This window comes from Amblyomma mixtum, chromosome 4 (genome assembly GCF_055824585.1).
Source record: "Amblyomma mixtum isolate Tamu chromosome 4, ASM5582458v1, whole genome shotgun sequence".
Classification (NCBI taxonomy): domain Eukaryota; kingdom Metazoa; phylum Arthropoda; class Arachnida; order Ixodida; family Ixodidae; genus Amblyomma; species Amblyomma mixtum.
The window spans coordinates 110,036,355-110,103,949 of NC_143015.1; the positions used below are offsets into that span (position 1 = coordinate 110,036,355).

The following is a 67,595-nucleotide window of genomic DNA, read 5'->3' on the forward strand; positions in this document are numbered from 1 at the left end:
TTCTGGGTTCATAGCCCCGCACCTACGGAAAATCGCTCTTCTTTGATACCGCGTGGACATCTACGATTTTTCAGACCTCTGATGCAGGTCTACGCCGACACCGGGTTCCGTTGCCGATGAGGCGTATAGTAATGCTTTCGCATTAATAGTGGCCGATGTTTACACAATGGCAATGTCCAAATCAAACCCTCCGGCATTGCTCCAAGACGCCGAACGCAGGGACTTCACATTGCCAGCGAAGGGATACGCCTGCATCTGTCTCATGATCGTTGCTGAGCGCGATTTCTTGTCAACCTGCAGGCGGCTGATCCCGTCTCTCGACAGGCTCGTGCGATCCCAGCGTCGCTGAAGTATGCGGAGGAATCCGGAGGCTGAAGAACCGCAGTGAACGTCTGCAGCGCTTTCGCCGCGTGGGTGTCAGCTGCGTCGACGCACCAGCTGGTCAGAGGAGACAAGGTGCGGGCACGGAACAGGTATGTATGTACCCTGTGAGGAAGCAGACCACGACCAGCGTTACGCTGAAGTTGATGCACTGGCGCTGCACTGTGTGGGTATGCTGCAGGAAAAATTGGACTCTTTTAAGCTTCCTTTAGTATTCGAACGCGACAGCGCGTTTCCGTGCTGCCAGAGAGTCCACGGGACGACATCGCTCGGACGGCGCGACGCCTTGCCCTCTGGAAACACCTTTGAACGCAACGCCTCTACAGTAATTTTCTCACACATCTCGATGGACACCCGAACTGCACCGTAAGGGAAGGGAGGAAGGTGGGAGAGAAAGAAGAGAGATGTGCCGTAATGCTTAGCTATAACAGTTCAGCAACTGGCTTGTTGGTGAGTGAGACATGAGTCAGTGCGTGGTTTGTGCTTTTTTTGTGTTTGCATATTTGCACGGAATGACTGCTAGTTGGCTACTTCCAGCGTACATTGAGATGGTGGTGAAAATATTTTAATGAAATGGTTTAGGAGGTAGTAGCGGTGGTTGGAGCCCTCAGTCCGGAACCCCATTGGCGTAGGCTGCTGTCCGGGCTCTTTCGATGAGTTGCTTTTGACTCTTTTCTTCCGAGCTGGACAGAGTTGCGAGCGCAGAGACAAGGTTCGCTCAAGCGAAAAGTGACATTAATGAAACCAATGCAGTCATCGGTAAGCTTGCCTGAGCGTTGTGCGCGGCTTAGTAAATGCAAAATCATCTTCCCCTCCTTGCAGAGCAGAGCACGTGCTCTTCTTGTATTGTGGTACTTCTGAGGACCCTCACGCTACTGACGAGTGGTGTCCAGCGGTGCCTCTGGCTGAAATGCAAAGGTGAGCTCTCAGCTATATCTTCAAATAAGTATCCAGCCTAGTTCAGTGAAACTTGCCGCTAATCTAGCCTCCGCGGTGGCTCAGTGGCTATGGCACTCGGCTTCTGACCCGAAAGACACGGCTTCAATCCCGGCCGCGGCGGTCGAATTTCTTTGGAGGCGAAATTCTAGAGGCCCGTGTACTGTGCGGTGTCAGTGCCCAGGTGGTCGAAATTTCCGGAGCGCTTCAGTAAGGTATCCCTCATAGCCTGAGTCGCTTTGGGACATTAAACCCTAATAAACCAAACCTAATCTAGTATAGCAGCTCGGGCAGTGGCACGTCGGGGGCCATATACAACATCTTGCGCAAATAAATGCGCGCCCTAGACATCCCATCTATAGTAGGATAAAATATATAAAAACGGCAGTTGCTAACACTAGGCCGCGGTTCTCTGCGTCCCGTATTACTACGCTTGCCAATAGCAACGGTAGACGAAATCATTTTTTTAATGTTTGACTATACTGTCACAGACAGAATCGGAATCAGAAGGGCTAGGTACATGACATATCAAAGAATCCACATATCAAAAGTCTAGAGCTCATCATTTTTTTCTTGGGATAAGCTTCTTGCTTATGTAACAAGAAATATTTATGCAACCGACCACTTTTTCTTCATGGAGGAGTTATGTGCATGAAGGCTGAATGTGGGCGGAGCTTCACTGCACACTTACGTTGTAACGGACTATAAACGGGCACATTGTTCGAGCGAAAATTTCGCACAGAAATGGCATTTGGGCGGCAAAATTCTTTTATACCACGTTGGTCTGGGTTACTTACCTGATTCGATCAGAAGTCATATATTCACACCGTCTGCGGCGACGACGAAGGAAATTAAACCTCTCTGTCAGCGATCGCACCGGTGGCGCCATCTCGTTTTTCGGGCGAGGAGATTTGCTATGGAGGGGAGTCCGGTTGTTTTGCGAAAGGTTTGAAGACGCTTTTTCAACTGCTTTATCGATGATCATAATAAACGTAGTTTGGCCAAAACCCCACTACATTTAAAGTCTTCGGTGGAGTCTTCAAGCAATCTGCACGGTCAACAAACGAGATGGCCCCACCGGTGCGATCGCTGACAGAACGGCTTGATTTCCTTTGTCGTCGCTCTTGCTCGTCGTCAACCCCATTGGTCTTGCACAATGGGGTCGACCGGCACACGCACTACACATGAGGATGAACCTCGAGCCTCTCGGGCCCAGGTGCGCATGCGTGGCACGGCCGCCAACAGGTGTGAGTGGTGGCAGTATGGGCTGTACTAAAACTCTCCGGTGTATGCATTTTTTCAGTCTAAAAAACGCAAGGAGCCTCAGCCACCTGATGAGTCACTCATCGTGTGGGTGTCTGCGACGTCCTCAACGCCAGCATGCCCCTCGTCCCGACCGAGTGGATGGGGCAGGAGACGGAGAAGCGCCGCCGCAGGTGAGGGAGACTGCTGGATGAGCGCACGTTAATTCACCTTCGCATTCTATCAGAATCACTGGTGCCTGACCATGCGTACAAGCCTGCTAGCAAGCAAATCACTATTGAACGCCTGTGGCGAAAAGTGGTCGTAAAAGCCGAAAAATTACTCTAATGCACTTGTCTGCTGAAGAGCGGAAAATGCGAAGGCCTTTGCCTTTTCCTCTCTTTCTCCCTCCCGATGCGCGTTCGATGCCAGCCGAGGCGGTGCAATTTCGATGCAGGCGAAGTTCTAGAGGTCCGAATACTGTTCGAAATCAGTGCACGTAAAAGAACCCCAGGTGGTCGAAATTTCCGGAGCCTTTCAGTATGGCATCTCTCATATCCTGAGTCGCTTTGGGACGTTAAATCCCCATAAACATTTTCAACCGGCTCGTGCGGCTGGTTGAGGGCAAGGCTGAAGATGCGCGAAGGGCCAGGGGATCCAGGACGGCGCGCCCCGCCGAGCTCCACCGAATATTGTTGCGCATGGAATTGACTTATTATACGGATGAATACTGGGCCGGCCACGGGTAACGGACCAGCCAGCCAAGCGAACGTCCTTCGCGCGTCTTCAGCCTCGTCTTCTGTCAACGCGGTTTCTGCGTGGCGAAAAACAGTGCTCAATATATGTAATGAGTTAGAAAACTAGTCCCAAAATCTACCGTTGCCCTTTAAGGGAATGCGCATCTTTTGACTATCTTCTCATCCTTAACTTTACAGCGCAAGCTGCAACAACTTTGTTATAAGCCATTTAAGGGGCACAAACAGCGGCAGCCGTAACGCATTACGCGTAAGTTTACGCCATAAATAAATGGGTAAATTTGTTTTTGAGGAAAGCAACTTGTGCATTATCTGTTTCATATATTTTGGTGGACGCCTGAACCGTGCCGTAAGGGAAGACATGAAGGTGGGATTGAAAGAAGAAAGAGATGCCCTACTGGAGGTCTCCAGAATATTTTTGACCACCTGGGGATCTTTTTAATTTCTCATTGAGCGGTTCAAGCATCCTCACCTGCAAAGTGAGCCAGGATTGCTCCTTTTCCTCAAAACCCAGAAAGTGTTTCGACCACAAAAAAATTCTGAGGGAACTTAAGTCTGCTTGCGTGGAGGAATGGAAAGCCTAAGTTTTCAGAGAAGCAAAGGTTTTTGAGGAAACGTAACGGTGCAATAGATCTCAAATCTATTCAGAACGCATTAAATCTCTTGAGAACGCATCATAAAACATATTAAAAGCTTTCTAAGCTGTCGTAGAGATGGCGCAAGGTGTCTAAAAAGTGCGAAATTACCGCGAGATTTAAATTCCAAACGTTTTTTTAAGCTGCGCAAAAGTTAGACGCCATTATCCCACTGCCTCAAAAAGGGCTAGAGCAACTGAAGGTACATAGGTCATCGGAGCCCCTGTCACAAGCTAGCCTCAAACATCACATCTCCACATCTCGGTGGACACCTCAATCGCACCTTAAGGAAAAATGTAGTCTCTGAAAGCATACAATCGAAGGTGCATACGTCATTGACCCAAACCCCTGTGGCAAGATAGCCTCCAACTTGACTAGAAAATGAAAGCTATATGCAAAGACAAATACTTGACACACCACCCGAAATGCTGTAGGACGAACGGTTGCTGAAATTTTTGTGACTGGTTTCGGAAAAAAACTCCCACCACAGTGAGTTCGACCAGTGGTGACATCGCTTGGATTTCGTCTGTATCTCCGATGTCTGTAGCTCAAGCCAGCGTCGTCGCTTCGGCGGTCGTGGTTTTGCGCCACACGTCTGTTTCCGTCGTTCTCTCCTATCTGAACGTGGCAGCGATCGTGACTTAGCTCGTGTGTTAAGTCTTCACCCTCAAAATTTTAAGGCGAAAGCCTTTAATGGCTCATACTGTCGTTACCAAGATGTTTTAGCAAATTTGCAAGGGGTTAGCAAGGGGTTCCATGGGCAGAGTGAACCTGTTAATAACCTCTCCAGCCCTCAAACCCAGCGGATAGTCAAGACCATTTCTGCCAATGGGTCAGGACTGCGAAATGAGGGACGCCGTAGTGAGGGTCTCCGGAAATTTCGACTACCTGGGATTCTTTAACATCCACTGACATCGCACAGTACACGGGCCTCTAGAATTTCCGCTCCATCGAAATTCGACCGCCGCGGCTGGTATCGCACCCGCGTCTTTCGGGTCAGCAGCCGAGTGCCATAGGCACTCAGCCACCGCGGCGGCCGCAGTAGATACGAGTGCATTGGGTGTTAAATTAATGGCATGGCGTTGTCGAAAGGACAGCGTGCGGTGACGCCACCGCAGGAGTGCAGATCGCTTTTTTTCAGAAGGCACTGGAACCACCATGAAATTATCAAGTAAAAGGCAATGCAAGTAAAAGGTTCGCATGAAAGGTTCCCAACGTTCTCCCCCGCGAGGCTGAAACCCCCGTATGAGACACAAGTCAAATTTGTGGTTTATACAAAACCCTGAGTCACAAGATCAGTAGAGAAAGCGCCGGGGAAGCAAGCTAGCGATCATCATCCGCGCTACCGCAATCGTGTAATCTCCCATGTGTTTCTATCAAACGAACAATCACTCACTGCCTTAGGGTGATTGCAGACTGTTCCTGTTGTACTAGAGTGCAAACATTACTGTCCATCCATTGTTCGAGTCATTGCCTCCCAAGTGCGCTGTTAATTTTTGAAGTCGCATGCTATAAACAGTGTCAACAAATCATAACATACCATATCATGCTATACTATTTTTGACACCACGTCTAGAGGATGAGGCCGCCGCGGTGGCTCAGTGGTTATGGTGCTCGGCTGCTGACCCGAAATACGCGGGTTCGATCCCGGCCGCGGCGGTTGAATTTCTTTGGAGGAGAAATTCTAGAGGCCCGTGTACTGTGCGATGTCAGTGCACGTTAAAGAACCCCAGGTGGCCGTAATTTCCGGAGCCCTTCACTACGTCGTCCCTCATAGCTTGAGTTGCTTTGGGACGTTAAACCCCAATAAACCAAAAACAAACTTTTGGTCCCCTCGTGAATTATTGCCAGATAATTGAAAACCTAAAGCGCTTTCGACACCGCGTGCTCAGATCTTCGGTCGTTGGACCCACCGCAGTTGCGCCGTTATGCCTCTGATGTCGCGATTGCAGGATCGAATCCTGCATTTTCCTTGGTTCGAAATGCTGAAACACCCGTGTGCTGTGTCATGTGAGTACATGTTAAAAGGACCTTATGCAGTCGAAATTAGTCAGGAGCCGTCGTCTGCAGCGCCTCTAGTTTCAGGGCGTTGCACCTCGCCGTTAGAGCTTCAAAAGTTGTGAACATCCCGTCGGAGACTTATGCAAGCGTGTGCAGCCGCCTATGACGGGGGCAGAAAATCAAGCGGGTGTACGGCAGTTCTCGTGCGTGCGTACGGCATGTCTGACAAGCGTCAACCGTGCGCACAGTTGTGACAGAGCGGCGGCGCGTGTTCACTCGTCCACACGCGCGTCGCTGTCAGGCCGGATCACCGACAGCGACCCTGTCGCCCGAGATGAATGTTCGCGAGGCAAGATGGCGCTCGCCACCTTCCTGAACTCTATTCTGAACTACCTCGCACACACGAGTAAACAATGCCTGGAGAGAATATGTAGAAAAATTCAGGGTGCACTTTGGCTCTCTAAAGTGCTGCAAGCCGAAAGCTTTTCCTGGCGCACTGTTTGTTTTTATTTACTTTCTTATTTTCATTTTTTATTTTTTATTATTGCTGTTTTTCTTATTTTTGTTGTATATTGTTTTATATCTTATATTTATTTTGTTTTTATTTTTGTTTATTTTCTTTAATTTTTTATTTTCTCTTTCTTTGACTTTATTCCTTTTATTCTATTTATGAAACCCATGCATTCACTAGATGCGCCTTTATTCATGCTCGTACCTTGAGCCTTCGTGGCGGAGTGGTAGCGTCTCCGCTTCAAATGCCATAGGCCCTGGTTCGATTCCGACCCTCGGCGCAGTTTCTTTTTAAGCAGTGACGCCGAAAGGCGGACAAATCTGCCGACGCGTCTGCCGACGCCTCTGCTAACTACAGTATGAGGCATTAAAGGCTTTCGCCTTAAAATGGCGCTAAAAATTCTCCTCATGTTTAATCATTACTTCCTGCCGCGTTGGCTCAGCGGCAATAGGGCTCCGCTGCTGTCCCGAGCTGGCGGGTTTCATCTCGGCTGCGCCAGCTTCGTTTCGATGGGGGGGGAAAGACGAGACGCCCTGCGTTCTGTGCGATGTTTGTGCACCTTAAACAACCCCAGGTGGTCGAAATTAATTTGGAGCCCCCCACCCTAATAGCCCATGTTACTTTAGAACGTTAAACCTCTTAAACCAACGCAGCGATTTTTTAATCATCCAATATCTTTGTTCTGTGGCTTCTTGAAGTTTGCACAATAATATTTCCTTATCCATAAAACATATGTAGGGGAATGTTGTCTCAGTTAGTGGATTAGTTTGTGTAGAATGCCGCGTTGAATGTTTGTCGTTATAAGCCATTTCTTCTTTAATATAAAGACCCATAAGGTTTGCGGAAAAACTTACCATGAATCATGCTTTAAGAATTCACTTTGTACGAACTCGCTACAAGCGTAAAACTCCTGTAAAAAATTCAGGGACCTCCCGACAATATACATCCAGTTGTTAGTAGCCAAAGTTGAAAAAAAAATGCAGTAGTGCAAGTAGGCGAAGGCGCCGACTTTTTCGTGATAAATTTTTGGTGCTTCTGAATTATTTTTATCGACAAACATAATTCCAGCTCCCCTCTTTCCAGTCATCACATAATGACATACAGAATTACTAGGTAAATCTAAAATGTCGACCAGCCACCCACTGCATGATCTTTTTTAAAAGCACAGCCATAAGAGCGCACGCCTTACTTTTTTCCTGAGCGTCGTGCAGAAATACGTTTTAGCGCCTTAAAAAATGTTCTTCGATGTAGCATAGAGACTAATCAACTCGCGCAGCTTGAAGTAATTGAATGCGCTGCTATAATGTTCAATGAGCACATTGAATTTCAGCCTCCCGCAGTGGCCGAGTGGCTAAACGGTCAGACGAGCTACTAACGGTTTCCAGGAATTTCACCATACAGTTCTGGTAAGTGCTATAACTGGTACAGGAAAAGGCACACACACACACACACACAAACACGCGCGCACGCACGCACGCACGCATGCACGCGCGCGCGCGCGCGCGCACACACACACACACACACACACACACACACACACACACACACACACACACACACACACACACACACACACACACACACACACACACACACACACACACACACACACACACACACACACACACACACACACACACACACACACACACACACACACACACACACACACACACACACGCACGCACGCACACACACACACACACACACACACACACACACACACACACACACACACACACACACACACACACACACACACACACACACACACACACACACACACACACACACACACACACACACACACACACACACACACACACACACACACACACACACACACACACACACACACACACACACATATACGCGCGCTCGCGCGCGCGCGACGTAATCTGCGCGCCATCGCAGTGTGGTCCTTGTTTATCCGTCCTCAAGTTTGTACCCGTTGTTGCGCCTGAACCCTCATTCCGCTGGCCTCTCTGGGAACCAGAGCCGTGCGCCCGCCGTCGCGCAAAGCAAGCCCTGACTCGCCGCCATGGCACAGCTTGCAACGAGTCATCCTGGCTCGCCGGCGCACACCCTTTCACCTCCTCCTCACTAGCGTCGGCTCGAGCCAATCCGAACGGTGGCCTGTGGAGTGACCTTATTGGAGCAGAGGAACGCCTGGTGCAGAGGAACGCAACGGTCACCGGCGGCTGTAAGAACAGAGCCGCGCTGAGACGCAGCGGCAGACGGGCCGCAGACGCGCCATCGTGCCAGAGAGACGCTCTGCGCAGGGCCTCGTCCTAGCAAGATGGCGCTGTCCTAGCCCGTTGTGCTCTCGGCCCTCGTTTATATGATGTAAAAAGCCTTCTAAATACTGTACATCAACGTCCGTTCACTCACCGTCGCATCGGCCGTTCTTCGCTCAGCTCTGCTTAACAGAGGCATCGGGCTGAGACACTCCATGTCACAACAGTGGTGGCAGCGGTGGGATGCCCAAATCACAACACTGTGCAGCCGACAGCGTCTTGTGATCTATTTGAACATAGCATGTTGTGCCTGCTCTCGCGCAAAGGACGAATGACAGGAGCTATATCGCGCCACACAGTCAAGGATTTGTACCGCTCCTTTACAGTGACGAAATACGCGCATAAGCATCGAATCGGCGTTGGCAAAATAGCTTCCCCTCCCTCTTTGGTGACTGGGGTCTCTTTTTTCTCTTTCTCTGGTATCGTGCAGGAGATGCCTAGCCGCTCCACCGGCCCGCTGTACCAGTTCTTGTTCGACCACCTTGAAAACAGTACATTCGGGGAGCGGCTCCGGTGGCGTGCAGCGGGCGTCTTCCAGCTACTGTGGAGGCACGGACACACTCCAGGGAAGAAGACTGTGCCATGTTCATGGGGCGGCTTTTTCTTCGTGCGCGTCTAGTGCTATGTGTGGAAAGGTAGGAAAATAATGATGACTGTGGCACTAAGGATCACTGTAATAGAGATAAAGTTAACTGATAACATGCGTTGAACACGTACGGCTGGTACCGGCCCATTTCCTCGTTACACGGGGTCCCAGCTGAAGGAAATCGAGGCTTCTAAAAAGACGGGGCGTTAAGCCCGAGCGAAATTGACAGTACCGTGGGGAGTCAGTCGCTTGGCCTAGCCTGCCCAGTATATTTCCAGCCAGCCTAGGTTATACTGAAAAGCTAGCTTTTCATCTCGTGGAAGACTGAAGAGCTTCTTTAGGGGAGGAGATTTTAAGGCGAAAGCCTTAAATGCCTCATTACTGTCGTTAGCAGACGCGTCGGCGGCCGTGTTGGAAGATTTGTCCGCCTTGGTCAAATGTTTCGGGGAATCCCCCAAGGGGAGTAGATTTGTAATAAGGGAGCAATTACTCATTGACATCCACCCGAGCGCAGCCATACGGCTACAAAGGAAATCTATACAGCTTTCTCAGAAACTTCGTAGTTAAAGAAAAATTCGTCCTGGTCCGGGGTTCGAACCCGGGACCACCACTTCACCTGAGCAGTCGCTCTACCAATAGAGGTAACTAGGACGGCAAGCTTATGGTAGGGCAAGAGCGAATTGATCAATAACTCGAAGTTGGAACTGTGTTGGTCAAATGTTTAGGGGAATCCCCAAAGGTGGAGTAGATTTGTAATAAGGGAGTAATTACTCATTGACATCCACCCGAGCGTAGCCATACGGCGACACAAGAAAGCTATACAGCTTTCTCAGTCGTCCTGGTCCGGGGTTCGAACCCGGGACCACCGCTTCACCGGAGCCGTCGCTCTACCATTTGAGCTAACCGGGACGGCAAGCTTATGGTAGGGCGAGAGCGAATTGATCACTAACTCGAAGTGGGGACTGTGTTAGTCAAATGTTTAGGGGAATCCCCCAAGGTGGAGTAGATTTGTAATAAGGGAGTGATTACCCATTGACATCCACCCGAGCGCAGCCATACGGCTACAAAGGAAAGCTATACAGCTTTCTCAGAAACTTCGTGCTTAAAGAAAATTCGTCCTGGTCCGGGGTTTGAATCCGGGACCACCGCTTCACCAGAGCAGTCGCTCTACCAATTGAGCTAACCGGGACGGTAAGCTTATGGCAGGGCGAGAGCACTCACGCACACGCACGCACACGGACACACACACACACATACACACACACTTACACACACATACACACACGCACATCACATGAAGTAATCTGTGCGCAATCGCCGAGTGTGGTCCTTGTGCCTGAACCCTAATTCCGCTGGCCTGTCTGGGAACCACAGCCGTCCGCCCGCCGTCGCGCACAGCAAGCCCGCACTCGCCGCCATGGCACGGCTTGCAACGAGTCATCCTGGCTCGCCGGCGCAGACCCTTCCTCCTCCTCCCCACTAGCGTCGGCTGGAGCCAATCCGAACGGTGGCCTGTGGAGTGACCTTACTGGAGCAGAGGAACGCCTGGTGCAGAGGAACGCCACGGTCACCGGCGGCTGTAAGAACAGAGCCGCGCTGAGAGGCAGCGGCAGACGGGCAGCAGACGCGCCATCGTGCCAGAGAGACGCTCTCCGCATGTCCTCGTCCTAGCCCGTTGTGCTCTCGGCCCTTGTATGTATGATGTAAAAAGCCTCGTAAATACTGTACATAAAAGTCCGTTCAGGCACTGTCGCATCCACCTTTCTTCGCTCAGCTTTGCTCAACAGGGACAGCGGGCTGAGACGATCCATGTCGCAACAGTGGTCGCAGCGGTGGGATGCCCAAATCACAACACCGTGCAGCCCACAGCGTCTTGTCGTCTATTTAAACATAGCCTGGTGTCCTTCCTCTCGCGCGAAGGGCGAATGACAGGAGCGATATCGCGCCACGCAGTCAAGGATTTGTACCGCTGCTTTACAGTCACGAAATACGCACATAAGCATCAAATCGGCGTCGGCAAAATAGCTTCCCCTCCCTCTTTGGTGGCTGAGGTCTCTTTTTCTCTTTCTCTCATATCGTGCAGGAGATGCCTAGCCGCTCCACCGGCCCGCTGTACCAGTTCTTGTTCGACCATCTTGAAAGCGGTACATTCGGAGAGCGGCTCCGGTGGTGGGCAGCGGGCGTCTTCCAGCTACTGTGGAGGCACGGCAACGGTCGGACAGCTTCCAGGGAAGAAGAGTGTGCCATGTTCGTGGTGCGGCTTTCTCTTCGAGCGCGTCTACTGCCATGTGTGGAAAGGTAGAAAAATAATGACTGTGACACTAACGATCATTGTGATAGAGATAACGTTAACTCATAACATGCGTTGGACACGTAGGGCTGCTGCTGGCCCATTTTCTCGTTACACGGGGTCCCAGCTGAAGGAAATCAAGGCTTTAAAAAGACGGGCGCGTTCAGCCCGAGCGAAATTGGCAGTACCGTAGGGAGTCAGTCCCTGTGCCTAGCCTTCCCAGTATATTTCCAGCCAGCCTAGTTGATACTAAATAGCTAGCTTTTCATCTCGTGGAAGACTGAAGAGCATCTTTAGGGGAAGGAGATTTTTGTCCCACCTCCCGTAGACGCGCGATGCACATTTATGACGGCCGCTTCCGCTGCGGTCTGGGAGCAACGCGTTACCCGGGTTCACTTTCGAAACACAACGCGTCAGCAGTTGCTGCCGCATCTCCCGCGACAAACTCGAACGCCCGTCGTGGACAGCGCTTCTTAGACTTCTTTGAGAGCGCGCATGGGGGCGATGCCGTCACGTGGTGTGTTTTTTTTATTTCGCAGGAGGCTTCTTACAGGACGCAAAAAAAAAGCAACGCAAAGCATACCTTGCTGTAAACATTCCAGCTGTTTGTTTTTCAAGGTTGTCTACAACTTTCATTCTGGCACTTTGTTCCTGAAGCCAGTAGTTAAAGGGACAGTGAGGAGAGCTCTATTAATATTGTTTATAGCAAAATCTGATAGTTCGGCATTTCATGGCTTTGTTGGCACTTGGCCGGCAGCGAAAGATGCATTTATTTCTAAGAAATTTGGATTCGAAGTTGAAAAGTTTTTCACGCCGCTCTGATTCAAACTTAGGATTCTCTTATGACGACACAGGACTAATTGACGTCAAACATGACGTGCACATGACGTAACGCAGACTCCGTGATTTCTGACAACCAGCAGAGCGGCCTAGCAGCAGCCGAAGAGAAAGCTACCGCCGGCCGCACGTTGAAGGCATCTATCGGCTATTGCGGCCGTCGCTACCGTCGCTTTGTTTACGTTTGCACCGGCGTTTTGCCGGCGTTACGATGGATCCCGTTCTCGAAGTCGTCAACGAAGTTCTCGCAAACAGACAGCTTTAGCATACCGTGTACCTTGTTACCGTTAGCGTAATACCGGGAGCCCGCCTACCGCCGGTGAGCAGGCACTGATTGGTCCCAATGCTGCAGGCGCGCGCGTAGCTGCTGGGTACCTGGCGCCATCTGGCGACGTCAAGAAGATTTGCGCATGCATTGGCTGCGCCTCAGTGATTCGTGGCTTCTCGTGTCCCAGTGTTACTAGAAGCATTGGTTCTAGCAACACTGTTTTGTCCTATCACGTCATCACGCTTGTACTTCCGAGTTTGGCCTGTGGCGGCGATAACTGTCTTTTGCGCCATCACCATTGAGCTACCGCGGGGGCGTCCGTGAAGATAATATTATACACTTTATGAACAGTAATGAGAGCAATACGTAGCGTAATTGTTATATTTTTTGTTGGAAGAAAGTTCAGATGCCTTAACCGCATGCCGTCGGTGGGATCCAAACCCAAGACCTCGAGATTTTGCATCCGATGCTATTGGTAGAGCACTGGACGTGAAAGTCGTTTATCTTGCAAGTAACCGTTTCCTCTGCGGTTTCGCCGTGCTTTCTCATCATTTCTTCTAACGCTTCAAGAAAGGCAAGCTGCCACAGTGCTGCTAGTGGCGCGCCTCTGGCCAGTTTTATTTATTTGTTTGTTTCATTTGGTGGTCATCCCTGTTTCTTTGCGCTCCTATTTTCCATGATAAAAAACATACTTGCCCACACGAAGATATAACCACCCTCCAAGCAGTCCTTAATTTGTACGTTGAGTGCTGGTAATGAAGTTTAATTGCTGTGCCATGCCCTTTCCTTGATAAGCAGCTTTCTCTTGATTTATCGGGAAGGAAATGCGCATAACTGGACAACTGAAACACTCAGTGAAAAAAAAATTCACAAACGCTAGCTGGCTAGCTGACATCTCTTATTGCTGTAGGTTTTTTTTTTTTTCTAAAGCCATACTTAAGGTGCCCTGCAAACGGATTATGGTGGTTCAGGAAACCCCGCCAATTATTTTAGGCAGATACACGCTCTTCTCGGCATAGTGATACTACAGTGTTAGCGGATACCATAAAGAGGCGCATCATGTTATAAGGGCTCCGGAAATTTCGGCCAGGGTAAGGTCGCAGCTATATCCTCAAATAAGTATCCAGGCTAGTTGAGTGAAACTTGCCGCTAATCTAACCGCTGCGGAAGCTCAGTGGTTATGGCACTCGGCTGCTGACCCAAAAGACGCGGCTTCAATCCCGGCCGCGGCGGTCGAACTTCTTTGGAGACGAAATTCTAGAGGCCCGTGTACTCTGCGATGTCAGTGTACGTTAAAGAACCCCAGGTTGTCGAAATTTCTGGTGCTTTTCCCTACGGCGTCCCTCATAGCCCGAGTCGCTTTGGGACGTTAAACCCCCATGAACCAAACCAAGCTAATAAAATGAATAACTAATCCACAGATAAGTGACAGTTACTGCGCCATGTCCTTTCCATGAAGACCAGCTTTCTCTTGATTTTGAGGAAAGGAAATGCACATAAGTGGACGCCAGGAGCACTGAGTCAAACAAAAAAACATAAATGCTAGCTGACATGTTTTAGGCAGCGGTACATGTTTTCTTTCTATAGCCGTGCTTGAGGTGGCCTCCGGCCAAATCAGCCAGTTATCAAAAACTAGACTGTCATACATACTTAGTGCAAATGGGTACTGGCGTTTCAGGAAAGCCCGCCACTGATTTTCAAGAACAGTTTTTTTTTTAGGCAAATAGACGCTCTTCTCGGCACAGTGATACTGGTATTCGCGAACACCAGAAAAGCGGCACAATGTTATACTGCTAAAATGAATAATTCATCCACAGATAAATGAGAGTTACTGCGCGGTGTCGTTTCCGCAGTTCTCTCTTGACATCCAGGCGCTCGTTGAGGAGAACGCGCATGAAATATCATCCATAACAAGCAGGCTTTACGAACAGGAGGACAGGGCACGTCGTTCTAACCTTTTGTTCTTTGGACTAACCGATGAAGAACAAGAAACGTGGTCGGAATCTGAGGACTCAGTCGTAAATTTCTGTAGTACTAAACTGAACATTGAAATTACACCTACAGACATCGAACGGGCGCACCGGCTGGGAACATTTGATTCTAACAAAACTAGGCCTACTGTAGTAAAATTCGCACGCTTCAAGACTAAAGAACAGATACTTTCTAACGCAAACAAGCTGAAGAACACGGACTACCGCATAAGCCAGGACTACTCACTGAAAACCCGTACCGCACGGAAACATCTCGTCGAATATGGAAAGGCACAACCGAAAACATTTAAGCTGCGTCATAACAAACTCATTATCAACAACAAAGCGTACATATTTAACCATACTATGCAGAAAGTCGTCCCAATAACCCCGTAGCTAGACCGCAACACCAGCACGACTCATAATACGAATGCCGTATCATTTCTGTACACTAACATAAGAAGTTTACTACCCAAGCTTGACACACTTCGTAGCCTAATCGGCACGACGGAAAGCAAGCTTATCATATTAACTGAAACATGGTTAAACTCAACCATCCACGACACAGAAATTCTTTCATTTTTTCCTGAATTCAATATCTTCCGGCGTGATCGCGAAAATAGGCGCGGCGATGGTGTACTCATAGCTACCCACCACTCCCTCCACTGCACTCTAATTAACATCACTTCTTCTTTAGAAGCCGTGTTTGTAATATGCAACATTTCATAGCCACCCATTATTATCGGAACTTTCTATCGAGCCCCAGACGCAGATCCCTCGTTTTCTGAACACTTCTACAACGCCGTTTACTTTTTAACATCGTCATACCGCCAAGCCTCCATTTTCCTGTTTGGTGATTTTAACTTTCCTGCCATCACATGGTCTGACGTCACATTAACAACAGCTAAAAATAACGCCGAAAGCGATTTCGTTAATTCATGCCTTACATTCGGGTTATCCCAGCTTGTTTCCATCCCTACTAGAGAAGATAACCATTCCGCGAACATACTAGACTTAGTGCTCACTTCCCACCCCGACAACATATCTTCCCTTACGTATCTACGCGGCATTAGTGATCACAAAATAATACAAGCCACGATCTACTGCCAGCTACCTCATACCAAAAAAGCTAAGAAGAAACTAACACTTTATCATAAAGGGGATTACGCAAAATTAAATGATAAGTTATCTGAGTTTAGCACGTCGTATCTAGCAGATTTCACCACTCGTTCCATTGAAACCAACTGGTCGCTTTTCAAGCACAAAATGCACGAACTGATCGATGCACATGTTCCCACTATAACCGTAACCGAAAGATCAATGTCCCCCTGGTTCAACAGCTAAGCGCTTAAACACTCCTTCCGCTTGGGAAAAATACCACACCACTGACAAAACGCTTCAATCACTGATCACTAGAATTAAGCGCACCTTCTATTCAAATACATTGCCTAATATGCTACTCACAAATCCTAGACAATTCTGGAAAATTATTAACCCAACCCAATCCAATCCCTTATCTGTTCTCGACGAACACAACAATCCTATTCCTGATGCGGCAGTGCCTCAAGCTCTAAATTCCGTATTTTCATCCGTATTTACTAATGAGCCTGATGATAACCTCCCGGATTTCCCGCAATACAATCACCCAGTCATGCCTGCCATTACCTTTGACGCTATTGGCATCGAGAATTTAATAGACAACCTTAAGGTCTCATCCTCAGCCGGTGTCGACGGGATCAACTCCAAACTACTCAAGAACACAAAAAATATTACAAGCCTAATACTCTCGTACATATTTCAGCAATCATTATCATCTGGAGTGGTGCCACAGGACTGGAAGGTAGGCAAGGTGATTCCAGTACCAAAAAAAAGGTTTGCCATCTTCATGCAAGAGCTATCGTCCCATATCACTCACAAGCATTTGTTCGAAGTTAATGGAACATGTAATTTACTCTCACATCGTCAATTTCCTTATATCAGTAAATTTCTTTCATCCGTGGCAGCACGGTTTCCGAAAAGGTATGTCATGCGACACTCAACTAGCTCTCTTCGTTAATGACGTTAGTACTAACCTAGCCCTTAACATACCAGTGGATGCATTATTTTTGGATTTTGAGAAAGCTTTCGACAAAGTTCCCCATAGACGGCTTTTTCTTAAACTTTCACGACTGAAGCTTAACCCTCTCATTCTTGATTGGATACGAAGCTTCCTCACTAACCGTCAACAGTTCGTACATGCTAATGGACACCCTCCCCCTTGCACCCCGTTGTTTCTGGTGTGCCACAAGGCACAGTACTCGGCCCTTTGCTTTTCTTAATCTACATTAATGACTTGCCTACTGGTATCACTTCAAACATGCGATTGTTTGCAGATGACTGCGTAATCTACCGGCCTATCACTAACACCAGCGATCCCGAAATATTGCAAGCAAACCTGGACTACATCGAATCTTGGTGCAGCAAATGGCTCATGTCTTTAAACACTAATAAAACATCGTTAATTACATTTCATCGTAGGCAGTCCTTTGTTTCACCAAATTACTATATCTCTGGCTCCGTAATTTCCGCTGTTGAATCTTGTAAATACCTTGGTGTCACCATTTCTAATTCCCTGAACAGGGCGTCCCACATTTCTAACATTACTAAAGACGCCAACCGCGTGCTCGGTTTTTTACGTCGTAACCTGCGTCTAGCACCTCCTTCTATAAAACAGCTTACCTACATAACACTCGTCCGTCCCAAATTGGAGTACGCATGTGCAGTTTGGGACCCTCATCAGTCAAATCTTTCTCTCGCCTTCGAATCCATTCAAAATCGTGCAGCAAGATTCATTCATTCGAACTACTCCTATCATTCTAGTGTCACTAATATGAAGTTGCAATCTAATCTTCCATCCCTCGATTCGCGACGTAAAATAGCCAGACTATTCCTTTTTCACAAGTTTTACCACTCATCACTTGGAAGCTGTGTCATCGTCCCTGCACATCGAGCCTCTCACCGCCTTAACCACGGCAAAGCAGTCTACCCGCCATCAGCACATGCCACTGCGCATCTGAACGCTTTTTTCGTTAAGACAGCAAAAGACTGGAATCACCTTCCTGCCGAAGCAGTTCGCCACATTCATCCAGACCGCTTCAAGTCATTCATCGAAAGAATAACATCACGCCTGTAATAAGCCCACCCCTCATGTAATACCCCATCTGGGGCATTTGAGGTATAATAAATAAATAATAAATAACTGGACAGCTGCAGTTTTAACTAGAGATATGCACCAGGTTGCAATTCGAGGTTTGTAGCTGGCCATTAGTGCAATGGCCATATTAGTTTTTAAAAACGAAATTACTTTCGGCACTGTGGCTCAATAAATTCTGGCCAATTCGAGCGCATTTCGAGCTCACGCTCAGCAATGTCCATATAACCGCGTCAACCTGTGGCGCATGTGCCACGTGACACTTCTTGTCCAGCCTGCACTGCGGTGCTCACCGTTCCTCGCTGCACCAGCCAAGGCAGAGGCAGGGGTGGACACGTGACATGTGCGTCAGGAGTGACGCAGCTTGATGGGGGCTGCACAGTCACGTCATACGTGATTTCACGCTAAAATAGTCTGCTTTGTTCAAGCCGGACAGAGGAAACTACGATCGGAATCTCGGGGGTGGTCTGTGTCTGCTGTCTGATTTGAAACACGTTAATCAAAGCTCGTTTTTATACTGCGATGCCTTTGAACCGTAAAATATCTTCATTACCCTATTCTAACGTGCATCAGATACTCATGAGTAGTAGCTGCACGTGCTGCGCTAAAAGTCTATATATATATATATATATATATATATATATATATATATATATATATATATATATATATATATATACGCTGAGCTTTTCGAAGCGTACTTGCGGTTTTTTGTAGCGAACGCTACACTACTATAGCTGGGGCTCATTTCGCCGCGGTGGCTCAGTGGTTATGGTGCTCGGCTGCTGACCCGAAAGACGCGGGTTCGATCCCGGCCGCAGCGGTTGAATTTCTTTGGAGGAGAAATTCGAGGCCCGTGTACTGTGCGATGTCAGTGCACGTTAAAGAACCCCAGGTGGTCGAAATTTCCGGAGCCCTCCACTAAGGCGTCTCTCATAGCCTTAGTCGCTTTGGGACGTTAAACCCCATAAACCAAACCAAACCCCGCATTTCACGTGAGCCTGCGAATGACCATGAAACGACCTCGAGATAAGTCTTGGCTAGTGTTGCAATGCATATACACTTAACCATGTGTAGGCCACTTAATGGACCACCTCTGACCTTCAACTTTGACCCTGACCTTTGACCTTGAACTTTCGCATTAAATTTTCACTTTGTAATTGGTCGACAGACGTAGTAAGAAAGCACCTTGTCACGTGTTTCAGTTCACAGTTGTGAGGTCAGGTATGGGGCATATATAACCAGAGCTGTGCGCTTGACTTAGACGCTATGGAGGAAGGAGAGCGCGCTGAGGAGCGTACGTGTTTCACTACATCTTCGAACATTGCAGCAAGCCGCTTCTGACCACCTGGCATAGAGCTTGCTTATGTGGCCGTCGCTACGTGAAACGATGTTTGGCAGAGTTCAATCACTGCCTAACTTTTCGTATCCGATTGTAATCCGCATGCAATTTCATAACTGTTTTCATGGGAAAAAAAAAACCTTAAAATCAGCCAATTACGGTACGTGATTAGTGCCTCTGTCATTACATACTGAGATCTACCGTTTCCTGAAACAAAAAGTAGTTTGAAACAGACATTGACGATGAGTACTCAGTACATACCAGGTCATTTTTTTTCAACGTTCAGAGATTTCCTTTTAAACTGATATACAACAGTGTGGTCTGTGCAGGTGCATTGTACAGCAGGGCAGCCATTACATGCGTCAATATTATATTGCGAAATTAAAGGACGTCTGCATCAAAGATGAGCCCAGTTTTTAATGTTTTTTTCTTCATTGGCAAAGACGTTCGAGATATATATACGTATCTGAAAGCTCATTGAGTTGTCTTTCTCGCGTTGCACGTTTATATATTGGTGTCACCTGAATTTATAATGAAACAGGCACATTTATATAATGGTGGACTTGAATTCATAATGCAACACATAGACACGCCATTTACGTATTTTGCGATGTAAATGCAGTTAACGTGACATCGGCGACGTTACTATGCGCATGGATGTTCTATAAATATGCAATGCGGAAGGCTAACTCATCATGCTTTGAAGTGCATAATTTTGATGGTCGACATTTCGAACCCCATTGGCCTGTAAGGAAAATGAAAGAAAATGTGCTCAGCTTCGCGATATAATCTTACCGTTTAATCAAACAATAAAAGGTTATTAGTTAATTTGCTACTTAATCATTTAATCATTGGGGCGGTTTTCCCCCCTGTGACCGCCTTGTTGCTGAGCAATCCAGCTGCACAGACCACACCGAAGTTTCGCTCGTAGTGTTTAAAAGAAGAATCTGCAAACGTTAAAAGAAAATCACTCTGTATAGTATATTAGCTTGTGTACGATGTAGTCTGCAAATTTCTTGTCACACCTTTTCAGAGTCGGCGCTGTCCTCTGGACGTGGTGCCCTCAGTTCGACCAATGGTGCCCGGCGGTGCCTTCCGCTGAAATGCGAAGGTGAGTTTGCAGCTACTTTTGCAGCGGCAATTGCTCGACATATCTTCGCCAATGTGAGCCGTCAAGGGCGTAGCGTTCTGTCGCTGGCTGAAGTTCTTGCCCGCTATTTGTGGGCTATGGTTAAACTCAAGTTATAACAATGTGGCACCAGAGTAAGCTTGCTGCACGAAAGGAGCAGAGAAAAGTGCCCAGTGTGGTGGCTTCCCCTTGCGGCATGTGTGCGTGTAAGTCGAACATACATTTCTTTTGGCTCGTAAGAACCCTTTGCATAACCGGGCCACTGGCAAAGCCCTACGAGACTCGAATGTTTGACTGCACGCACCGACAAATTGTCGCCGCCATCTAAATGAGTGCTTCAAGATAATAGCGCATCATTTGGCATTTACTGTGCGTGCGCTAACCTCTAAGGAATGCAACAATTACAGCAACTGCACCCACCGCTGAGGTTGTTTACATAGCTGTGCACAAACACTACTGCTCGTTTGCTCGGCATGAAATGCAAGATGGGCTCTCGGCTTCTTAAATATTATCTACGATTGCTCTGCTGGGTTAGTTTTACTCGTTTACACACTACGATAACACTGCAATTATCTCCGATCGATGATGCTATCGCCTGATTGGGTACACGCTTCGCGTACGTTGCGCCAGTACGATGCGCCGGAAGCGCCGGTCGTACGCTTCGCGTACGAGCGGCGCATCCGACTAATTGTATCTGCTTCCTCCGATGTCACCAATACTTGACTTTAAGTCGCTTTTCCTGAATCTACGTTCGGACACCACTTGCGTTCAAGAAACCGGCCTAATTCGTTGTCTACGGTCGACACCGACGACTGCTGCCGGCTGGCGCCTTCATCACATGCTCTGCAGACCGGATCACATCGGCACTTCTCCCCTGCTGTACGCGCGTCCTGCGATGTAGGCGGTCGTGGCTTTGAGTTCACTCTACTCGGCACTACGCTGGACGGCTACTTGCAAGCTCTAAAAACATGAATGCGTGCTCTCCGCAATCGCCGAAATCGTACACACGAATCCGGCGATCTCGCTAGGCCTCGTCACGAAAATGGCCGACGATCTGCCGTCGACCGAAATTTAGGAATCCTGATTACTGTTAAAATGCGAAGACATGAAATGCAGCCGCATCGTTTCGCTCCTTTCGGTGCGGATAACGTAAACGCAAGCACTGTTTTTCAGGCCAGGCTTTCGCTCGGCCCCACAAGCCCAGAGACGGCGGAGAGCGGCGAGCGATTCTACGCACTGAGCTGGAAGCACATCTTCGCTGGTGCACGCACGTAGCTATGTCACCATGGCTAGCATGAGGTCCAATAAGTTTTAAAATTTTTAAGTTTTTAGTACGCCATCAAAACACGCCCTTAACCGCACTCTTCTTGTTCCCACTAAGCTCAATCTTTACACTAATAGAGAGTTTTAGCAGAGCGGGTTTACTGTCCGCTCCGCTCGCAGTTCCCAGCGGAGCCACAGCGGAGCGTCGCGCAAGAGTAGAATTTTAGCGCAGCGTCTTCCCCGTCCGCTCAAGCGAGGCGACTCGTTGCGCCTCCTAGTGGTGGTAACTGGACTTGCCAGAAAATGGTTATAAGTAAGCCTCTCTGATATATGCGTGAATAAATAAATGATAGCTGTTCACGTTTGCTGTATGCTTTCTGGTAGCAACAGTGATTTGGTTTTAGCAGTGAAGCTTTCGTATTACAAAAAAAAAATTAAATGTCTGCCACTGCGAGAGCCAAGCCAAGACCACGCAAGTCACCCCTCGCAACGTGCGCGTGTACGCATTTGTAGCGTTGTCTAGCGTGTGCATTCATCCTCTGCGCGTGCGAGCGTCGATCGTGATCGAGTTACGTTCGCAAGTTATCCGACACCGCCTGCAATCTGTTCGCCCTGCCAAAAAGTATCCGGCAAGACCAGCGCTGGCGGCCGCCATGTTGAATGTTTACGTTTGGTTCGGCTAGCGCGAGCCCAGAAGGCTTTGCGCGAGGCCCGCTCGTCGGCCCGCTCCGGACTCCGCTTGGCTCGCGCGGGTGCGGGGCGGAGGAGCCGTTCCGCTCGCGCGCTCCCGTCTGAGCGCTTCGCGCATGCGCAGTAGCGCTCCCGCTAGCTCGCTGAGCGGAGCGAGCGCACAAACACGCTCAGCTAAAGCTCTCTAATTCCGAAAAAAAAAGTGGTACTTTTGCGGGAGCAGTAACAAGTGAATTACGGACTACTGCTACTTCGATCACCCGCGAAAGTACCTGGGGTAAGAGACATCTCTGCTCACATTTCGGAAGTGATGGCAGACGACGTTGCTCCGTGTATGGCCTTGTGACGTCACGAGAGCATTCAATATGGCGGTCGCTGCCGGTGGGAGGAGTTTACGGTGTCAGTTTTGAGCGCATTTTATGGAACATAAAGCGTGTCCTGGGCACCCAGATTTTGGAAATTGATTCATAGGCTCCTGTATTAGTTCCTGAAGTATAAAACTGCAATATGAAGAACGACCATGTGTTGTGTTGTGTCGTGTCGTGTCGTGTCGTGTCGTGTTGTGTTTAGTGGCGCATAAGCATCTAAGGCTATCATGCGCCAAGCTCAAGAACGACCATGTTGAGGCCCCCTTAAAGTGTTTCCATCGATAGCAGCGAACAGTTAAGACTCCCGTAGAAACCAGTGGAGAACGCTTTTGACGATGGGAAAAATGTTAATATAATAAAAGATTCAAGACTGCCGTCGAGCGATCTGCGCATATATTGATCGCTATAATGAAATTTTCATGATATCAAAAAATGGTGTTGATAAAATGTTTTCCGCTCAAAAATGCAGTTGTGCAGAATTGGTGGGTATGGTTTCGCTTAAACGTGGTGACCGTTCTCGATTGACTAATCTTGTCACAGAGAATGGAATACGGAACAGCCTCACAGCTTACGAAGAAACGAGGTTGGTGAATTGGTAAACTGGTATTTAAGGAAAGGAAAATGGCGCAGTATGTCTCACATATCTCGGCGGACACCTGAACCGCGCTGTAAGGGGAGGGAGGAAGGTAGGAGTGAAAGAAGAAAGAGAGAAAGAGGAGCCGTAGTGGAGGTCTCCAGAATAATTTCGACCACCTGGGGATCGTTAACGGGCACTGACACCGCACAGCACACGGGCGCCTCTTGAGTTTCGCCTCCATCGAAACGCGGCCGCCGCGGTCGGGTTCGAACCCGGGTCCTCCGGCTCGGTAGACGAGCGCCTTACCCCTGAGCCACCGCGGCGGTTGTTTATTGTTTTGGGTAAGAAATTTCTGGCCTCGCCGTTGCAGCGCCCTAGACATCGAAACTTGTTCCTTACTTTGGAACGACCGCGGGTAGCCTATATAGGCCTGTTTGGCGTTGCGTGCACCTAATGACGTGCGTGTCCATGGTCTTCGCAGGGAGCACCGGCGTATTGGATGCGGCGTCGTCAAGAGAAGCAGCCGCAAAAACCTGCTTCTCTGCATGGGACTAGGCCGCCTCTGGCGGTAATCGCGCAGGAATTTTTGCGCTTCATTCTGCACAATAGTAAGTGTGCTAAGGGCGTCGTTCTGGGCTGCGTTTTAGGAAGCTCTCTTAAGTTTTTATGATGGGTGCTAGCTGATGAATAGGCTCGGAAAAAGTGGTGAGAATAATGGGATTGCATTTTTTCAGCGTCCAATTCGGTGCAGCAACCATTTTGTCAGTGTATGGGAGTGGCACAGCGAAGCACTAAGACCAACATCGATTTTAACATAGATTTGAACGTATGACTCGATCTCATAGACCTAGTCGGAGCGCAAAAATCAGAGCAGCAGTATGAAAAGATTTCGGCTGACCAATGGTAGTATTCTAGCGCGTGTGTCAACTGCACTTGTACTACTATTTAAGCAGCATCAGCAGCACACCAGTATCAGACGCACCATCAAAAGAGTTTCTTCGAGGTATTTTTTAATGGAGCAGTATGTACCGCACGTAAGATTAATGCACTGTTTCTTCAACAGTGTGTTCCCTGCTTGTGCCTGCTCCTCTCACCCTTCTAAATGCAGTTGCTCTAACTCTCGAATTTGCTCAATACACATAACAAGAACGCATGGGAATGCAGTTTTCTTCAAATGAAAATTGAAAATTTTTTCTTGAGGAAAGGAATGGCGCAGTATTTGTATCAAATTTCGGCGGACACCTGAAACCTGCCGTAGGAAAGGAATAAAGGCGTCAATGAGAGAAGAAAGCAAGAAAGAGGTGGCGTAGCGTAGCGGAAATAATTTCGACCACCTGGGGATCTTTAACGCGCGGACATCCACAGCACCCGAGCGCTTTTTGCGTTTCGCCTCCATCGAAACGCGGCCGCCGCGGTCGGGATCGAACCCGGGTACTCCGGCTAAGTAGACGAGCGGCTTCTGTTGATCACGTAATGTGGTCTTATTTGCAGTTCGTGGTAGCTGCACATTACCGCCCAAGAAAACAGCTAACAGCTCACTACCAGGCTGGTTAAGCAATATCGAATTGTCAACTTTTCAGCAATCACTATTAGCTTCTTAATTGTTGAGAAGTGTGTAGCCCACAGTAATTATTGTCCATATCAGTTTTTATAATTTAGAAAATGCACTTACCTTCGGCGCTGTGGCTCGACAAATTCTGGCTACATCGCGCCAAGATGCACGACCTTTCGAGATGCTTGCAGGCAAAGCAACATTTCCAGTGCAGGAACTCGTTGCAATGGCCAAAGATTGTTGGACCACAGCGCCGAGGGTAACTGAATTTGCGAAATTCTAAAAGCTGATAGCTACAAGCCTCTCAGCAATTAAGGGGGCTAACAATAATAGTTAAAAACCTTACTATTCAGTATTAGTTAATATGTGCTACAGCGCTGACAATGTTATTCCGAAAAAAGCGCCCTTCTAACTCAAAAAGGCGATTTTTGAAAATTGTGTAAAGTGTGCCTTCATTGCTTGAGCAGATGTCCACGAACCTGCTCTATAGTCGGTTACAACTTAAAAAAACAGCAGTTGCTAACACTGGACCGCGATCCACGGCATCCCGTATTAGTTAACTGCAGCAGTAAACGAAATCAGCTATTGTGATATTTGACTATATCAAATAATCCACGTATCAAAATTCTAGAGCTTCTAATTTTTTGTTGTGCTAAACTTCTTGTTTAGGTAACAAGGAAAGCTTTAACAATGGTAAACTTTATCGTCGTGGAGGAATTCTGTGCGCGGCGCCTGAATGTAGGCGGAGCTTCACTGCGGACTTAAGTTGTATCTGACTATATCTGTACCCTTCACTCACAATATACTAGTGGAAACTTTACTCATTCGATTGTTCTTTTGGATGTCAGTAATGTTTTCCTTATACTGATGCATCGCTTTGTTCCGAAGGTCTAACGAAAGCGAAGCCGCTGTGTCAAGACAACGGAGTCAGGTGCCGCCAGTACGCCTTGAGTGCAGTCGTCATGTGGGTCCATTCCAACAGAGGAATCCAAAGAGCCATCACGGGTAAGGGGCCCGCAATAAAAATTGGCAGTGGCTTACCTCGGCTATGCCAGGATATACGTAGCGAAAGCGAGCACAATGACGAGGCGCGCGGTGTGACGTCATGCCAGATGGCGCGGCGAGCGCGCGGCGTCCGCCAGCTGCGGCGGTTGCTAGGCAACGGCTGAAGGTCGGTCTCTGTGCCTCCTCGGAGCACTGCGACAGCGAAATCACAAGTATAGTATTTGTCAAAAGTAACCAGGCTGCATGGTTTGCTTCTAGCTCGTACAGTGTAGCCCTTATAGCTTCCCTGAAGCTCAAAAGGTCGTTAAAGGTAACGACTGGGGGTCTTCCTACCTTCCAACACCTTTCAAACTTTAGGAAAGCCACAAGGGCTCCACTATAGCAGCTAGAAGCAAACCATGCAGCCTCGTTACTTTTGACAAAGACGGTACGTGTCCAGTGCAGCTTTGGCTACGAAACTCGACGCGAGGAACACTGCTGACGACTTTGCGCTCTTGAAGTAGCGCACCTGCAAAGCACCGCTGGTGACCTTGGGACCTTCTTTCTTTATTCTCGATGCAAACTTAATGACATTAACATCAGAGTCCCATGTTCTCTCAGAAGTGTGCTTATACAAGTCCAAAATTCACCGAGAAAAAAATTTCAAAATTGGAAAATTGTAAGATTTAAGTTAATGATCCATTCTTGTAATATGTAGCAATAATGTTTTTCTTTTAAGGTGTTTCTACCGTTCAGAACAGACAGTTAAGATTGGCATAAAAAAAACCAACATGGAATGCTTTTGACGCGGGCAAAAACGTAATCGAGAAAAATGCAGTACTGCTGTCCGGTGGTCTGCGAATATATCGATTGTTATAGAGAAATATTTCACTGCATAAAAAGAAAATGGCTTCATAAACGGTTTCCTGTTCAAAAATAAATTTGTCCAGAATCGGGTGCCGGTGTGCTGGTTCCATTGTTAGAAGTGCAAATGTGGGCTTAACACTTTACGACCTGTTTTAAGTTCCGAGTGATTCCATATATTTGCTTTACTTTGACCGCCACTGTATATGCTCGCACTGAATTCCATGTTTATAACAGCTTCTAGAAAGGAGTAAAGCAATACCTCACTGGCCGCACTCACTAGACAGCAGCATAGTTCTTCGAAATAGCTGAGAATTAGCTTTGAACAGCACTGAACCTCATCCCACTGCTGCCTGCGTATCTGCTATCTAATATAGTGGACAATTTTTTCAATCCTGAGCCTCAGTATGTCATAGCCAGCAGCGTATCAAGTGATGAGCGTAAAATCCACTGTACAAAAAAGTGTTAACTTTAAAATGTGTAAAAAAATAAAAATATGTACAAAATATACACTTACAGGCACATGATACAGATATTGCCATCATCATCATCAGCCTGATTAGACCCCTGCTGGGCAAAGGCTTCTCCCAAGTCTCTCAAATTAACCCTGTCCTTAGCCAGTGGCGGCCACCGTAACCCCGCACACTTCTTATTCTCAACCGCCCACCTAACTTTCTGCCGTCCCCTTCTGCGCTTGCCTTCTCTTGGAATCGGCTCCGTTACCCTTAAGGACCAGCGGTTGTCTCGCCTTCGCAGTACATGCCTTGCGCAAGCCCATTTCTCCCTCTTGATATCGACTAGGGTGTCATTAACCCACGTTTATTCCCTCACCTAGCCTGTCTGCTTCCGATCTCTTAACATTATTTATTTTTCATTACATGTCGACAAATGAAACAATAAAGATACATTGTTGCTGTCAGGCTTGTTAGCTGCTCAGAAATTCAAATATGTTTTTATACGGTGATAGAATGAGCGACACTCCTGCTCAGTCATGCAGTTGGCCTCTTACGAAAAGTTTTTGAAGCACAACTAACCGACCCTTCCAACAACTCTCTTCCTACTCCAGAAGGTAGTTGATACGTGCTGTGTGATCGGGGAAGACCTTGTAACGCATGCTTAACTAAGATCGGTTTCGGTTTAGTTTTTTGGGGTTTAACGTCCCAAAGCGACTGAGGCTATGAGAGACGCCGTAGTGGAGGGTTCCGATAATTACGACCACCTGGAGTTCTTGATGTCCAGTCGCGGGTAAAAAAGATTAGCACACGTGACGCAACACCAGAGGGCCGGAATGGCAACGCGTGGCGCTGCGGGTGGCGAAGAGGCTTATAACGAGAGTGCCGGGCCGTTCCGATTCTACAGTATTAGGGGGGTTCAGCGGACTGCCACGGACCAGCAAAATTACTGGCTAAAAGCAGCGCTATCATCTATTGTTCCCGCGAGTTCCTTTTGCCAACCATCGCGGACATAAAAAAACAGTAATAAATAGAAGCCACATTTGCTCATGATAACCGAGCCAAAATAAATGCCGCAAGCACAGTCACGTAGCATCGGCACTTCATCGCTCGGGCGGTGGACGCTTGATAAAGCTTACTTCCTGCCGTCCCCCCCTAGGCTGCAAACATGGAAACGGCCCGTTAGGCAGGTCTGCGTACCACAGCGCCGCGTGGTGAGATATACGAATTCTGATCGCCAATGATCTGTGCTAATATTTTTCGCTCGCTACTGTACATTGACATCACACAGTACACGGACATCTAGCATTTTGCCGCCATCGGAAAGCGAGCGCCCCTACAGGGATAGAACCCGCGTCTGTCATGTCAGCAGCCGAGCGCCGTAACAACCGAGCCACCGAGGTGGCTCATGTCCTACAAAGAAGGCGTATCTTTCAGGGCGTCGTCGTCTTCGGGGCATCGCCTTCTTCGGGGGCCCCGTTCAGGGCAGTACACGTGTTTACTGTCGCATGTCGCAAAAGCTGGCCATGTTTGCAATATGCCCCCGTGAACAGGCAAATGGATGCAAGCCAACCATGCCTCCTCCTGACGAGACGTGTATTATGTATTAGTGTTATGCATTAGATTATGCGCAGATGTATTAAGATTTCCTTTTAATTTTATTCGCTTCTGTACTTTCGCAGCGGTCGTTCTGCGCCGGGGCCCGCCTCCACCCACAGGCCCTGCTTTTCCTCAATCGACGGGATGGATTCCGTTGCTCTGGAACCGCTGTCCTCGACCCGGTCTGTAAGTTTACCGATTGCAGAAATCTTATTTTCGGCAGTGTCTGTGGTACATTTGATCACGATGGTCCCGCCCTTAAGGATCATGCAGGCCAGCACCCGATCCAGAGAAAGAGAGGAAAAAAATTTTTGAAAAGAGGGTGAGAAAGACAACAGGCGAGGTAAATTCCAAGGTTGCTCCCATTCCCGTAAAAGAACTGTGCGGTAAGGGTCAATCTACTCTGCTGTCCGACTAATAGGCTGGCCCTTTTTAACGCCATTGCTAGGGTACCGTATGACTGAAGAAAACGCGGCGATTGTCGGCGTTGTGACAGGAAAATCCTGGTTGGTCAAATGGGTCGTGACGACAGCGCCAAGCAATTCCGCTTAAGAAAAAAATATGTTTGTCAAGATCTGGAGTCGAACTTCTGTCCCTTTTGTAGCAACCGAAGCCCGCAGTCAAGGAACGCTATCGCGTCGCACTCTTAAAGCGACTATAGACACTTATTTCCTCTTTTTTTCGGGATTTTCAATGGTTGGTCCGCAACAGTGGAAATTCAACGCTTGGCGTAATTAATTACCAGCCCATTTAAAACAGTCACTATCGGTTTCGATGTCGGAGAGCATGGGCATAGCGTGACGGCAAGTCGAAGTACGAGCGTCGCACAAATGCCCCCTGACGGCAAGGCTGTGATCACGAGTGCAAACATTTCAGTGACGCGCACACAGGCATTGCAGACCATAGAAAGATGTTCGCGATTCGCGACATCCAGCCTTGTGCGTTACGGCGCTCTGCTACGCGTCATAGATATCTGCATGACGTCACGTTGTTTATATAGTACGTCGACTTCTCGTCGCGGAGATATCGTTACCAATCTGTTTTTGAATTGTGAGGTCTCTGTACAGCCTGCAATTAAAACCAAATTAAAATCTCTTCTCGGGCAAATGAAGTGTTGCTACTGCCTGAGAGGCATGTCTCTACAACCAGGAAGGCGGTCGTAATTGTTTTCGAGCTTCGTAATCTCGAGTCTGTCATCCTTTACGGTAAACTCTCAAACTGATAAAATGAGGCCGCTCCCATTTGTAATGCGGCAGATACTGAGAGATTTGAAATGCGTTTCAACATTTTGAACCACAATGGCCGCAAAAGTATTTTAGAGGTTCCCTTCAGTGTTAAAGGCTATATTTTGCAATATAAGCTCGCTCCTAAACTCGTTTTTAAAAATTTGTCAGTTCATAGTCTAATTAATCAGCGATGTCGCGTACATTTCACAATGCCTTTGAGATGTCAAACTACTAAGTGAACCAGTTATGCACCTCTCCTTCACTAAAAACCAACAGTGGGTCTAGATAGCGAATAAGATTAGGGCTTGGGCAGGGCATGTAATGCGAAGGCAAGACAACCGCTGGTCCTTAAAGGTAACGGAGTGGATTCCAAGAGAAGGAAATCATAGCAGGGGACGGCAGAAAGTTAGGTGGGTGGATGAGATTCAGAAGTTTGCCCGGATACGGTGTCTGCAACTGGCAAAGGACAGGGCTTATTGGAGACACATGGAATTTGCCTTGCAGTGGGCGTAGTCAAGCTTATGATGATAATGATGATGAAGATTAGATCGTAGGCTAGACGTTCTTATATGCTTCGTGCAAGCGGGCCCTGGTGTCTGCCTACTATAAGACGTACAGTCTTTGTCAAAAGTAACCAGGCTGCATGGTTTGCTTCTAGCTTGTATAGTGGAGCCCTTAAGGCTTCCCTGGAGCTGAAATGGTCGTTAAAGGTAAGGACTGGGGGCCTTCTTACCTTCCAACACCTTTTGAGCTTTAGGGAAGCTACAAGGGCTCCACTATACAAGCTAGAAGCAAACCATGCAGCCTGGTTACCTTTGACGAAGACTGTACTGCTATCGCATATTTTCTTTTCGCCACTTACATCCCTTCACAGACGGGCTATGTAGCTTCCGAGAGGCATCTGGAGCACCGAACCAACAAGTATCTTTGTTCATCTTGTAACATGTGAGCGTATTTTTTTTTTTTGGAGGTGTCTTCCTATCGAGGGAATCGTGTTTCCTAAGGTTATCAGAGATTCAATTGTTTTTTTTTGTTTTTATTCGAGGCCTTCACAGTGATGGCCTCTTTCCTGTACATATGGAAAGCTTAACGCCAAGTTTTAGCTTTGCTCAAGAGGTCGCGTAGCACTGTGCAGCAACGAACCAATGCCCATCCATCTAGCCCCAAAGACAACCCTAAAGCCCCAAAGGCGGGGTGCCGGACACGTACACGAAAAGAGCAAGCTCGAGGCCGGGAATGCATGTCTGCATTAAAAAGCTAGGCAGGGTTTAACCACGGTTATACCCAGAGGTCGAGCGATAGCCGTGGCGTAGATAGACAGGCGGTCCCGACTCTTCTTCCATGCCTAATGAGGCAAGCGCGGCTACGCGGCGTTTTATATGTACGCCCTACGTTGACGTCTCGACGAAAACCATCTAAGGTGAAATGTCAAAGGTCGACCGTCAAGGTCAAAGAACAAGCCATCATTGTGTACCTTTGGTAGACATGGTACATCATAAGGTTTTAACTTGGTTAAGCCAATTTTAAAGATCGGCTACAAATATCTAATTGCACAGTAAGGCATGTTGACGGGCTAGTTGGCTTTGCATCTTGAAATTTGGAAAAAAAACACCTGCAAATAACTTCACAAGGACTTCAATTATTTATGCCTAGGTGGTTTTTTCCAAGTTTCAAGATCGAATTGCTACAAGGCGCCTAACTCTAATAGTTAATTATTAGAAAATAGCTAGTTATTGAAAATTCGTTAGCCGGCTTCCTACTTAAGGCGATTCACCTATTTTCTGATGTCCGCCTACAATAGTAATACCATGCTTAAAACCGTATTTTTAGCTAAAAAAAACCTGTTTTTGAGATTAAAGTCTTCCCTGAAACACCTGGTATATCACCGGAACACCGTAAAGAATTGTTAGATGCAATAAAATATAATTCTTTACAGGCTTTCTCCAGCTTCCTCCCACTCCGCATTCAGCTGTGTAGCAAATCGATGACGGAAGAGAACACACTGGTGACGGAAGTTGCGTCTTCCGTCGTCCTGTTTTTTGCACCAACTTCTGTACGGCATGGAAAACCAGCTAACCCAAACACACGCTCTGAAAATTGATAGAAACTAAATGCAAACACTTAGCTCAGCATGCACGAAGTTCATGCCGAAAACCGTGGTGTTTGCTGCTGACTAAATGGCAGAGCGGTTAGCGACAACTTAAAGCTGTTCATGCACGTAAGTATGATTGTTCTTCGCAGGGTGCATCGGCGCCTTGGATGTGTCAACGTCCATCGAAAGTTTGGCCACTGGTGTCTCTTCCGTCCTGTGCTAGTCGGGCTGCAGAGTCCAAGCCAGAGGCTGAAAGCAGTAAGTGTTTTACGAACACCATGCTACACTTTTGTCTAAAGCTTGCGATTAAGACTGCGATTGGAAAGAGCAAACGAGCATTGTGCATTGGCATTCGCTCCTCAGGAAAATTGAGGGCAATTTAGGTGCAATGGGGGCGCATATATTCAGGCGAGAATAGATTAGAAGATGGCAATTACGCCCACTTAAGAGCGGAAATGCGTAAGCCTTTCCTTGTCCTCTGTTTCTGCCCGCAGACGCGGGTTCGATCCCAGTCGCGGCGGCTGAATTTCTTGAAGGCGAAATTCTAGAGGCCCGTGTGCTGTGCGATGTCAGTGCACGTTAAAGAACCCCAGGTGGTCGAAATTTCCGGAGCCCTTCCCTCCGGCGTCTCTCATAGCCTCAGTCGCTTTGGGACGTTAAACCCCAATAAACCAAACCAAACCAAACCATTTTTTTTCTTTTATGTCGTTACCTTGGCATATAGACCTATCTATGCGGCGAGGAAGTTGTCAGAATTCCTCCTCTCTGGACTGTTGGAAACCGGTTCCACTGCCAGTGCGCGAAGTGCTCAGGACAGTCCCGTGACCAATACGGCAGCGCATGTTATTTATTGCTTATTTTTGTCTCGTATTTTTATTCCTTTTTATTTTTATTCTTTTTCTTTAAGAGTTTTTTAAATGTGTTTTATTAGTTTTTTTTGCCAAGAAAGGAATGCTTAGCCACTTTAGCCCATGCATGTGTTGCTATGCGGATAGTGTTGGATTGGCTACGGATCCCTCTCGTCGGACGAACGCCACTGATGAGCCAATAAAAGCTTTCGCATTAAAATCTCCAGACTGCACGGTGGCTCTTCATCCTCAGTAGAAGACACGGGTGGAATACGCGTTAAGTAAGGTTACAGAATATCTCGGCTGTTTTTCATTGCACGTCAACGAGAGGCATATTCAGGGTTGACGGGAAAAAAGACTTGCATAAGGGTTACTGGAAACCGTCCCAGTAACATACTTTTTGCTAAGTCACTCGGAGGAGGAATAGCAGCGCTTATCCGAGGACCTGAAATCGTGAACACTGCAGCAGGATTAAAAGAGAGACTAAAGTGATGTTGACGAGTATGCGAATAGAACAGCGATGTATTATTGAAACTAATGAGGGAATAAGTCTGTTCAGGCAAACCAACCAACGCAAATCCGGACAGCTGGAGGGCAGTAACTGCATGAATAAAATATATGCGGAATGAATTTCAGTCTCTCAAGTCAAGGAGACCTGCTTACCAGTATATGTCAAGAATAATATGCATATTAGCTTCTATAGAAGGATACAACTTTAAACAAAAACAGCAGTTACATTGTTCACACTGGTCCACGGTCTGCGGCGTCCTGTATTCCTTCGCTTGCCAATCACAAGAGTCAGTGAAATTAGCTTTTTAGTGCTTTAATCCAGCTGTCATGAGTCGAGCTTATCATTTTTTTCTTGTCATTAGCTTCTTGTTCAGGCAACAAGAAAAGTTCTAACAACGGGCAACTTTGTGTCTTGAAGGAATTCAGCACGGCGGTCCTGAATTTGGGCGGAGCTGCACTACAGAGTTAAATTGCATCCGTCTATAGTCAGGGTCCAACTGCTGAGTGGAAACTTCTAAGAAGCACTTGAAACTGCAAGGTCACCCGTCAATGTTCTGTCATCAGTCATCATGTTAAGTGTGTGAGCGCTGATGTCAAAAAAAAAAAAAATTCCTTTGCCATGCGGCTGCTTTCGAGAGCAGTCATACACCGATAGCGTGAACTCTTATTCAGTGTTGCGGAATGAAACTGTCGCCGCCTCCGATAGCGAGAACTGCTTTGGGCAGCGTCCAGCTTCAGGGAAGGAGCCCTGTTGTCTACGCAAGCCAATAACGCACGGTGCAACGAAGAGCAACACAAATTTGAAAGGAAGCCGAACTGTAAATTTTCCTATTTGCTTGATGCACAAACACAGAAGGTGAAGCAGCTGGGACCGGAAGCAGTAAAGATGAAAGCTGTATTGTTGCAAAATATTTGCAAACATTCCTGTTGCGGAGCATGTGTAAGTTAGTATGGGTCAGCATAGAGGATTCTGGCACATTTGAGTTAGCTTTATAAGATTAATGTCCCAAAGTGGCTCGGGCTCTGAGGGACGCCGTAGTAGAGGGCTTTGGATGATTTCGACCACCTGGGGTTCTTTATAACGTGCACTGCCATATCACACAGTGCACGGGCCTCTAGCATTTCGCCTCCATTGGAATGCCACTTCCGTGGGCGGAGTCGAACCCGTGACAAATCCGCCGCGGTGGCTCAGTGGTTATGGCAGTCACATGCTGACTCGAAAGACATAGGTTCGATCCCGGCCTCGGCGGTCGAATTTCATTAGAGTCGAGACCCGTATACTGTACGGATGTCAGTGCACGTTAAAGAACGCCACGTGGTCGAAATTTCCACAGCCCTCCAGTACGACGTCCCGCATATCCTGAGTCGCTTTGGCATGTCAATCCTACACAGCCAAGCTAAATGTGTCATAATCATATTTCCTGACGCATAGGAACCAATAGAGATTTTTTCAGTTCACAAAAATGACATAAGAAAAAGCGCTGCAAGAACTAGTAAAACCCGCGAAAGCTTTTTCCTGAATTATTATCAACACAATCGGTTGCCACAACGTTTATTGACTGCATCGTATCTACTGGAAGCGGCTACGCACACAAAGATCGTTTTCTGAAGTTGCTTTTTGCCGCCATCGAGTATGTGGTGCCCTCTGGGGAGCATGCGAGAATCCGCTTGCTGAACAGGAACCTGCCTCAATACAAACGCACCAGGGCGTCGCAGATGCTATCCGCTTCCACCAGATGTTTAACTGTATAGCCTGCATCATCCTTGTGTATAGCGCTATATTGGCACAGCTCTCTGGAAATAAAGTGACACCTCGTCGTAACTTCTAGCTGTACAGAAAATGGTTCTGTGTCTTGCTGAGCCATGCAGACCTGCAAGCAGTATGAGCTTAACTTTGGCGGGGTATCATGGTGACGCAGTCTGTACATGCGCAGTGCCAAAAGTGATCGTTGCAAAATTGCACATGGTTTGTTCAAAACAAGTGCAAAAGGTGAAAGGAGCACATCTGCAGAGTGGCCATGAAGGAAAGGGGAATCGGCCATACGCACCTGACTGGCAACTTCATTCAGTTAAAAAAAAGGAACTTACGGGTAGACCTAATCAATCTAATGGGAGGCAATGGAGACATTTAAGCGGCCTTTGCCCTGCAGTGGGCGCAGCCAGTCTGGTGATGCTTTAGCTGTAAGCTTCGCTGAAGTGGTCTTAGCAGAATGTTTCTTCATTTGATTACTGTTTGGAATGCTGATGAAATTCTCCTAATGCAAACGCATCGCTTTGCCCCGAAGCACCAGCGGCAGCCTGTGGCCAGAGGAAGACCCAGTGTGAAGAGGTCCAGTGTGTCTGGAGTGCAGTCGCCACGTGGGTACGAGGCCGGGACGTCAGGAACGGATGGCTCGCCGGAAGAAACGTGAGAAGCATAGCAGGCAGCCTTATGCTCTTATTAGATACCTTTATCATACCGTGCTGCCGTTACTGTTAACCGGACAGCCGAAAGTCCGCGGGCCATCAGTGCGCTAGCGCAGATCGCCTTGAGGGCGCCAGGTACACTGCAGTTGCGCGCGCTTGTCGTAACAGGACTAGAGATATGAAGGTCTGAAAAAAACACTGCGGGTTCGATCCCGGTCGCGGCGGCTGAATTTCTTTGGAGGAGAAATTCGAGGCCCGTGTACTGTGCGATGTCAGTGCACGTTAAAGAACCCCAGGTGGCCGAAATTTCCGGAGCCCTCCACTACGGCGTCTCTCATAGCCTTAGTCGCTTTGGGACGTTAAACCCCATAAACCAAACCAAACCAAACCAAAAACATCGAAAATTTCACAATGCAATTTCAAGGATTTATAATTGCTTGCTATTAGTTTAGACTTTTGATTTTGCTTTGAAAACCATTACAGTGTGCATATTTGGACGATTGGAGAGCAGTCGTCATCGCCGGTGCCAGGTAGGGCTTTTAAAACGTTCGTGCTGCGAGAACGCGGGTTGAAGGCCAGGTCACATATAAGATCCAGGCTTGACTTAAAAACACACTAATACTTGAACTCACGGCTCAAGTAAAACAAAATGGCTGCAAATTCTACAGCGCGGCACACATGGCATAAATAACATAGGCTGCTGTGCGCGTGAGCGGTTTTAGCCAAATAAAAGCCTAGCTTCTTGATTTCCAACGTAGCAGAGTAGAAGACATCCGCAAGAATTTGATCCAGGACAGGGGTCTGGGACTCAGCGATGCACGTGGCCCCATCTACCTGATGGCAAGGCCTTTGCACCAACCAGCCGCTAACACGTCTGGCTTGCCGACTGCTACCACAATCAACCGCCAGCTGCGAACGAAACTGGTCTCGTTTCGGAAACGTGCCAACAAGGATTCGCAACAGGCTTTCAGGGGAACGCGTTCGAAAGCTCGTGTATGTGCAGTCGAACCTAACTGTGGACACAACTTCAATCCATGCTGCTGCGCGTAGCGCCCCATCCAGCGACAGTGCCTCTGAGTCCGATGTGGAGTGACTTATAGATCAGTTTTGATGTTCCCTTTCTCGGTGCAATAGAACAAGAAGTTCGTTCCACAATATGACATCTATAACTGCATATTCGACTGAACTTCGGAGAATTTATTATTGATCGTCGTGCTCTTGCAAATAAATCTGTTTTTCATACGTTTTGCAAAATTTTCAATTTTTCATGAAAAAAAAACCCGAAGAAAGGTTTTTTTCACGGCATTCAAAATTTCTTGAAATTTTTCATCTCTAAACAGGACCAATCAGCGTGTGTTTACCAGTGGTGGACGAGCTCCCGCACGGCCACTGAGCACGCGCTGATTGGTCCCGATGCTGCAGGCGCGCGCGCAGCTACCGGGTACGTGGCGCCATCTGACGCCGTCAAGGCGATTAGCTCAAGCGTGTGCTCGCGGTACTCCGGTACCGGTAACACGATACGCTAATGGTGTCTAATGTCGCGCTCAGTATTACCGTTTTACCTCAGCAAGACGGAAAGCTTAGCTAGTCGTTACATTTTTTATCACCAAAACAGTTCTGCGACCACAGTGGGCTTCTTTCTTCGTCTGTCGCAGTGCTGTTTTGTAGTTAAGAAGTCACTATTGCCGGCAACGTATCGGTGGTGACATTGATGCGGTCTGTGCTTTATCTTCCTTACGCCAGAAATCTACAAACACCGAATTTTTTTCGAACGCTTTAGATTTATTATTTCTATATTTTTCGGCTCCAGGCCCCACATTTTCGAATACAGAGAGAATTACGAAATTTCTAAAGTACTCCATGTTCGGACAAATTTGTGCTTTAGCGCGAGGATTGGCTACGACTTTGACTATGTTTACCAGGTAGCAGCAAGGCTCAGAACGAAAGCCTGTAAAAAAATTTTTATCCCACTAAACCTCGTTCCATGGACGACTGGCCTGAGGCTCTCTTCTGCAGTGTCACGGATTAATTTTTCATTGCCAGGTCTCAAGTAGTTATTGCACTGACGGCGGATACATGCTCTCTGGTATTACATTCTCTTGGTGACTAGATATGCGACAACTAATGTTAGCGGACTTTCAAAGCCTCGTAAAAGAATCTCGTGCCACATTGAGTTTTTTTTTTAATTCATAGTGCGCACCGGCAGTGCATGACCCCCGCCGCCCTTTTTCTAACTATGCACAATGAGTTCGTCGTTCCCCGTACACGCCCGGCCCTGTTCACTTAAAATGCGCAATATATCAATACCACTTGCATTGCGTGGTGGCTCGACGAACGCGGGAGTTGAGTAACGACGAATATTGCCGGTATGGACGCAGTTTGCACAAGAGTCTCTCTCTAACCGCTAACTGTAATCACTACGCATTATAGCGGGGCTAAACTAGAGCAGGTAACTTTGACCATAGCCTTTCAATGTGGACTATGCTTTGACGTAGGTACATGGCACGATCGCTTTATTTTACGCAGTCTGTGAAAGTGTCACAGTCGACGATGTATAATGTTGGGGCAGAAATATTCAGGATAGTCAACTTCGTCATTTGGAGAAGTCGTAAGCATGAAACGTATTGCAGAAAAGGCATGGAGCTTCCTAAAACTACTCACAGACGGTAGCCACACGGTTTTGGGGTCGGGGGTGGGGGGTGGGGGGTATTAAGGGGCATAAATACGTTCTCCCCGCTCAACCACAGCTGACAGTTCAAAACAGCCGACCCCGTGATCGTGAGCGTCACTGAACGCACGCCGATCACGGCGAGCCTTGCTGTGAGGTACGAACAAAAGAGCAACACACTGGCTGACACAAACAAGGCATTTATTGCGGTAACAGCAATAACGCCAGCTAGCAACAAAATATGCTAAGGAATCAAGGTCATCCGACTCCCCAGCCAGGTTACGAGCGAACGTCGGCCTACGCAAGGGCAGAGGAGAAGCTCCGAGGCCGGATGGGACGAGCTAGAGGGGAAATTACCCCAGTAGGCCTCGCCTCGCTGGCGGAGAGCGGAGCGCCACGCCGGAACGTCTCTGCGTCCCCCCGCTAGTTCCTCAGCTGAAGAGAGAGAGCTATCAACCCCGTGCGCTCGCAGCAGTGGCGCTGTCCGTGGCACTCGTGTCGCTGCGACGCCCTCCTTTGTTAGTTATAGTAACTAGAAACTAGGAAAGACCCATCGCGGGGAAGTAAACCTAAGGCGACGACTCCTCTCAGCCATGCAACAAGAACAGACCACAACTCTAGATAACGGCAGATCTTTTGGCTCTAGCACTTTTCGCTGATCTCGCCCGCGTTTCCAAGTGGGCAGATAGTTGGCATCCGCCGCCGATTAGCGTACCGCGGAGCTCACATAATTGGTTTTGGACGAAACGGTAACTATTTCGCTCTGGGTGTGCACCTGAACCAAGCAGTGAGGAAAGGGATAAGAGAGATCAGAGAGAGAGCAGCTTCTTTCACTGCTCAGCGCACCTCGCGGGTTTTGCTGATTCATTCGTCACAGCGCTCGCCAGTTCTTAGGTCGTAGCGACGGGTTCGGCGCCATGTCTGTGTTATCACACTCCAGATGCAATGGTTTCATTGGTTTTTTTTATTCATTTCAATACTGTTTCTCTCCCTTTTAGGTAGTGGTTCCCTCACTTGGTGTGATGTCTTCTGCAGCTCGGGATTAGACGTCTTCGAGCCGATCGGTGAGTACACAGCTAGTTCTTTTTTTGTGAGTTTGATAGCAATGATGGTCGTGGTTATGCCCTCCTGATCATTCTGGGGCCAAATTGCCAAGTGAAAAAAATTAAGAGGGAACACACTTGAGCTCCGCTTTAAGGGCATGACGCGGTAGCGTAATGGGTTAATTCCCATGTATGCAGGTCATTCTCTACATCTCATTTTAGATCCCTGGGAGTCCTCGTACCCTTCCTCGCGAGGGGTATGAGGACTAACACATCTGCCAGTTCTTGCCACATATCCCCACCGCTCCCTCACGCATATTGCCGCATCGCCCTTTCCCTCGAAGGAACGCTGAATTCATCTGTAAACCATGCGGATCAGGTGCTTCAGCAGCCACTTCTGCTATGCTGGACGTATCAGAGTGTTTTCAATAAGTCCCCAGAGGAGGCGCACCAGGTGGGCGCGCTGTTGTTGAGGCTGGGCGTCTTTCTGTGTCCGGTGCTTCTCTGCAGGATTGCGACGCGTACCAACGACAAATAACCACCTTGAGCGTGTCGATGGTGCGCAAGCGACGTCGCTGTCCTTTCGAATCACGTGGATTCCTCTTTTTCCCCTCTCCGTTTGGACGCAGGAGCCGGTCTCAGTCGCCAGCACCGACGCATCCTACCGAGCCGACCAATGTCTTGCTGTCTGCCGACTGGGAACGAAGTATCACCTATTATTTTCCGCGGCACTTGCTACAAAAACACTCCGGATGCTACAGCCAAACGTACACCCTCGAAGCACTAGAAACTTCTTCATGCGAGAATAGAATATAGACTCGTGATGCGTCAAAATCAAATGTATAATAAAAAACTTTAAGCCGTGTCTCTTACGTGTGTACCTTTAACGCGGGGAGACACCAGCTATATACATTCTTTCTACCAGAGCTAGCCTCTACTTGTCTGTAAAAATGACGATGTATTCATTCTTTCTATACAGCCAGAGCATATATTCATTCTTTCCATTGTGCCGGAGAGCTTCCGCTCATAGTGGTTATTCATTCTCTCTACTCATCCAGAGCTAGCTTCCGCTTCTCTCTGGAGTATTGAAGGTATATTCATTCTTTCTGTTCATCCAGAGCTAGCCTCCGCTTTTCTCTGCAGCAGTGAAGATATATCGATACTTTCTATTCATCCAGAGCGAGCCTTGACTTCTCTCTGCAGTAATGAAGCTATATTCTTTCTATAAAGCCAAAGCTAGCCTCCCAGAGCTAAACCTAAATTTTTTTCTTCCACATTTCTGCAAGGAACTTGTAATGCGGAGTCTTGCAAGTATACTTACTACTACTATTCATTATTCATTATTTCCATTGTGCCGGAGAGCTTCCCCTCATAGTGGTTATTCATTCTCTCTACTCATACAGAGCTAGCTTCCGCTTCTCTCTGGAGTATTGAAGGTATATTCATTCTTTCTATTCATCCAGAGCTAGCCTCCGCTTTTCTCTGCAGCAGTGAAGATATATCGATACTTTCTATTCATCCAGAGCTAGCCTTGACTTCTCTCTGCAGTAATGAAGCTATATTCTCTCTATAAAGCCAAAGCTAGCCTCCCAGAGCTAAACCTAAATTTTTTTCTTCCACATTTCTGCAAGGAACTTGTAATGCGGAGTCTTGCAAGTATACTTACTATCAAGATCGCGCTACTCACGCAAGACATCGTCCACCTTCAAGTACTTTCGCACCGCAGCCCAGCAGTAGTCATTGAGGCAGTCCAGCTGGGTGCGGTGGTCGTCCCTCGGGAGGCACTGGACACGGTGCTTGACCACGCCTGCCATCCTCATGTACTCATCCAGAGACTGGGACTGACGCAGAGCTTTCCGCACGAAGCTGTCAGTTCGCGCCTTGCTGACCGAGAGCTGTTTACACAACTCTTCCTGAAGTGTGGGATAGTGACTGATAATCTCCAGTGCTCCGAATGCTCCGATGCGTTGCCTGTGGCGAAGGAAAAGAAAATGAGCACTTAATTAAAGGGGCCATGACATAACTCTTTCCGTGCGCGCTCTGCTTACGATTCCTCGAAGACTCAGTGGATTCGGTGTAGTGGGCATATTTAAAACTATTCTTTGCGAACAGCTTGTTATTGTGACAACTTCTGATCACTGACGTCACGAGGGCGTACTATTGATAGTATACAGGACTGGGAGACCATGCTAAGAAGGCCGGACCCTCAGCTCCAGCGCACCACCATCCATCTGGCGGAAATGGACGCTGCCAGTCAAGGACTGCCAGCCATCCTCTAACCGCGGTCGCGCAACTCACCGTCTCCCAAGCCTGCGTGCCGGGGACGGGGATAAACGACTTTCCTGATAGAAATAAAAGTTGTTGAATCGAAAAATAAAACATCCCCCACGTCCTTTGCTCCACGCTGTTCGGTGTATTGAGGTGCTTACATACCCACCATGCACTTGAAAGTCTTTTTCCCCCTTAAAGAAAATGCGCTTTGAATGTTTTCGTTTCGGAGGCCTTCAGCATAGTACGAGAGGTTAGGGATCCTTGGGTATGTGGACTTGTTCTAAATCGGTGAACCCATACAGCATTACACATATAAAGAAGAACACAAAAAAGGAAAACGAAAACAAAACGTAAAAAGTAAAATATAAAAAAATTCTAATAAATTAAAATAAAACAAAGAAAAAGAAATTCAATGAAATATGAAAAACAAAAAAAAAAGAAATACAGCGCGCCAGGAAACGCTTTCGCCTTGCAGCACTTTAGAAAGCCAAAGTGCCCCCTGAGTTTTAACCGCGCCGATTTCCGTCTCTCCCTCCGCCTCCGCACAGGCAGTGTGTGGACGGCCGAACGCCTCCACCGTTATCGTGGTGCTCCCAGTGCTTTGTGCGCGAACTGCGACCGCCATGACATCAAACCAAGCGTAACTGAAGCCTTTCCCTTGTATATCCGGGCTTAACTGGAGCAAAGCCACTGCCTAATTTTTTTGCAAAGACGGTACGTGACGGGCTCTCCATTTCTTGCAAGGAATCTCCCTAGAATGCTTGAGCTTGAAGAGTCAGCCTTCAAGTTCGCCCCATAGTATCCACGCATGGTGTAAACGATGGGGCATGAAACTTAACTTCGAAAAGACTGTCCTACTACGTGTTACAAGAAAACTTAATCCATTTAAACGCTCCTTTTTTCTGGGTTCAGGAGAAATGACCGAAGTAACTGAATATAAATATCTTGGTGTTACATTAACAAACAACTTAAGCTGGAACACTCACATTTCTAACACTTGCTCGTCTGCCTTACGAAAACTTTGCTTGTTGCGCCATAAACTAAAAGATTCACCACTTCAGGTTAAGAGACTAGCATATGAAACCTTTATAAGGACTAAATTGGAATATGCGTGCATTGTATGGGACCCGTATACTCTCACTAACATAAAAGCACTTGAGCGGATCCAAAGAAAAGCTGTGCGATTCATGTTTTCGCAATACAATAGAACTGCTTCTGTCTCTGCATTAATGCAGTCGAATTCAATACCAACCCTTCAGTCCCGGCGCAAGTTTCTTCGGTTGAAATTCTTATTTATGTTATTTAACCATAAACTTGGAATTAATTCTTCACCGTATCTTAATCTTCAGAACACCAGACAGACCCGACACTCCCACCCCCTTTCTCCGACCCCGTACTTTGCAAAGACTAACTTATTTCACCACTCTTTCTTTCCGCAAACCATCAGTGACTGGAACAGCTTACCAGCTTCTTGTGTACGGTCTCTTGACCTGATAAGTAACCATTGTTAGTTTGTTTTTAGTTTGTTTTGTTAGTTTCTTTTTCTTTTTCACGTCGTTTCGCGCTGCTCGTTTTCTGTTTGCACTTTGGTATTATTGCTCAATTTGTGTTCTGTCCTGTATCCACTCCTGCTTGGGCCTCACGGCCTGCAGTATGCCATAAATAAATAAATAAATAAATAAATAAATAAATAAATAAATAAATAAATAAATAAATAAATAAATAAATAAATCTGTAGAATGACATCATCGGGGTAGGGGACGCATGGTGACGTGTGTCGACCAAATGGGTTGCGAGCTGCGGCGAGCGACGATTTTTAAAAATTATTTCTAAATTATTCCTACTGCTGATGCACCTGAAGATACTCGTAACTCCCATCGCGGCGATCCGCAAGCGATCACGAACCTTCGCCTTTATGGCTGTCATGTGTGTTATACTTGAACAGGGTGAGCTCAAGGGCTAGTTGGTTATTCATAATTTTTTTTTTCAACAGCGCATGCTACACAAGGACACAAGACGAGGAAACACACACACGAGCGCTGATGTGTCAGCGCTCGTGTGTGTGTTTCCTCGTCTTGTGTCCTTGTGTAGCATGCGCTGTTGAAAAAAAAAAATATTATGTGTGTTATGTGACCTACCCTGCACAGCTTGAATCGCGCAACAGGTACTAAGTACTCTGATTCCAGCTCTTGCTCTTCTCAGTAACAGACATCACACCTCATTCATTAAACCATACGCACGACAAGTGAAGTCTGCGCCCACTGTTCCGCGGAAGGCCCCAGGTTTTGAATCCTGCATTTATAAGGTCGAAGAAGAGCTTCCAAATTTGACTCGAATACCCACAGAGGCTACCTTTACGTATTTGTTCGACTAGATTGCGCCCGTCGAAATCATTTCTGGCCATTGGATTTCTGGCCTTCATGCTACGATAAGTTTACTTTAAGGGGGCTGCGGGCGATCAAAGCAGTACGCCTGTGGTCAACCGGGAGCTTCCTCCGCCGGCCAAAAATTCCCTCGTCGACCAACTGGCGGAGTCCATGGAGCAGCGGTTTACAGCTGCTTATATCGGAAAGAATGCAATCCCAAGTGCACTTACCATTTGGTGCAGTTGCGTTTAGCCTAGTAAACAGCGCTGCACAAAAGGAGTCTGTTGTTGTAGGCGTGTTCTCGGAGAATGTCCCACTGATTGGCTGCATGGCTACCCAAAGCGCCATCCAGGGTGACCTCCAGCAGCGTCCGGTTTCCCACGATGTTGGCAGAGAGGCCACGGATGAAGCCGCTTCCTTGCGTGCTCGGATAAGCCTTGACAGTCACGCTGCGCACACTTCGGCTACGGCCGACGGCCGCGCCCAAACACTCGGCGTCCAGCTGAGTGAAGAACGGGGAACCGATCCTCAGCTCCCGAATAGTCCGCTTCTCGATACGCTCGTCCACCGCAAATCACTGGTCATCGTGGCACAGCCATACGTCTCTGCGCCACGTTGAAAGAGTGACGACTCGGAGGGAAGGCGACGCCTCGATGAACTGCGCGACTATCGCCACCTTCACCGCGGACATATGCACCTTGATAGACAGGGACACACTGTCGTAATTAAGTACCATGCTGCCGCAATAGATGGCCTGTGGTGAGTCGTCCACCGTTTGGGATTTCGACCCAACCGTGTCGCCAGCTGGCTCCATGGCCGCGGTCAGGTATGTTGCCAACCAGGAGGTCCTGTGGTCTCAGCTGTTTGATAAAAGTGGGGAAAAAGATATTGAGCGAGAGTTAAATATATGAAGAAAGGCGTCCGTAACATCAAGCAGTATGAATCGGAAGTTGTGATTTATCATTTTGTGATAGGTCTTCCTAGCCGACTATAAGACTCCATCTCGCATTTCTTGGCTCGTGAGTGGCGTCATCAGGATGTGTCCGAAGGTTGTGCGAGCAAAAAGTGACCACATCATTAACCATCGCTAATCAGTCACTAATTAAGAATCAATAATCAGTAATTGAAAACAAAAATAAAAACAACGTAATTAGGAAAATAAATATAAATAAGCAAGAAGTTAATCAAGAAGAAAAATTAATGGAAATAAACACAAACAACAACCAAAAAGCAAACAATAAAAATTACAATAACAGAAATAGTGACCAAAAATTAAAAAAAAAGAGGGAGAAAGAGAGTACGGGGAAAGGCTTTCGCATTTCCGCTGTTGAGCAGATCCTTTAATTATTCTTCCCGACCTCTTCACTCTGCGCTTGTGAATGCCCGGAGCCAGTAGTGCCCTTCCGTCACCGTGAACTTGAGTCGATTGAATTAAGGCATACAAAGACGTAATTACGTCCTCAATGACAGCTGTTTGTGCCCGCACACAAAGGTGAGAGGGCGGCCAAGCGCGTTACCATCGCCAGAGCAATACGGGCGAGCCCTGCAGCGCGTCAAACAGCGAAAGCAGCGAAAGAGGTCGAGCGGACTGTCGATCACAAAAGGCAAAAGTGGCCTTGCACGCCAGCATATACACCATCAATGGCTGCGATGGAAGGCTGAGAAAGCAGCAAGGAGAGCGTGCCAGGTGCACACCACAAAGAACAGAAATGCGCCGAGACAGGGGCACATTCGACACCCACAGGCCGTGGTCATCTCATCTATGGCCTCCGACGCCCTTTCAAGTACCGCCAATCATTGACAAGTGACGCTACCTTCTTTGCGCATAAGCGTGTGGTAATTCCGGTTCCGAAGTCGTTTATTTTGTCAGAATGGCTGTTCGGGCGAGTTGGTATGTCATGACAAAACTTTTAGCATTTGCAAACGAGGACGAGCATGAAGTATAGCGCACCTGTTATCTTCTTCAGGTTCGTCCTGGTTTGCAAGCGCTAAGAGTTTCTCTATTTTGTATCCGCCGGTATCCGCGCCTCGGCGCATCGTACATCAAGGTTCTATACGCGGATAACACATCGCGGGATAGTTGTACATCACAAGGGAGAACAGCTTTACCTACCCAGGGACAAGAAACCCAGGGACAAGAATTATTTGTGCAGAACACACTCTGGTCACGGATCATTGCGCCGCTCAGTGTTGAGAAGTTGCAACTCTGGGCTAGCTTTCGCAGGTCGCGTAGAAATTGTTCAACAGGTTCGCCTTCCGCTTGAATCCTTGAGCGAAACACGTACAGTCTTTGCCAAAATTAACCAGACTGCATGGTTTCCTTCTAGCTTGTATAGTGCCGCCCTTGTGATTTTCCTAAAGATCAAAAGTGTTGGAAGGTAAGAAGAACCCCAGTCCTTCCTTTTAAGAACCATTTCAGCTTCAGGGAAGCTGTAAGGGCCCAACTGTACGGGCTAGAAGCAAAAGATGCAGCCTGATTACTTTTGACAAAGACTGTACCTCTCGTAGACCTCATTCTGCTGCTCCTGACAGTACGCTTCAAACTTTCTCGCAACCGTTGCATAATCATTCTTGCTTTCTTCCGCCAAAAAAATGAAGTTATTAAATACCTCAAGAGCATCATCGCCGGCAACACTCAGCAGCAGCGCCGTCTTAGCAGGTTCCGTCCTTGGCTCCTTGGTCGACGCTGTTGCTTCCAAAAAGAGCTCGAACTTCTGCTTAAACAACGCCCACTTCTTTGCGATGTTCCCGGTCAGAAGTAGCTGGTCGGGCGCCTTGAGTAGCTCCATTTTTCCTGGCTTGTAGGCGACGCCCTTGCGTTTCTTGTTCAAGCCACTGCTTGAGAGGCAGACAGTCGGCCCACTTCTGACACCATGTAACGACCAGGTCAAGCAAGAACAGAATGAACGTTTATTGATAGCAGCTGCTCTGTTTTATAGAGGCAGGTCGATGTAGGCCCGTGTTCGCGTCAACGGCAGCGGTCGGTTCGGGATGTGGCTGGCACACACAGCGCATGCGTATCATGAACGATACAAAGTCTGCAGTTAATCTCCGCCCACACTCAACACCGCCGCGTATAATCACACCACGACAAAAAAGTAGCCTGTTAAAACTTTTCTTGTTTGCCGAAACAATAAAATCACACGAAAAATTTAAGCACTAGAATTTTGAAGGGCGGCCTCTTTAAAATCATGTCAACATTCTCTTGACAAAATCTGAAAATGAGAAAATTGTAAGATACTTGTTATGGGGACGTTGAAAGTCCATTCTTCTGATATGTAGCAAAATCTTTCTTTTAAAATGTTTACATCAATTTTATCGAACAGTACAGAAAACCAATGGGAAATGCTTTTGACAATAGTAAAATCGGTTAGCAGAAAACAAAAGTGCAACACTGCCGTCGGGTTATCTGAGGATGTATTGATTGTTGTAATGAAATCTGTCATTATATAAGTATTGGCCGATGATCGCATCGGCGCTTCCTAGTTTGTTGCACTGCATAAACGATTGTTTGCACGGGTACAACTGATACAAACGTTAGTCGGTTGGTCAAACACGGGGCTAGGAACTAATACAAATGAGAAGAAGAGGTTACTCAATATATGTAAAGCGCAGATGGTGTACTATGTCGTGCAGACGAGCTCTACTTGTTTGTGCACAGCGATGTAAACAAAAGTGCTGCAATGCAGTCGTCCTCATCGGCGCACTGGACATTTAACACTCACCCGGCAAGTACGATTATCTTCAAGCACTCGTTTAGCGAGCACACGAGCTATGCAGCAGAAAAAAAAAACGAGCAGTGGATATCGGAATCGACCGCCATTGCAAGAACCCAATCAGTCGCTGGGCGAAGCTGTGGGTGGGGCGAAATATAAGGTGATGGTTATTGGTGCGCTCTGTGTTTGCTTTTGGAAGCCATTGCAAAATTCGAAATGTATCCACGGTGCTCCGTCGACTCGGAATGTCATAAACCGAACGCCGTTGGAAAACTTCATGTCCAGGTCCCCCGCCACATTCACCGAGAACTACTTATTAAGCCTCTCCCCAAAAACATGCATCCCACCTACCACGAACCCTGCCCCAGAGCTCGTGCAAGGGCACTCCACAAACACTATGGCACGGAACCGTATGCCGTTTGGGTGGATGCCGCATGCACGGGCGAGGACGCGGTTGTAGCCATCACGAACCCCTCCCTCCAGCCGATTGCCACCCTTCACATAACCCCTACTGCCACTTCGGAGGGGGGAGGCCGAAGAGGCCGCCATTGCCCTAGCCATCACACGTACGGAGGCCCGATATATGCTATCTGACTCTAAAACTCCATAACAAATTTTGCTCGCGGGAGAGAGCTTTCACGTCCATGCATTTCGCATACTGAACTCCCTCGCCGCACACCCGCCCCGCCGCATGGAGCTGATATGGGTGCCTATCCACTGCGGGAATCCCGGAAACGATGCCGCCAACTCTTTATAGCCCGAGGTTCTCTCAACCGGGCACGGGCGGCCTCCGATCTGAGGTTCTCGCGGGAGCGCATGCACACTCATTCAGTGAAATGACGCAGGCCTGCAAACTTATCCTTCACACCATCCCTCCCTCGACAATTATTACCAGACACTTCGGAGATCTCCACCAAGTCCACACAAACCACTCCTGTACCCTCTGCCACCACCCCAAAGCAACTCTCGACCATATCCTTTTCCTCTGCCCATTGTATCCTCCCCCAAGGGGCCTGGAGCCTTAACACTTGGGAGGTTTGGGAGACCCTACTGCGCTCCGAGAACCCGGCCATGCAAGCCATCGCCGCAGGCCGGGCGGCCAGCGCCATGAGCCTCCGGGACATGAACGTTTGAGTGCAGTGGGGCCGTGCGGGGGCCCACGGACCGACGTGTGCAAAACTCCCCTGTCCCAAATAAAGTTTTCACCCCAACCATCACGTGGTGTCTGCCTTCTGGATACTCAACACTGGAAAAACAGTTTCCACATACCTGAGTTAAGTGGGCGTCAGACCTCCTGCTGCTGGTCCCATCGCCTGGAGAAAGTACAATCGTCAGCGAAAACAACCTCCTCCGTCGGTTGCACTCCATTGCAGCAAGGCTTGTGCAAAGTTCAGCCGCTGAAGTCGTCGCCTGTTGGTTAAATACGGCTTCTTCGGCGTGACGCAGTTAGTTCCACAAGCTTGCTACACTTGGGCGTCGTCGTGTGGTCGACGGCCACACCTCAAGCACCAAGGTCCCATGCATCTGCTGTGAATTTAGGATAGCGTTCGCCACAACACCGGCGACGATGAGCCTGTCTGTCTCTTCATCGATATAGTTCCTTGGTCGACCGCCCCGCGTCTATCTGTACAATTCTCCCACGTTCATCGCGGTATGCGCAAAAAAATGTGACTATCCGCATTTGGTGGGCGGCCAGTAAGCTCAAGTTACTGCAGGCTGAAGCACCGTGCGGGCTGAGCTCGCTCACCCTTTGTCTATCGTCGACAGGCACAGACAGCGACATTTTGTAAAATGACAGCGCTCAGCATGAAAACAAGGCTAAGCCTCCAATCAGGATCAGGATCACGTGGGAATCACGAGCATCGAGTGGAATCCGAGCGATGATTCAGGCTTTGAGCGGAACATGCGGCCAAAGCTTCGCTGCGATAGCGGCTCATGATAAATATATATTGATAAGATGGGCTCACCCAGCCAGCCCGCCACCGCGAAATCTCAGAACCGCGCACTGCGGCTTTTGTGTGACGAAATCTCTCGTCTTGCGGAAATGCCTAGTTCAACACGTCAGCAAGATAAGGAAGGACGCAATGCGCATATACCGGGTGTTTTTTTTTTTTAGAAGGTCCAAAATTTTTAAAGAAAGGCAAACTCCTTTAGATTTATTTTAACCCTGGGGCTATACTGACGGCTACGGCGGACGCCAGGTAAGAGGCAAACTACTTTAATTTGTTCGCTGATTAACTGAATACGTTAATTATAATTTTAATTTTAATACGTTCATTATAAACTTTTATAATTTTTTATTTTAGGGCGTATGTTGCATTCGCACAATTGGAGATCGTCTGGAGATCGTTGGAGTTCAGGCAAGAAAAAAAATTTTCATGGAAAAATTTTTTGCGCGCGTTACGAAGCGAGAAAAAGTCACCCTGGTAGGCAGCTTCACACTGTAACATAGCGTCTGTGAGCGCCTTTGACGTAGTTCGCTCCGCCCTGCGCTTTGTGTCAATGCGTTTTTGTTCCAACGCGGCATTCCGTGAGGCCGCGGAGCGAAGCGAAACAAGCAGCGATAGCGCAGGCCGCCCTTCCGGGCTTCAGGTGATATCAGCCGTGTGACGCAAAGCGCAGGGCGGAGCGAACTACGTCAGAGGCGCTCACCGCCGCTGAGTTACGGTGTGAAGATGCCTACCAGGGTGACTTTTTCGCGCCTCGTAAAGTGCGTGAAAAATGTTTGCAGTTTACAGCTATGACTAAGGCAGTAGCAGGCACAGCGTTGCCGAAAACCGCGTGCAGTGTGGCACCTGGCTTGCCGTACTGGCTTTCCGACTATGATTTCGTGCTGTCTGACTATGATTTGTATTTTGTTTAAAAGGTAAGGAGGAGGAGGAAAACTTTTATTTCTATTTACAGTGGGAGGTCGATGGGGCGAGCCGGAAGGGCCCGCCCCTTACAAACACTAGGAGGGATCCCTAGTCCGGGATCCCTGTAGCTTCCGCAGCTGCCCGGGCTCTAGCTACCAATGCCTGTTGGGCATGGAGTTCGGAGCAGCCGCGCAGGGCAGCTTCCCAGTCCTCTCGAGTGGGGTGGCGGTGGGGTGGGTAGGCAGGATTGGAAGGGCATGCCCACACCATGTGGCTCCGAAGACTCCTCCTCACAGTGTGGGCACGCGCCCGATAAAGAAGAATTGAAGTGCTTAAGTACTGCCGGGCACAGTACAGTATTCGTATAGAGGCGGAGAAGCCAGCGCTCCTCCACCCTGGTGAGGCCTTTACAGGGAGGGGGATAGAGACCATGAAAGTTTTGATAAAGAGAGGTGATCTCTTTAAAGGTGATGGCCGGATTTAAATTGACTTCCGGATCAGGCTGCGGATGAGGCGATGCCCGGTGAGTAAGCGCGCGGGCGGCAGCGTCGGCTGCCTCGTTCCCCTCAAGACCCGCATGAGCCGGAGCCCACACGATGGTACGATGGGTCGGAAACCCTGTGTATTCGCATGCGTGGAGAATTTTGGAAGCACGGTCTGGAATATACCCTTGCTCAATATTGCGGCAGGCGCCCCTGGAGTCCGTGATAATGACTCGGGACTCTGGATCTGCGGCGGCCAGTGCAATGGCGATATCTTCCGCAAATGTCATGTTTGGGGCACGGAAAGTAAGGTCCTGAACTGTAGTGTTTCGGTGGATGACGGCCGCCATATACCAACCCCCATGGTGGGCGCCGGCCGCGTCCACATAGAAGACACCTGGCTTATGGCCATATTCTTGAGAAATAGCCTCCGCCCGCGCGAGGCGGCGACCCTCATGGGTGTCTGCAGTCATGTTCTTCGGAAGGGGTCCCACCTGGAGTGCAAAGCGCCAGGCTTCAGGGATGCGGACCCGTTCCTCTGTCTGTTTTGCATAGGATATGTGTAAGCGGGTCAGAAGGCAGCTCCCCGCAGGTGGTTTGCTCAGTTGCAAGTATTGATTGTTAAGATGAGCTTCTCGTAACTCCCCGAAGGTGTTGGTCATCCCCAGACCGAGTAGACGCTTGTTGGACGTCGTTATGAGGAGGTCGAGCGCTCTCTCATAAATCTGGCGGAGAACTACTTCTAAGGCATTCTCATCGCATTTGCGTAGTTGGAGGTAGGGAGCCGAATATAAAATCCGGCTGGTTACGAATGCATTGGTCAGCCGCAGGGCATCTTTGCATCGTAGTCCCCCCCTTTTATTGGATACCCGGCGGAGCATCCGACCCACCTGGTCCCCCACTTTACGTAGCTTGTTTAGGGTAGTGTCTATCTTGCGCCTATGATGAATGAAAAGCCCCAGTACCCGGATCTCCTCGTGTTCGGGTATCGGTCCGCTAAGCAGGGAAAGGGCAATTTTGGTTGTGCACTTTGAGTTGGGGCTTATGTGCACAAATTCCGATTTGCTCGGAGAGCATTGAAGACCACAGCGACGGGCGTATTCGTCCACAGTAGCTGCCGCTTGTTGCAGGTTGGTCTCGATGACTCCAACCGATTGTTGTGTTGCCCAGAGGGTGATGTCGTCCGCATACAGAGCGTGCTGCACACCGGCGACCTCTGCCAACTGGGTAGCGAGCTTCATCATGGCCAGATTAAATAGTAATGGCGAGAGGACAGCTCCCTGTGGGGTCCCTCGTGTGCCAAGTTGATATGGGCCATATTCTGTGTCTTGCAGCCGGATGTAGGATTGGCGATCTGTAAGGAATTGTTTGATATAATTGAAAGTATTGCGCCCACAGTCTCTTTGCGACAAGTGAGATAGGATGATCTCGTGGGTCACATTGTCGAAAACCCCCCGCAGGTCAAGTGCGATGACTACTTTATCATTGCTGGGGTGCTCGACGGGGTCAAGAATCTCCTTGTGAAGTTGCAACAGGACATCTTGTGCGGACCGGTGTGGGCGGAAACCGTACATGGTGTCTGTGAAAATGTTTTGCTGTTCCAGGAAAGCCGACAATCTGTCGCGGACCATAGCCTCCATCAGCTTCCCCACACACGAAGTGAGGGAGATGGGCCGGAGGTTGTCGGTGTTAATGGCTTTACCTGGCTTGGGAATGAAAGTTACTAGTGCCGTTTTCCAATCTATGGGGAGTGGTGTGCCTCCAATCCAGATAGTGTTGAAGTAATCGAGGGGAATTTCGTAGGCGGTATCTGGGAGGTTGGCAATAAGCTTTACCGTCACCTTGTCCCGGCCCGGTGCTGTACCTCGCTTCATTTTAGCCACAGCCGCTTTTAGGTCATGGAGCTGGAACGGTTGATCCAAATCGGCGAAACGCAGGAGGCGCCCGTGTGCTGTGCAATGTCAGTGCACGTTAAAGATCCCCAGGTGGACGAAATTATTACAGAGACCTCCACTACGGCACCTCTTTCTCTCTCTCTTCTTTCACTCCTACCTTCCACCCCTCCCTTACGGCGCGATTCAGGTGTCCGCCGAGATATCTGAGACAGATACTGCGCTATTTCCTTTCCTCAAAAACCAATTTACCAATTTATTTTTTTACACGCATCACTTCCACTCACTGGGTCTTCAGTGCTGGACATAATAGTTGCGAACAGTGAAAATCCACACTTTTTTGAGCCGTATTGCCGCGAGTATTTGCGACCATTTGCGAGTTTTCCTGGGCCTTGAAAAAATCACAGGGCACTTAGGACTGCTTACGTGCTCTGAACCGAAATCACGTGTTTGTGTCGTTGTGACCCTTCGGCCACGATGCAGGTTGTGCACTGAGAAATGACGCGGAGACGTGCCTGCCAAAGTGATTTTACAAACGCTGAATCCACAAACGTTCCAGTGAAACACTCCGACAATCGGTTCGAGTACCTGTCGCAAGCTAGACTGAAACCTAAGAAGTTTATGCTCTATGCGACGAGATATTGTATGAGACCCCCGCAACGGTGTACACCGAACGGTTGCGTCACAATTTTAAGCATGAAATGCTTTTAGCTCCCGTTGTCGGCAGTGTGGTGACGTCACGCCGAGACCGAGAGCCAACATCCGGGCACTGAATTCCACTCATCCGGGCACCGTACGAGATTTAACGAGACTCTCTAAGCGCTCCTACAAGACTGGCATACAAGCGCAGGTAGCTTCGCGCCGAACGGGTGGTGGCGTTCCTCCCTTCCTGTGCGGTGCGGTTCGGGTGTCCACCGAGATGACAGAGAATTACTGCTCCATTTCCTTTCCTCAAAAAGCGTCGCGTTGGATGGAAACAACTTTATTACACGCACACAAAAAAAAAATCTTCCAGGGTGGTCCCCAACTGGTCCAGGAGTCCACGGGCTAGTGCTTCACGTAAAGCCCGATCCACTAGCCATTTCTGGCCGGCGGGCTGAGCGGTCCGTAAAGCAGCCTCCCAGGAAGAATGAGTGGGATTGGGAATGGGGGATACTGCCTTTGGGGAAGGACATTCCCAAAGGTAATGGAAAAGTGTGGATTTGGGCGTCGCGTTCAAAGGGCAAGGCATCGCGACGAAGGGGTGGTGGCGTTCCGTCGACTGCCTGGCAGCGCTACAACACGATGTCGCGTTCCACTCCTAAAGGCGAAGTTTAAGCGTCATTATTTAGCAGTTCATTATATTTAGCCATTAAACAGTAATTAGTCACTAATTAGTAATTGTCATTACTTCGTCATCAATTATGTGTGACGTAATCCAGTGGTGACGTCACCAGTGTCACATAGGCAAAGTGGCTGTGTCTCCCATGTTTCTAATGGTAGCGTTATGTATTTTGTCCTTTCCGGCTGCCGTATTCTTTTTTAGAGCGCAGCTCTTTGGCGTCCGTTCCTGGGTTTCGCGTCGTCGTCGGCGTCGGCCTCGTAACCAGCTCCGCCCCCCTTTCATCCCCCCAGCGCTATCGGCGTCAGCGGCATGTCAGTCGCTGCTATCTCTTCCCTCCTCCCTTTATCGTGTTGTCCGCTTGCTGCGCGCGCTTCTGCCCCCATCGTTTGCCGCTGGCTGTACACGCCGCCCCCCTCCCCCCTCTTCCTGCGAGTCTCCGGTTGTCAAAGCGCCGGCTCGAACTTAATTCCTTTCTTCGCTCCTCCTCCAATGCAACCCCTGTGCGGTGGCAATCAGAGAGCCAGATTGGTGGCGGCGGATCTGTATATGTGCACCGCCCGAGCCGAAATTGCGAATACGTGTGAAAAAAAAAAAAAAATTCTGTGATAGCGCATACATGTGTTGCTCGATTTCTTTGCCTCAATCTATCGAAAAGGTGAAACAGCTTATTTGCTGCGCTCAAATTTCGCATTAGGAAGTAACGTAATCGTCGGTAATTTTTTGCTTCCCCTATGACTGCCTTTACTTCCTCCTCGGTGTTTGGCCTATCTATCTTAATAATGAAGACATAAACAACATCCGAGTAAGACCAATACCCCGACACATAGATCCGAATTTACATCATGAAAGACGACAAGCCAGAGTCCGAGCACTCACCAGGGAACTCAGCGACAATCCCAACGTAGTCTACACGGACGCAGCAAAGTACCGATACCAACGCAAAACGATCGCCGTTGTAACACGAAGGAGGGCAAGAAATAACCAGCGCAACGATAAACAACCCAAACATGGAAGCAGCTGAAGAAGCCGCCATTGCTCCGGCAATATCGCACGGCAACGCAACAGGACACAACCTCACTATAGTGACGGACTCCAAACAAGCATGTAGAAACTACACAAGAGGCAGGGTCGACAGCATCGCCAATCATATTCTACACACGACGAGAAGACACATAAACACTAAACATAGTATAGTGTGTGTTCGCGGACATGAGGGGATGAGGGGCAACGTGGCAGCAGACGAGTTAGCTCGAGGGTACGTCACCCGAGCAGACTCAGCACTTTGCACCACAGGCACCTTTGACCCAGTTACCCCCACGTACTCAGATATACTCGATCATTACAGGGGTCAGCGGAAACGCTACCCAGCCCCACACAAAAGGCTCACCAAAGAGGAGGCGGTAGACTGGCACAGACTACAAACCGGTACCTGCCCACACCTGCACAAACTACACAAGATTTTCCCTACACAATATGCAGACGAATGTTCGTGGTGTCAAGGTAAACCTACACTAGAACATGTCACATGGACCTGCCCTAAGGCAGACTTAGAGTCAAGAATAAACAACCCGAGTGTGATGCAGTGGGAGCACTTGCTGGCCAGCGAGGACGAGGAAGCGCAACGATTCCTTGTGCGCCGAGCCACGATGGCAGCAGTCAAGTGCGGCATCCTGGACCAAGGATCGACCACGGCGCCCAGTGACCGGTATGGGTCAAGAACACCAATTTATTAACAATAAAGTTTTTCCCATCCATCCTAGGCAAAGTGGTGAGGAAAACGCTTTCGCCTCTACGCACTTTAGACAGTTTCGAACGCGCTGCATATACATTCTTGTCAGGCCTGAGTCTCGTCGTGTCCGCGTACGCTTCGTCTTATGCCCGTAAACATTTCATGCTTACTCTACTCTCGGATACGGGAGAGATCGAGTTTTTACGCGATAGCGTATACAGCTAGTTCGGTGTGAAAGCCGTCGGCGTCCTAGCTGTCGGCACTGCGCGTCGGAAAAAATCGTTCATACCTACCATTTGCCGCAGAATGTTCCGAATGGTATCATACGATTCAGCGTTTCGTGCAGCATAAACTTACTAGTTAGAGCCTAGCTTGCGGCAGGAATTCAAACCGGCTTAACCCGCCGCGGTGGCTCAGTGGTAAGGCGCTCCTCTACCAAGCCGGAGTACGAATTCAATGCGAGCCGAGGAAGTATCGATAGCGCTTGCTGCCGCCCACGCCAATTCGAGAATCATCATTACGGACTCCCGAAAAGCATGTGATCATTACTTGGCAGGGGAGATCTCCCCCTTAGCTGCATTATAGCGGCATCCACCGCCTTTTCCCGGCCCCTGCAAAGGGGCTGAGTAAGACGGAGGAGCGAACTTTAAGGCGCCTGCAGATAGGTACTCTACTCTGTCCCGCAATCTTAAAGCATTACGATCCTAACACGGATGGGCAATGCCCGCAGTGTGGGGAGACCTGTGATATCTTCCACATGGCGTGGGCATGTACTCAAAATCCCCACCTCCCCCCTTCCCCTACCCCTTGCAGAGAGGCATGGGAGACTGCCCTCCCCAACTGCTGCTCGCTTGAGTCCCAAAGGGTTCTGGTCAAGCGGGCGAGAGACGGGGCATTGTCATGCGGTGCCCCGGACTAGGGACGCCGACCATGTAGCGGGGTCACTCTGTGGCTCCCAAACTCTATTTCAGTAATTACAAGTTTTCACCACCACCACCCGGGTTCGAACCCGACCGCGGCGGCCGCATTTCGATGGAGGCGAAACGCAAGAAGCTCCCGTGTGCTTTGCGATGTTATAGTGCACGTTAAAGATCCCCAGGGGGTCGAATTTATTCCGGAGACCTCCACTACGGCACCTCTTTCTCTCTTTCTTCTTTCACTTCTACCTTCCTCCCTTTCCTTATGCCACGGTTCAGGCGTCCGCCGAGATATGCGAGACGGATACTGCGCCATTTCCTTTCCTCAAAAACCAATTTACCAAACCGATTGCCCATAATCGGAAGCTGCGCGTGTCCACCGAGATATATGACAGTTACTGCGTCATTTCTTTTCCCCACAAACAGTTAATTTTCTTTATTATGGTGCCTCTTTCTTCTTTCACTCCCACTTTCCTCTCTTCCTTTACTGTGTGGTTTCTTTGCCCACTGAGATGTGAGACAATTACTGCGACATTGTCTTTCCCGAAAAATGAGTAGTAGTAGTAGTAGTAGTAGTAGTAGTAGTAGTAGTAGTAGTAGTAGTAGTAGTAGTAGTAGTAGTAGTAGTAGTAGTAGTAGTCGTAGTAGCAGTAGTAGTAGTAGTGGTAGTAGTAGTAGTAGTAGTAGTAGTAGTAGTAGTAGTAGTAGTAGTAGTAGTAGTAGTAGTAGTAGTAGTAGTGGTGGTAGTAGTAATAGTAGTAGTAGTAGTAGTAGTAGCAGCAGCAGCAAAAAACTGCTTTTAACAGGTGTTTTGGGGCACACAACCCCTGGCCCCCCCACGATCCCAATACACTCAAACGTTCAAGTTCCTACGGTCCATGACGTCGGCAGCCCGGTCCGTTGCGGTCTTCTGCCGGACCGGGTCCTGAGAGCGCAGCAGTCTCCCAGTCCTCCTAGCTAGTGAGGTGCTCCAGGCCTCGCGGAAGAAGATCCACCATGCATAGGAATAGAATGTCGGCAAGAGTGGTGGTGGGGTGGCTGCCGAGGGTTGAAGTGGGGTTGGTGGGCATTTCGTGATAGCCGGACCTAGTATAAAGAGATGGGAGGGTTCGCTTCTGGATGCGGCACCGTAGGGTTTGAAGGTAATTATCAAGTGAGGGTTGTGCTGGTGGTTAGAGTTGTCGCTCGGCTCGCTCGGTGAGCCTGAGTCAGCTCACTTAGTGTCTGCATGCGTTCCTGGGAGAACTCCGACGCGGGGGCCGCCTGTGCCCGGAGTATTAGACCTCGGGATGGATGGAAAAACTATTTAGCAAGAGAATTCGAGATCCGCAGGCCTCCTGGGTCTCCACACGACCCCACTCACCGGTTTAAACGTTAATGTGGTGTTGGCCCGTGACGTATGTGGCCCGGCCGACGGCGATCTTCTGCTTGATTAGGTCCGCTGACCGCAGTGAGGTCTCCCAGTCCTGCCAGGTTCGGAGAGGCGGTGGTCCGGCGGGGGGAGGGACGCCGGGCATGATAGAAGGATGTGGGTAATGGTGGCCTTGGCGTGGGAGCACAAAATGCATGTGGCGTATACCGGCATAAAATTAGAACGATTGGCTGGTGTAGGCAGCGCTCGCGTCTGCAGGCGATGCCAGATTGTTCCCTGGTAGTGAGGGATGGGTGTGGTGGCGGGCTGATTGGGCGCTCAGCGCGGGAGTTTGCGATGAGCTCAGCAAAAGAGTGCACACACACTCCTTCGAGAAATCCTCCTCGAGGTCCGCCTGTGCCCGGTGTCTAGACTATCGGCTAAGGAGTCGATGGCCTCGTAGCCGGGATTTCCCGAGTGCGCAGACACCCAGATGAGCTCACGCGTCGGTGGAGGGGGAGGGTGGGCATGTGCAGCAGGCATTGTACAGGTGGATGAACCCTGCCCCTGGTAAAACTTAGAATGGCGGTTTTTGAGTCCTTACTAATGTAATGGGTGCCTGTGTATGCCAGAGCAATGGCTATAGCGACTCCTCAGCTTCTTCAGAGGTGGTGCCTGAAGGAAGCTCTAAAGTCAGCGGTGTTATGTGTGGGTTGTAGACAACACAGTGTCTCCGTGCTCATCGCAGGCAGCATCCGCCCAAACATCATCGGGCTCATCCCCGTACCATTTGCGCAGCGCTGCTGAGCGCGCCTTTCTGCTACCTTGGTCATAGGAAGGGGGGGGGGGGGGGGGGGGGGTTGCATGTTCTTAGGTAATGGTTTGGCATATCTTGAAGCGTGAATGTGGTTACAAGTGTTCTTAGCCATTTATTGTTTGCAGGGATAGTGATGCCTATAGTTGAGTATGTGTCTTCCTGTAGTGGTACCGGCTAGCCTAATAGACTATGCTTGTGAGTGGGCCTTTCGACGTTCATGTGGGGTGTTATGGACACCGAGTTCGAGAAGTTTCCCGTTTATAGTGTTTTTTATGCGAAGCATATTACTAGAGCTACACTACAGCCCGTCGAGCGCGGCGGTGGAGCTACCATTGACCTTTAGCGTGACCACGTGACAACATGACGTCACAGCAGAGGAGAGATGGGCTGCCGGCTCGCGCGGTCGGCCGCGGCGGTGGAGGCTCCACATCAGAGGCGCGGCGGCTGACCACGTGACAACATGACGTCACAGCAGAGGAAAGATGGGCTGCCGGCTCGCGCGGTCGGCCGCGGGGGTGGAGGCTCCACATCAGAGGCGCTGCAGCTGACCACGTGACGCTACAGCAGCGGTATAAAGCTGAGCTTGCCTCGCTCTCCGGGCACTTACGAGGCGGCCAGGTGTTGTTAGTTAGTTATATGGGGTTTTATGGCGCATAAGCAACTATGGCTATCATGCGCCAAACACAAGGTTAGATGACGTTATGTCAAGTGTACAGAGGTTACATTATAATAGATTTAAAACATTGGCTTTCCTTAGAAACTTACAAACAAGTGAAAACTCGACGAGTGTTTGCTCGCCTAAAAGCAATGCGGGATGAAATGAAATGTGTTCATTGTAAAATACCGTAAAAAACTTTTTTCTAAGTACTTCGAGATGCGAACAAGAAATTAAAATGTGATTTACTGTGAGCTCCTCACCACACATTTCACACAGAGGTTTGTCTTTTTTTGTTAATAAGAAGTTATGGGTGATGTGTGTGTGACCTATGCGTAAACGACATAAAATTACTTCGATAAAACGCTCTTTATGGCGGCATGATTTCCATTCTTTTAAAATGGGCTTTACAGTGTGCAGCTTGTTGTTTCCTTCATTTTCCCAAGAGGCTTGCCATTTGGCTCTTAGTTTGCTACGTACTAACTTCATGTAATCCCTAGGAGGCAAAATCACATGTTTTATTTCCATGGTTCTGGCTTGTGCAGCACACATGTCGGCTCTCTCATTATCCCTAATGCCAACGTGACTGGGAACCCAGAGTGGGTGAGTGAGTAGAAACTTTATTGATTTCTAAGATTTAGCCTGCGGTGGAGGTGTTCTTCAAGTCTTCTCTTCAAGTCTTGAGGTTGCCTGCTTAGCCTTGGGTGGTCCCCTAGTCCAGGGCTCCACTGAGTCTGGCCACCTCGCTTGCGTGTGCTATGAGTGCCCTTTGGGCCTCTAGCTCGCAGCTGGTGAGCCGGCTCTCCCATTGCTCCGCACTTGGTGTGTCGTGTTTGTGGAACGATATGTTTCGGTCGCATTCCCATGTTATGTGGTATAGTGTTGGCCTCGCTTCGCACCAAGGGCATGTGGCGCGGTATTGTGTCGGGAACATCTTGCTTAGTATATATAAGTTGGGGAAGGAGCCTGTCTGTGGCTTCCGCCATTTTGCGGCTTCTTCCTTGCTTAGTTCTTTGTGTGGTGGGGGGTATTTGTATCTTAGCCCCCTGTATAAACTTAGTGTTTCAGAGTACCCAGCCCCTAGGCTAGTCCAGAGCTAGAATTTTATAACATGTTTTTGTGTTGTGATCTTTACTATGTTGTGTATGATGCTTCCTATCAGTGGCTCCGTGGCATTTTTGGAGTTTAATGCTGTAAGGACGCTCCGTGAATCTGTATAAATGATGCTGTTTTTGATGTTTTCATTTGTTATTTTCTGTACCGCAACACAAATGGCATAACACTCAGCGGTGAAAACTAGCACAAGACGGCAGTCGTACTGCATTTTTATTTTCTCCTTGTATTACTGCGCTTCCTACATGAGCATGAGTTTTTGACCCGTCAGTATAAAATGACGTGTAAGTTCTGTATTTTTCTTGTAGTGCTAGATATTCTTGTATTATATGGTCGTGTGGCGTACAGGTTTTACTGAGGCGTGTTAGTGTGACGTTACACACTGTGGGGAGAGTGTACCACGGTGGTAGTGCTTCGTGTCTTGGGGCAATATTTTTTATTTGATTTAGTATGTTCAGAGCTTGGCATTTTTCTTCGAAGCGCAAGAACAACGGCTTAATTGCGTGAGGCTTGTTGTTGAAGAGCATTCGGGATGGACATTTCGTGACAATTGGGTAACAGAGATGTTTGGGCTGTGAAAGGATTTTTAGGATGTATGTACAAGTTAGTACAGTTCTTCGATCTTCTAAGGAAGGTTCATTAGTTTCCACATACAGACTTGCTATTGGGGAAGTTCTGTAAGCACCGGAAGACAGCCTTAAACCAAGATTGTGGACAGGATCGAGTCGTTTTATGTAGGACGGTCTTGCTGAGCCATATACTATGGACCCATAGTCTAAGTTAGAGCGAACCAGAGAACGATATATATGTAACAGGGAAGCTCTATCAGACCCCCAGTGTTTTCTTGATAGTATTTTCAGCACATTGAGGGCCTGGGAAGCTTTTTTCTTTAAGCTGTTTATATGTGGCAAGAAAGTGAGTTTTTTATCGAAAGTTATCCCTAGAAATATGTGCTCTTGTTTGAACGGTAATGGGGTTTGGTTTAAATATAGTGTGGGGTCGGCCTGTAGGCCTCGTCTCAAAGAGAACAGAACCGCTACTGTTTTCTGAGGGGAAAATCTAAATCCGTTTCTATCTGCCCAGGTAGCCAGTTTATTTATTGTTATTTGTATTTGCCGCTCACAGGTAGGTATGCTGGAAGACGTGCATGCTATTTGGAGGTCGTCTACGTAAACTGAGTACATTATGGATTTTGCGATTACTTTTCCTATGGAGTTCATTTTGGTGACAAATAAGGTCGTGCTGAGGATGCACCCTTGGGGTACACCAGTTTCTTGGTAAAAAGTCTTGGAGAAGGTTGCGCCTAGGCGGACTCTGAACGTGCGATTGGTCAGGAAGTCGCTCAAACAGCTCAGCATCCTGCCGCGGATACCTAGGTCCGCTAGGTCACGGAGGATACCGAACCTCCACGTGGTATCCTAAGCCTTCTCCAGGTCGAAGAAGACCCCGATACAGTGTTGGTTGTGGACGAACGCTTCCCGGACTGTGTTCTCGAAGCGGACAAGGTGATCGGTTGTGGAACATGTCTTTTTAAACCCGCATTGATGTATATCTAAAAGTTGCCGAGACTGAAGTATGAAGGTTAGTCTGATGTTTAGAATGCTTTCGATTGATTTTGCTATGCAGCTAGTGAGTGCTATTGGCCTGTAACTGGTGGGACTAGTTGGTGGTTTGCCAGGTTTTAGGAAGGGTACTATGATGGCTTCTTTCCATGCATGGGGGATTTCTCCACTCATCCATATTTTATTGAAAAATTTTAGGAGAGCCTCTATGGCAGTCTCAGAGAGGTGAGCAAGCATGGCATAATGTATATTGTCTGGGCCTGGTGCTGTATTTTTACCGGATGTTAGTACTGTGCTTAGTTCCTGCATTGTAATAAGCTGATTGTAGTCTTCATGTATGCATGTTCTGAAGGGAAGTTTTTGTTTTTCTACTATTGTTTTGTGCTTTTGAAATGTGTGTGTGTAGTTGGATGCGCTTGAAACTGTGGAAAAATGCTCACCCAATATGTTGGCCTGATCTTCTAATGTTGTTTGAGTACCGGGTGTTGTTAGCATTGGAAATGTAAAAGGAGTAAAATTTCCAGTGAATTTCCGTACCTGCTCCCACAGTTTCTTTGATGATATTGAGCTGTTTATGGAGGATATGTACTGTTGCCATGATGCCCTTTCTGCGTTGCGTCTAATGTATCGTGCTTTGGCTCTAGCCCTTTTGAAGCTGAGCAAGTTCCCTGCAGTGGGATATCTGCGAAGGTTGCCCCAAGCCTTGTTTTGCTGCTTTTTAGCTAATGTGCATTCATTTGACCACCAGACTTTATGTGTTTTTCGTGCAATTTGAGATGTTTGTGGGATTGCTTCTATTGCTGCAGATGTTAAGCATGTCAAAAAATTTTCATTTATTTCTTCTATCGTAAGGGTTTCGGTATATTCTTTTTCTAGTGTGGCCTTCGTTCTGAAAAGTGCCCAATCGGCGAGGTGAATTTTCCATCGCCGTGGCTTCGTAGGGAGGATGGATGTCGCTGATGTTAGCTTTAAAACCGTAGGTAAGTGATCAGTTCCCCGAGGGTCGTCTAAAACATCCCAAATAAAATCATTAAAAACCGATGGTGATGGAAACCCTAAATCTAGGCAAGTCATTTTTCCAGAGCTGGGGCAGCAGTAAGTTGCTTTTCCCGTATTCATTAAACATACGTTATTTGAAAGAATAAAATCCTCGATGAGCTGACCCCTGGAATCAGTATGCTCACTTCCCCAGAATGAGGAGTGTCCGTTAAAATCCCCTATTATTACATATGGCTCTGGCAACTGTTCCAGAAGTTCTTCTAGGTCATGCATGGCTATTGTGTTGTGTGGTGGTATGTACACAGAGCATATTGTTATTGTTTTATGGCTAATGATGTTTACTGCGACCGCTTCTAAGTTCGTCTTTAATGATACCTCTCTTGCAGGGACATCGCTTTGCGTAATGATAGCGACGCCTCCTGAGAGTCGGCTAGCTTGTACTCGGTCTTTCCGGAAAATATTATATTTTTTTAAGATGTTTGTGTGCTGTGGCCCAAGGTTCGTTTCTTGCAGGCACACAGCTGTAGGTGCCATTGTTTTGAGCATATCGGTTATGTTTGTGTAGTTTCTGTGTAGACCTCTACAGTTCCATTGTATTAGATACGCCATTGTGATAAGTTGGGGATTGGGGAAAGTTACTTATTCTCAGGAGCAGTGATTCGTGGTTTCCCTTTTTTCTCTAGGGAGTCTCGCCGCCGCTGCAGCGGTGGCGAACCAGGAGTTGTATCCATCGCCACTTTCGTGGCGCCGGATTTCCGAGGAGAATCCGCGGATGCGTGTGTTTTAGATGTCAGCGGACTTTCGCTGACATCCATCTCCTCCACGGTGGACGTGGAGGATGCTTGTTGTTTGCGATGGCCCGTGGCCTTCGCATTTGTCTTTTTTTGTTGGCACCACAGAACCATGCAGGCTCTGCTCCAGGGGCAGAGTCTCTTGGGCCAGCAGTTGCCTTCTTAGAGGGTGGGGCGACAGGTCCAGTTCAGCAGAGCTGTTCTGGGTGTCTGTCGCCGAGGATGCCGCTGCTGAAAGTGGGGCCTGAGGGCCTCCGGCGAGGATCGCGTGGTCTTCTCGCGAAAGTTTCAACCCTGTGAACTGTGTCACCGACTTCTGTGGTGGGTACTTGGGTGTCGACACTAGGTCCATCGGATAGACCTGTGTGCCGACAGAAACTGAAGGCGGCGGCAGTCCCCGCGTCACCGCTTCAGAGTATGTCCCTTTCTGTTGGAAAGAGACGCGTTTTTTTGCCTCAAGGTAGGACAGGTTTTCTGTAGTCTTCAAAGTTATAATTTGTTTTTCTGTTTTCCAGACTGGGCACGACCTGGAGTACGCGCCATGTGCGCCATTGCAGTTGATGCATTTTGGTGTGCGTTCGCATCTTTCTTCTGTATGTGCGTCTTCTGCGCATGTGACACAAGTTGGTTTACCGCGACAAGCCAACATGCTATGTCCAAAGCGCTGGCACTTGAAACATCGTCTCGGGTTCGGTATGTATGGGCGGACTTTACAATGGAGGTATGCGGCGTGGATTGAGTCAGGCAGAGTTGTGGTATTGAAGGTTAAGACAATGTGTTTTGTCTTGATTTCAACATTGTTTCTCCTGATGGTTATTCGTCTGGCTGCTATAACTCCCTGTTCAGATAGTTCTTCTTCCATTTCCGCATCGGTACTCTGTAGGAGTTCATATTCAGATATGACGCCCTTTGAGTGGTTCAGGGTGCGGTGCGGGGTTACCTGTATGCTCATTTCTCCAAGATTCTGTAGTGACATCAGTTTGGTGCTCTGTTCTTTTGTGTTTATTTCTACAAGGAGGTTTCCGGTTCATTGCTTTTTTGCTTTGTAGTCTTTGCCTACACAACTTTTTAGGGTGTTAGCGATGACAAATGCAGATAGGTTGGCTACCGGTACATTAGTGTTTGAGTGAAGCATAAAAAACTTCTCAAACGTTTCTGGCTTCTGTGGACTCAGTTTCTTCACATCGGTGCGACCCCTTTTCGGGGGCCGATCAGATTTTTTTGCAGATTTTTCCATACGGCATGTACTGACTAAGGGTTCCCAATACTTTGTCGCCTCTGATTCACCCTTATACACAGAGGAAGGTCCCGGGACTCCCCGCCTGGTAGACAGACGAGGAGCCCATCGGCCGAGGATTGACCACTTCCTCGACCGCCACCGTTCAAGGTTTCTTCCCTCCACCTTTCAACCTATCGCCACGGTACGGATGACAGCTTCGGTATGGGGGCTAAGGGTCCGTGGTGGTGCCAAGCACCAACACCTCGTTACACAAGGTGCCCTTGCGGGGCCAGGTGTTGGGATGCCGCCTAGAAGCCGGGCTGATTTGAATGAGAAGCGAAAGCTTCAGCGTGCCACAGAGACCGATGAAGAGCGATATGAACGTCAACCAAGGAAAGCCATGTCTTACCAAGCCTAGCCATCAATATGCTTCGCATCTGACTAGGCTTAACCTTAGCTAAGCCTCAGCCATATTTTTTTTGTAATTTAAGCGCTGCTTTTCTTGCTTGCCGAATTTGCTGGACTTCACTGGTTGTTAGTTTAAGATATATGGCGTAGCATAAAGGATTCGGCTGAGCGTATAGGTGTACACTACGCGAAGGCTGTCCGCCTCTTTCAGCCCATGTGCACGTCCAGCCACCCTTTTTATGAGTTGCGTGGTGGCAGGGATGGCGTTTTTCAGTCGCTTAACAGTGTCTCCGTTTTTTCCATTCTGTTGAAGGCACAGTCCTAGAATGCGTATGGTATACCTGGGGTACCTGTCTACCCTAAATTCGCATTTCTATGGACGCTTCACATGTCTGTCCCTTAGGGGTTATGACCAGTAATTCTGATTTTTCTGGCGAGCAAGCTAGTCTGATTCCTGAGGTGAGTTTAGTAATGGTATCTGCTGCCATTTGTAACGTGTCCTCGATTTGACCGTCTGATCCGTATGGTGTACACAGTGTGATATCATCGGCGTATAAAGTGCGACCACGATGGGGGGGGCTTCCTGTAATTCTGTAGCTAAGGGGATAAGTCTGATGTTGAACAGAAAGGGGGAAGTATGGAGCCTTGCGGCGTGCCCACATTGGCAAGTGTGTATGTTGAGGTGTGAAGATTATCGATTTGAAGCGTGTCTGTCCTGTGTTGGAGGAAGGCTATTATCTAGTTGTGTACCCTAAGACCTCTTTGTATGTTTGTGAGTGCCTGTAATATTGCTGTTCTGTACATCATTGAAGGCTTTTTTCAAGTCTATGGCTAATATCGCCTTAGTATGAGTTGGTATAAGTGGGTCAAGCACTTCTGATGTTAGCTGTAGCATAGCGTCCTGTGTAGATAAGCAGGGTCTGAAACCGACTAAAGTGTGCTGGCATTATCCCGTGTCATCCATATATGTTGTTAGCTGAGCTAGTATGACCTGCTCAGGAAGTTTCCCTAAGCTGGAGGTGAGCGATATTGGTTTCATATTAGCGGGGGTGATTGGCTTGTTGGGCTTTCGGATTAGTATCTTTCCCGCGCATTCATTCTGCTAGGAGTGTGCCCTCTTCTCAATGTCTGTTATAGAGGTCTGCTAGCTCCTGGATTGATTTATCGTCCAGATTTCTCAGGGCCGCATTTGTAACCTGGTTGTCACCCGGAGTAGAGCTCCTGAGCCTTTTAAGCGCTGCCCGTATTTCTTATCTCATTATTGCAGCATCTAATTTGTCACTTGGTTCACCTGCATAGGGGGCGGGAGGAGTGGGGGAGGGGTTACGGTTGTCCGGGGGCAGTGTGCAAACCTTTTAGCGTAGCGTGGCTAGAAGGGTATCTGTGTCATGTCTGTGTTGATGTGTTACTTTGGCTATTATGTTGTGTGCGTTCGTTTTGCACTGGGTGGGGTCTAGTAGGTTTCGGAGTAGGTGCCATGCACGCGTTCTGAAGAGATTCCCTCTTAGTCCTTCCAATATTTGTGTCCAATTCTGCTGACACAGCTGCACTCCATATTCTTCAGTTTGGGTGGCCAGATCATTAATGTTCCGTTTAAGTTTGCGATTATGCTTCCG

The 67,595-nt window shown here is 48.3% G+C and overlaps 1 protein-coding gene and 1 pseudogene across 1 annotated transcript; one reads left to right on the top strand and one right to left on the bottom strand.

The window, feature by feature from the left end:
* The first annotated feature begins 327 nt into the window (after window positions 1-327).
* Window positions 328-40,379, top strand: LOC149347831 (uncharacterized). Its single transcript, XM_089587534.1, has 12 exons — window positions 328-473; window positions 1,065-1,140; window positions 1,209-1,299; window positions 9,189-9,393; window positions 11,428-11,642; window positions 20,275-20,352; window positions 25,709-25,825; window positions 28,803-28,905; window positions 32,187-32,295; window positions 35,681-35,802; window positions 39,468-39,533; window positions 40,142-40,379. The coding sequence occupies exons 3-11, from the start codon at window positions 1,292-1,294 to the stop codon at window positions 39,513-39,515; spliced, it is 1,005 nt and encodes a 334-aa protein (XP_089443660.1). The 5' UTR covers window positions 328-473; window positions 1,065-1,140; window positions 1,209-1,291; the 3' UTR covers window positions 39,516-39,533; window positions 40,142-40,379.
* A 10,449-nt stretch (window positions 40,380-50,828) lies between these two features.
* Window positions 50,829-53,125, bottom strand: LOC149347832 (uncharacterized; annotated as a pseudogene).
* Between the last annotated feature and the right edge of the window lie 14,470 nt (window positions 53,126-67,595).

Excerpts from the sequence above, each read along its gene's own strand:
- LOC149347831 (XM_089587534.1), top strand. Across the intron at positions 11,643-20,274 it reads CTACTGCCATGTGTGGAAAG|AGTCGGCGCTGTCCTCTGGA; the intron begins GTAGAAAAATAA and ends ACACCTTTTCAG. Across the intron at positions 35,803-39,467 it reads GATGGCTCGCCGGAAGAAAC|GTAGTGGTTCCCTCACTTGG; the intron begins GTGAGAAGCATA and ends TCTCCCTTTTAG.